The sequence below is a fragment of the Anabrus simplex genome, chromosome 8, assembly GCF_040414725.1.
Source record: "Anabrus simplex isolate iqAnaSimp1 chromosome 8, ASM4041472v1, whole genome shotgun sequence".
NCBI lineage: Eukaryota > Metazoa > Arthropoda > Insecta > Orthoptera > Tettigoniidae > Anabrus > Anabrus simplex.
The window spans coordinates 104,621,860-104,693,948 of record NC_090272.1 but is presented as its reverse complement, the minus strand read 5'-3'; the positions used below and the strand labels follow the sequence as shown (position 1 = coordinate 104,693,948).

The window sequence follows — 72,089 nt, the reverse complement described above, 5'->3', positions numbered from 1 at the left end:
GTGATTTAGCACACGGAAAGTTCAATTGGCGCAAGTAGTAATTACAGATGCTATCATTCACTGTCAAACACAGTTCACTTCGTATTTTAATTTTATGCAGTTAAATGAATAATTACAGTCCTTGCTGCATAAAACACTATTTAAAATCGTCACTGAGAACGTCCATAAATACACAGTTCAAACACTTGAAAAAGCAACGTGTAATAATTCTCATCACAGTCTTTGAATCACTATCCTAGCAGATAACACTGATTTTCTGGTAGTGATAGTATTATATTACCTTAGAAAAAGTTTTTAATATTCACCAAGTTTATCACTGGAGTAAGTCGTGTCCTAATATGGCACGAACGCTACGTAAATAAAGAGACACAGTTCAAGGATGTACTGTATTAGAAGAAATGAGTCCTAGAACAGTTAGAGTTATTGTACACGACAGTTTCTGTTTATTGTAATAGTTCAATATTATGTGAAATTAAGTCCACACGTCATGTTCTAGTCCGTGAATATCAAATATTTGACTTCGTATTTCAATGATTTCACACGTGTTATATTTCAAAATGTCTGTGAATTATATCGTAGTCGCGGCACGATAGACTAAGTACGGTGCGACGTCTTTTACAAGTGCAACGGCGATTGATTATCCCATAATTTCGTCTCCGCGAAACGCGACGGAAAGTACTATCACCGAGACTGCACTGACAGACTGTACGAGGGTCAGTTTCCCCTCTGTCTCACTCACAGACACATACTGCAATGCTATACTGCACACTGGACTGCTTGTCAGCCTTGACATACTGGCCTATATATCTGCGCCGGGAGGGGTGGTGTTCTGAATCATGTGACCGAGAGCGCTCAATCTTCTTAAACTTTATATTGTTATAACTCAGAAACTACTGGACAGATTGCTTTGAAATTTACAGGATTTTACTTTTATGATGTCTGCTCCAATTTAGCGTTGGTCCTGTTCAAATCGGTTAAGGCGTTAAAAAGTTCACGAAAGAAAAATTCTTTCGAGAAATATCTCTAGGGGAGGCAAGTTTCAAACGGTAGGTGACGTCACTTGACCTCGCCTGGCTCGCTCGTGGAGTCTGGTACGTACTGGAATGTTCCTTCGCTCAGCTGTTCGAATGTCGGGCGGAAATTGTATGCTGAAATAAAGTTTTTTCAATTGATATGTGCCAGGGCCTAGGCCTTCCTGGTACAATACACACACACACACACACACACACACACACACATAATCCAACTCAACCATGAACGACCACACTTACTAATTACTGTCCATTTACAAGTCTCTCTTCTTTATACACAGCAGGGAGTCCAAGCTCGTAGGAATTACCTCAGAGGGCGTTAATCCCATTCACAAGCTCCCCCTTATTTCATTTCTCCAAGTCCAGTCACGCCGCACAGCAACTCGTGCAGACTGCTAGGTTCGAACACAAGTGTTACTGGCTACACAACACGTGATAACTGTTCCTTGGTTCAACTCCAGAGACAGTACAGACCATCAAGTAAACAAGTAAACAGCAACAGCTCAACAGCGCTATTCAGCAGTCCAGTACTCTCAAAACAACCATTGGCGCTGTTCCAATAACTACACTCATGATACCTTCTACGATCACCCATTCTGCGACGATTCTAAGTGCACAGAAATACACAAACACGCAGTACTCTAAGGCAGTACACATTCTTCTTTCCCGTATCCGTCTCCAATCCAGCTACTCGCCGGACACTCCGACAAAATAACTCCTCGTTCAGACCTCAGCGGGACACTAGTGACAGCCAACACTTCTGCCGCCCTCAGACCAGCCACCGAACCCCAACACACTGAGTCTCACACTGACTCCAACACTGAGTCCGAGTCCAACACTGACTCCACCACGTTGTCCAACACTGACGCCGAGTCCATTACCAACACTGACTGACTATCAGCGGCTAGACTCCCTTTTTGATAACTCGAGGGATATGTACAAGAATATTCGCGACGTGGCTAAAGACGGAAATTCTCGTTGCATCTTCTAGAAACTCACAGGTAAACCAGCTGACCAGAACCATACACGGAAAAGCCGGGCCGGTCCCACATACCGGCTGATAGACCTCCAGGCGTCTGACTCACTAGCCCCTTCCTGGAAGTACCGAAATGAGCTACCAGTATATATCATTAGATTTCATCCTAGGTAGGGCCCCATTCTCACAGAAACACAGGTACCTATTGGCTCAACTCGAAAGTCATGCACCAGGTCTTTCCAAAGACCACATGCCAATTTTGTAATCATCATTGTTCATCCTACGAAGTGTCTTTGAGATTGGTCTGGCCCAACCCATACAGTTTCCTTATGAGAATGAAGTGGATAAGAGACCACTTTTACGATCCTAGTAGTCGCCGAAGACATAACAGCTCTTTTATAGATAAAAGAGATTTCCACCGCCGTGATTTGAATCACAAAGCGGAAAATCACCTGAAAAGAATGTTGGTCTTACCATGGATTTTATGGAGTGATAATGAAAAACAACAGCCAGCTTCTCAAAATATACGTTTATCATATGATTATTTATTAGTGTTCAAGACCAATTACACACAGTTAAAGTGAACCTATTTATTACAAACTAATTACAAATTAAATAATACTTCCGGCAAAATCGGCGATTTTTAGCAGAAACTGCCGCATCCACCATCACAGCATCCACGATGTTTATATCCATAGTCGATTCGAGTCAATCGGCCGTAACAGAGGTGTAATAATCAGCTAGGGTAGCTGGGAAGGACAACAGGGTGGGGAGAGGATGCAGTAGCGGCGATTGGGGATTAAAATTGCGGGGGCAAAAAATATAGACAACAAACAGTACCTGGATTTGTGGGATATAGCGGACGGGGGTGGGGTGAGGGATCATATATATCAAAACTGAAGAAACAAGATACAAAATGGTAAATTTTTTGATGCTGTCTGAGCGAACTTCGACAGAGAGGTAAAGGTTGAGAGTTTTATCAATCAATAAATCAATACTGATCTGCATTTAGGGCAGTCGCCTAGGTGGCAGATTCCCTATCTGTTGCTTTCCTAGCCTTTTCCGAAATGATTTCAAAGAAATTGGAAATTTATTGAACATCTCCCTTGGTAAGTTATTCCAATCCCTAACTCCCCTTCCTATAAATGAATATTTGCCCAAGTTTGTCCTCTTGAATTCCGACTTTATCTTCATATTGTGATCTTTCCTACTTTTATAAACGCCATTCAAACTTATTCGTCTACTAATGTCATTCCACGCCATCTCTCCGCTGACAGCTCGGAACATACCACTTAGTCGAGCAGCTCTTCTTCTTTCTCTCAATTCTTCCCAACCCAAACATTGCAAAATTTTTGTAACGCTACTCTTTTGTTGGAAATCACTCAGAACAAATCGAGCTGCTTTTCTTTGGATTTTTTCCAGTTCTTGAATCAGGTAATCCTGGTGAGGGTCCCATACACTGGAACCATACTCTAGTTGGGGTTTTACCAGAGACTTATATGCCCTCTCCTTTACATCCTTACTACAACCCCTAAACACCCTCATAACCATGTGCAGAGATCGGTACCCTTTATTTACAATCCCATTTATGTGATTACCCCAATGAAGATCTTTCCTTATATTAACACCTAGATACTTACAATGATCCCCAAAAGGAACTTTCACCCCATCAACGCAGTAATTAAAACTGAGAGGACTTTTCCTATTTGTGAAACTCACAACCTGACTTTTAACCCCGTTTATCAACATACCATTGCCTGCTGTCCATCTCACAACATTTTCGAGGTCACGTTGCAGTTGCTCACAATCTTGTAACTTATTTATCACTCTATAGAGAATAACATCATCCGCAAAAAGTCTTACCTCCGCTTCCACTCCTTTACTCATATCATTTATATATATAAGAAAACATAAAGGTCCGATAACACTGCCCTGAGGAACTCCCCTCTCAACTATTACAGGGTCAGACAAAGCTTCACCTACTCTAACTCTCTGAGATCTATTTTCTAGAAATATAGCAACCCATTCAGTCACTCTTTTTTCTAGTCCAATTGCACTCATTTTTGCCAGTAGTCTCCCATGATCCACCCTATCAAATGCTTTAGACAGGTCAATTGCGATACAGTCCATTTGACCTCCAGAATCCAAGATATCTGCTATATCTTGCTGGAATCCTACAAGTTGAGCTTCAGTGGAATAATCTTTCCTAAAACCGAATTGCCTTCTATCGAACCCGTTATTAATTTCACAAACATGTCTAATATAATCAGAAAGAATGCCTTCCCAAAGCTTACATACAATGCATGTCAAACTTACTGGCCTGTAATTTTCAGCTTTATGTCTATCACCCTTTCCTTTATACATAGGGGCTACTATAGCAACTCTCCATTCATCTGGTATAGCTCCTCCGACCAAACAACAATCAAATAAGTACTTCAGATATGGTACTATATCCCAACCCATTGTCTTTAGTATATCCCCAGAAATCTGATCAATTCCAGCCGCTTTTCTAGTTTTCAACTTTTGTATCTTATTGTAAATGTCATTGTTATCATATGTAAATTTTATTACTTCTTTGGCCTTAGTCTCCTCCTCTATCTCGACATTATCCTTGAAACCAACAATCTTTACATACTGCTGACTGAATACTTCTGCCTTTTGAAGATCTTCACATACACACTCCCCTTGTTCATTAATTATTCCTGGAATGTCCTTCTCGGAACCTGTTTCTGCCTTAAAATACCTATACATACCCTTCCATTTTTCACTAAAATTTGTATGACTGCCAATTATGCTTCCCATCATGTTATCCTTAGCTGCCTTCTTTGCTAGATTCAATTTTCTAGTAAGTTCCTTCAATTTCTCCTTACTTCCACAGCCATTTCTAACTCTATTTCTTTCCAGTCTGCACCTCCTTCTTAGTCTCTTTATTTCTCTATTATAATAAGGTGGGTCTTTACCATTCCTTACCACCCTTAAAGGTACAAACCTGTTTTCGCATTCCTCAACAATTTCTTTAAACCCATCCCAGAGTCTGTTTACATTTTTATTTGCCGTTTTCCACCGATCATAGTTACGTTTTAGAAACTGCCTCATGCCTGCTTTATCAGCCATATGGTACTGCCTAACAGTCCTACTTTTAAGACCTTCCTTCCTATCACATTTATTTTTAACTACCACAAAAACAGCTTCATGATCACTAAAACCATCTATTACTTCAGTTTCCCTATAGAGCTCATCTAGTTTTATCAGCACCTCATCCAGGATATTTTTCCCTCTGGTTGGTTCCATCACTTTCTGAATCAGCTGTCCTTCCCATATTAACTTATTTTCCATTTGTTGGTCATGCTTCCTGTCGTTCGCATTTCCTTCCCAATTTACATCTGGCAAATTCAGATCTCCCGCTACAATCACATTTCTTTCCATGTCGTTTCCCACATAGCTGACTATCCTATCAAATAATTCCGAATCCGCGTCAGTGCTACCCTTTCCCGATCTGTACACTCCAAATATATCAAGTTGCCTATTATCTTTAGAAATGAGCCTTACACCTAGAATTTCATGTGTGTCATCTTTAACTTTTTTCGTAGCTTACAAATTCTTCTTTCACCAGAATGAACACTCCCCCTCCCACCATTCCTATCCTATCTCTACGATACACACTCCAGTGCCGTGAGAAAATTTTTGCATCCATTATATCATTTCTCAGCCATGATTCAACTCCTATTACAATATCTGGTAAATATATTGTGCACTTGCAAAGGCACCAAATTCGGTGATCTTCCTCCTTCCTCTGTGCGCCGGCTGCTCCTGTAAATAATGACATTTTAAAATACTCACCGCTGCATGTAGACTCTTCTTCCTCAGTCGTGGTGCGTCCGAAAATATCCCACGGGTTGATAGGCCACACATCGATCGGGGAATGAGGAGATGAAAAGATGGGATAAACTAAACTATAAATGACGGTACCCAAAGACTGAATTAAAATTTAAATAAATAAACTGATTTAATGAACAAAGTGCAAAGTGCCAAAATTGAAAATCAACTAGTGAAAAAATAAACAAAGTGAAATGAAATAGAAATTAAACAAAAAATAGAAGATCTACCTTACAATAACTCAATTATCTGCCTAATAAAATTAACTGAAGGTCGATCAAATTTAAAATATTCCAGATTACGTCGACACTGTCTCCAAGACGATGACGTGAATAAATTCAAAAACTCTGGTCAGAAAACATCACCTCATTTGAAATACTGAATTGTAATACATTGAAAATGTTTATCAAAATAAACTAGTGTAGTTGAATAATTAATTGGTTAAGTCATCAAATCAACACTGACTCAGAGGTGTTTATCAAATAATTTACTCATGTGACTCAGTTGGGAAACACCCAACTCTAAATAATCATGGACTGCACTAACCATGTGTAACAAATAAAAGAAAGAATTTAAAGAAACAACCATGAACATTGTACTTCATTTACTACATAACCATTGCCACATTTTAAACTACTCGTGGTTGAGAGACAAGAAAATTATAATTATTGACACATGAACCTGAGTGTAACAATCACTCATTTAATTATTTAAACCTCACTTGCATGACTGTGATAGCCTGGACCTCTTAACATATAAAATAATTAGGCCAAGTGCCTCATGTTTACATCTCAAATGAAAGCGATCCCTTTACATTATTAATTTTACTCAATTTGCCGCTGCCTGCATTTTCATTACGAATTCATTGTTTGTGGTACCACCACTAGATGGAGGCAGATCCCATCTCATTTACATAATTCATTTGCGGCACTGATGATACAACTGGTTTATTAAAGATCGCTTCATTTCCTAATTGAAACGTAGTGGATTTCTAAGGCTTGGTAATTACTGAATGTCTGGTGTGAGCATACCACTACTATAGTTTTGACTATGAACGAATCGATGATCTCTTATCCTAACACATGAAATCTTATTTACATAAATGAACCTGTTAATGGAGAAACACTGCTCCAACAAAAAATACATAAATCAAAACTAACCTAACTACACTTACTTATTTACATCAATCAAATACAAATAATTCACGTGTGATCAGATCCTACAAATAAACGGTGATAAAAGATACACAAAGGAAGAATATCAACAAAAATCTAGATCCCGAACATCACTGCCTGCTGAAATTAAAGAAATAAATAAAATGCGCACATATCGGAGTCTAAAGAAAATTTACCCAGCTACAAGTAACAAAAATATTGTGAATTTGACGGCAATCTTCTAACCTCAGACGAAAAATGTCTGGCTATGACACTATTCAGCCTTTATGGACAATAATTACTGGTATTACATGTCATCCATGATTCTACATGACTGTCAAAATACACATTGATTCGTCGCTCTGCTCACATATTACCTCGTGCTTTAACTCGCATATTTGCCGAGCATCTACTTTCGCTGGGAACTATTTGAAACAATACAGGCTTCTGTCTACAATCATAATCCATGTCGTTACATATTTAACACTCTTGGTTAAATTATTCATCTCTCAATTCTATTTACTCATCATTATTCTCGACGTAGTAACTCATAATACGGCCTCGCTCATATCAGGTGGGCGAAATAACTGTCGTTTACATCTCTATTTCTTACGACACTGTTCATGACATGGTCCAAATATCACATTTCCATTATCAACGCAGATCATCAGGGATATTATTCACTTAGCTCGATCTTTAGATCATTCTCTGCTTCACATCTCACAAAATATCAGAGCTGACTTATCAATGGCTTCCTGTCACTAACTGTTTACTAAAATGACGAGATTGCCTCTCAAAAACACAGCTATTGACAAATGTGTAACCGCAATTACACACAGAAATAAATATTCGCGTGTCCACCAAATCGTCGCAAAAATACACGGTATAAGAGCTACCGGGAACGGTCATCTTAATGATGATCACACAACATGAAACAAGCTGAATGCGCTAGTAGCGAAAATAAACATTAAAAATCAACAAGGCGCCATCTACAAAATCAACGTCAACAGAAATATCGCCCATAACTAACGTTGTAATAACAGGATTATTATTATTATTATTAATCTGTCAAAGTGACTTACTACAAAATGATCCAGAAATAAAATTCAAACACATCTACGTAAAGGAAGTACGCAAATAACCCTAGCTCACACTTATATTATTATTATTATTATTATTATTATTATTATTATTATTATTATTATTATTATTATTATTATTATTATTAATTATCTGAATTATTTACAATCCTATTTAACAGTCTCAGCTACATTTGATCATCGATTGGTTCATAGTCCTACATATTTATTTATACATTTTTGTTGCTCATTACCTTGGTGCTGGAGGCACGTTGGATCACCCTCCGGGCTCTGTCATGATGAATTAGAATTCCATCTTGAAGCTGATGTGGTATTCCGAATTATCACACACGCATACTTGATACATTTTTATAAAGGCGTTACACACGTTCATATTTACATAAACACTCGCATTTTCTAGCACTTCAATGAAGATTATACAATAACACTGCATAAACACCTGACGTGAAGTCGAAAGTTTTCTCTCCGCTACCTGGCTGGCGTCGTGCTGTGGCTCACACACCCCTCTCAGTTTGTTTGTTTAAGGCTTACCGGTTGTTCACCTCTTCGGAACATAACAGTGTAGTCAAGGTCTTAACACCGCGGCCTTCCATTAATGAAACAAAGTCATTCTCCTCCCTGTAACTGCTTTAACTAATTTCTCCCCCGTAACATCTCGCTTGCCATAACAGTTCATTGAAAGTGATGAAAACAAGCTAAAAGTACTGTTTCCAATGATGTGTGGAGAAATTTTATGCTAATCGTCCTCCAAATAAAAGAATAAAATGGCCTTTCAACAAATATCCAAACTACACGTGGATTAGAAAAATTGTATGCAGTTACGTGTTGCGACATGTTCCATTGTCCCTCTCGGTTGGTTGTGTAAGTTCATTTAAGGCAAGTGTTGAAAAGTGTAGCTATTGCCTGATTATCTCTGCATAAGTTCAAATAAAAATAAAAGTTTGTTAAAGTGTTCATTTCTCCTGAAATATTACTCTCACAAGTGAATACATGGCTCACTCGGATGCCAACAAGTGTCTCTGATCGCGTTCCTACCAGACTCAGATTTCACAAAAGAAAACATTCACACAAGACTGAACTCACTCCGTACAAGACTGAATTAGACATCAACACGTCTGGATTAAACACCGACTAACTAACTGATGATTCACCACTCTGCTCGTTTGTTTTGTAAACAGTTCTCCCCCACTTCGAAAATAGTTCTGTGGAAGGGATGTGGCGTAGTAATCTAGCACTTGGGACCGATTTATCATACGTCCGTAGGTTAAAGCTTTAAGAAATATGTTCAAAATCTTCCTAATTTCGGTCTGACTTACTTGTTATATTGCGCCGTGGGAAACGATCACAGGGTAATCCATACGACGGCGCGCGTCACCGGCGTTATTTTATTCTTGCGAATCCTCTCTTCGCGCCATGATGGTTCAGTTCCTGAGCAATACCACTCTTCCGTGTAAAGTTAAAATTTTCTTAATTAACCACTAATTAATCACACATTTGCACCGATAAATTTTCAAATATTATTAGGAAGTCAGGACACTGTTTTTCACAACTACTCCGGGCTCCAAATAGCGAAATACGGGCTGTAGATTCCCGCTATGACAAGACATTTAAATTTGCAATTTTGTGATTGGCTGAGACGTTCGCGCTCTCCGCAGCATGGATGCTTCCATTTTTCTGCCAAGGGTTGACGGGTATTATCGTTTTCTCTCTTGCACTTCTAAGTAGGTCAAGTCTCAACGCGTGATTTTCCCGTGAGAACCGAGTAGAAAGTTCCCACTCCTTGTCGGCACCATAAACTTTATTGGATGTACCACTTAGGCCAGGTATATGCTGTTCGTGCCATGAGAAAAGTATTGCGGATCTCCTTGCCGTCTGACCGGCGCCAGAATGTTGCTTTGTGACTGGCAGCTTTCACAGCCTACTGTTGTATTCCAATATGCGAATTATTCAACTTTAAATTCGTATATTAATTACGCAAATTCGCTTATGGGTGCAATATATCTATTAAATTACTTAATTCTATTGCTTTCTTTACAATACTTCTACAGTTCAACACTAACAATTTTATGTCATCCCTACTTGATTTCCAGTTTCCTGTTCCCTTATCACCGCTCCCTAGGCCATCCCGTTTCCCTGAATGTACCTCCCTATTACCCTTCCAAACAAATTTCCTAACTTATATGTACCACTGCGGTTTAAATGAAGGCCATCTGAGCGCAGATCCCTATCTCCTACCCACCCATTAGGATCTAGAAATTTCACTCCCAGTTTCCCAATTAAATGCGGTACGGTAATTATAGTTTTTTTAAGATTTATTTTTGCAAGTTGCTTTACGTCGCACCGACACAGATAGGTCTTACGGCGACGATGGACAGGAAAGGGCTAGGAGTTGGAAGGAAGCGGCCGTGGCCTTAATTAAGGTACAGCCCCAGCATTTGCCTGGTGTGAAAATGGGAAACCACGGAAAACCATCTTCAGGGCTGCCGACAGTGGGATTCGAACCTACTATCTCCCGAATACTGGATACTGGCCGCAATTAAGCGACTGCAGCTATCGAGCTCGGTTTTTAAAGATTTAATCCAATGCAACACAATGAAACTTTCATCAAATGAACAATATTACACATTTGTTACAATTAAACAGAATTACGACCTGATTATAATTTTAAAATCATTTAGTGTTTGACTACACACTAAGAAACTAAAAGATACTGAAGAGACTGCCAGACTGACGAATGCGCGCGGCAAGCGGGTGAATCATACCTCAGTGCCCATGACCTTGACAAAAAAGAAATAAATAAAAAATGTATACACCCCTGCTACCCTTACAGCGCGTGCAAAGTCTCCACTACCTGCTGTGCGCTATACAAACTGGTTAGCCGGGACGAACGACATTTTGTGCGTATGTCCGCCAAATTTTTGTTAATAATAAAATAAAATAAAGGAAATAATTAGCTGGTAAGACAACAGGGCTTGATCAAGTTGCTTTTTTAAAAATAATTCCTAGTTTCAGTCGGCAAAAATGCGAATAAAAATGTAATATGTTCTTCAAAACGTGGGGGAGTGGGGGTGACTGCCCCTCCTCGCCCCCCTTAATCGCCGCTACTGAGGAGATGCACAACCAGAGTTTTGACGAAGAGAGTAATACAGCAAACTTAGCATTCTGCAGTGAAGTTGCCAGCTGGACAGCTCGTTACGGACTGAGCTGACATCCCTTGGGGGTGGGGACTTTGATGGACTCTCTCAGTTTCCTCGTCAACGACCTGCGACTAAAACTTTATGCAATATGACCCGCCTCCGCTGTTGACCAATGTATCTTAGAGGGTGGTTGGCCAGTCTACTTCTTCTTAAAACAATAATCACCACCACCACTACCTGTTGACCAATAGCATATGGCTCTTGATCAAAAGTATGCTTTCTTTTTCAATGACAGACTCCGCGTGGAGTCCAGCGTGGACTTCAAAAGCGTGCCGGTCGTTAGCGAGGAAATTGCGAGAAATTTAATCGATTACAGGCGGCCACGCTCGTTTCTTTGCGCGCCGCCATGTAATGCTCCCTGACTGCCTGTACAGAAAGCCTGTAAAGGGCGCCGGCCAATAAGAGAGAGTTGTAGCAAGCATCTCGTTGGCTCTTCAAGTCTGTGCTCTTGTAACAAAAGCTTACTGAATGGTGCTGCCATCTCTACGAATTTTGTTCCAACTCAGTCTTCTTTGAAAAGCGATGGTCTTTGTTTTCCACTTTGGTATCCCGCGCAAAATGATCTTCCAAGTTTTTAAAACGATTTCAGCAGTGGCGGCACGTGACTTTTACAGTAAGGGAAGCACATATCATAAGCTAGGAAGATATATACGGTACAGTGAAAACAATATAATAACTCACATTGTCTTGTGCTATTTGAACGTTAATTCCATCCGCCTCTCCTTCTTGACGAATTCTTCTGTGACAAGTCTGTAGAATTCTTCTTCATTCTTTGATGACTTCAATTTTTGTAACGTCTTCTCAATCGACAGTAGAGCCAAGCTCGAGAGTCTCTGTTGTCCCTGTGTTTTTCTGCAGTAGTGTCGAAAATGAACGTTTAGCACTAGCACTGGACACTGGGATAGTTGAAATCAACGCACATAACGTAAACTGTTCAGAAAAGGCAGAAGATGACAACCACTACTTTTTAAATAAAACAAAAGTTTTAGAACTCCCATCGTAAGATACTCATCGGAGGAATAAACTACGCTGAGCTCGCTTCTGAGACGGGCGAAGTCGAAATGCTGACCGTAACTTCGTTTCAAAGAACAGAATGCTGCTTCAGGAAAACTTTTCTTCGTGTTCATTTGGTCAGCTAACTGTAAAAATGTTAATTTCTCGAGTGCTTGGAACCGAACTTCTAGTTGGCTATGAATATTGTCATATATCTCGCAATATATGCGACAGTAGTGTGAATTTATGTCGCAGGTTTCATTTTGACGTAGCCTTTTCTTTGGCAGCTCGTAGCTCTCTTGGCATTTGTTCCATACTCTTTCAAATTCATTTCTTTTTCCTTGAATTATACTTTTTGTTACCTCTACTTTGGCAATACAGAAATTTACATCCAGTGCTTTCGTTTGAAGATTTCAAAGAGAGAATCGGTTAAGCGAACTACCTCGCTGAAAACTAATAAAATGTGAACTGGAATTCTGAGAGAACATTGTTAAAACCTCGAGCTTCGTCATACGTTTGTCTATCCCATTGCTCTGAATTATCAAGGATATCTTCGAACAACTGAACTAATTCTTCCTTTTTGTTCACGAACTGTTTCAACAAGTCTTCCGTTGTAATTCCATCGTGTTGGTCACACTTTAGGAAATCGTCTCTTGACTTCTTTATCTAATGCAGCAGTTCTCTTCGTCGAATTAGAAAAGAAAGAGGCCAAGCTACCCAGAGTCGTGAAGAATATTTTACATTCCTTTATATTAGAAGTTGTCTGTGTAAGGACAAGGGTCAGTCTGTGAGCAAAACAATGTATGAATATTCGTCGGGGTATTTGTCTTTCACTCTTTTCTGTAAACCACTGAGGTCTCCTGGCATCACTACGGCTCCATCGTAACATTGAGCGACTAGTTCAGAACTACAGTTGAACTCGTCCATTATGTGGAACACGTGATCTACAAGAGCAGGAGCACTGCGATCGGCGCTTACGTCGATAAATCCAAGAAATCGCTCCTGTACTTCTCCATCAGCAGACGTGTACCTAACAACAGTTGAAAGTTGGGAATGGGCAGAAATATCAGTAGTTCCTTCTATAATCACCGCCACGAATGGTGACTGATATTTTTTTCTTTATTTCGGTCAGTAACACACTGGCTACTCCGTCAATTAAATCAGTTTGTATTTGATGTGAAAGACCTGTGAACACCGTTGCTTTCTGCAAATGATTTGCCAGTGTGTCGTTATACTTGCCCAGCAGCGTTATGAGTTCTATGTAATTTCCACTATTTAAGGAACTTTTATCTTCTGCGGTGCGCTCTGAAAGGAAGTTCTTGTCTGCAAGATACATTAATCAGTCGTTGGATCACTTTTCTATTCTGTTTTACCAACTCGTTATGTTTTATTGTCTCCAGTTTACGCTGCTGATCGAGTTGCAAATCTATTCTGGTCGTTCTGAAAGTTGTCAACAGAATTACAGCTCGGATATGTGTTTGTGATTGCTGATGACGCTGGGATGCTTTAAGCAAGTTATTCATGTTATTGAAGCCTACACTGTTCCATACCCCCTTTTCATTTGAAACTAGAACACAAGGCCAACAGTAGGGTTTTGATGTTTTATGACAACCACAGTCATAACCAGCCTATTTTTCCATACTGCTCTGTATTAAAGTGTCGAACACTACGTTTCGTTTTAGTTTTTACATTCGGTAATTCAGGCATTGGTCTGCCACAGGAAATTATATTACTCTTCTCTTGAAAAGCCCTCGAACTCATGCTCTGGGTTAAGAGAGATTCTAATACGCATCCACACTCCCCTCCGCTCTCCTCACTCACGCCGACAGTTGCCATGCTTTAGAGCAGGGCCTCTCAGGGTTCATGCATCAGTGTATTGCGCGATGCAAGTTGCAAAAGACGACTTCGCTTGGTTGAAAAGAGAGCAGACACCTACTCTTCGATTTGGAGCAATAGCTCTCTCTCTCTCTCTCTCTCTCTCTCTCTCTTTCACCACACCTGTCTCGCTCGCTCCGCCTGTTTTCCTCTTCCTCACTTGCTCCGTAGCGCTCCAAATCCGAGCCGAGTTGAGTCGAGCTTAAACGAGTCGCCCGGAGACGAAGCGCTGGTCCGAGCCGAGCCGAGTGGGACCTATGCACCGTGCACAGGACCTCTGCGTATCAGTTTTCACGCGTGAAATTTTGGGCGTTTGAGAGGCCCTGCTTTAGAGACTCAAAGCGGGGAATGAGCGCAGTCAATGCACTCCCTTCTAAGCCGGCAGAATCGCAGTAGTTTCTTTGATTGATATGTGTGCACGTAAATTTGGTGTAATTTTCACAAATAACACAAAGTAAATTAAATGGTACAGCTCACTGTGCGATATTTCACTTCAGTTGAAAAACACAAAGACAATTAAACCTTTTTCTCACAAGTTTTATCACATTCAAAAACTCTCAAAAGTATTGAGTGATCAGGTGCATTCCCTTAGGGCGGATTTTCCCGAACCCAAGCGAATAATTACGAAGGGGCCAAGCTGAAGCTGTGGTCGAGTCTAGCAAGCCACTTGCCTGACGAACGGCTTTGATAGCACATCCTTGCGTAGCTCTTGGAGACAGACATACGAGTATATTTGCAACTCTCAACTGCCCATGCATCATTGTCACGTTAAAATGAAGTAAATTATAAATTACATAAAACTACACAAAATTTAAAATAAATACTGGCTGCAATAACATGCTTCAATATTTTTTCTTTGTGTAATAATTTTTAAGGGAATGACTCATTCCCTTCATTACATGGAATAACCGCCCGTGGATTTCAGAAAGTACTCAATTAGGTGAGAATCATCCGAACTAGGCTATTCTCTGTCCTCACTTTATAGACAGAAGTTATCAGGTAGAAGTATCATCCATTGCGCTTTATTTCAATACATAAGTTTTATTTTCCTTCAACTGGAGAAGGTATGATGCTAATAATATATTGCTTTGAAAAGAGGTTTTTCTTTTTTTGCTATCGGCTTTACGTCGCACTGACACAGATAGGTCTTATGGCGACAATGGGACAGGAAAGGCCTAGGACTGGGAAGGAAGCGTCCGTGGCCTTAATTAAGGTTCAGCCCCAGCATTTGCCTGGTGTGAAAATGGGAAACCACGGAAACCATCTTCAGAGCTGCTGACAGTGGGTTTCGAACCCACTATCTCCCGAATACTGGATACTGGCCTCACTTAAGCGACTGCAGCTATCGAGCTCGGTAAAGAGGTTCTTAACGTGCCAGTGATACGAGTTCCTCGTACGTTGACAGTCTCAAATGCCAGCTGCTAATCACGTCATTCCAAATTTGGAGGAGAATTTCATCGTTTGATATAGTATGACATATAAAGACGGGAAGGAAAACAAGAAACCACAGATAAAGAGCGAAAATTATGTGTGTCTGTCTTTTAATGTTGATTGTAGTTCTGTTTAAGGTAACCTTTATATTTTTTTAGTCTATCGAACACACATCTTTTGTGTCCTACAGATTGAAAAAACGTAAAGGTTATATTAATTATGTCGACAATTAAAAGTATGGCTTCCGTACTAACACATTTAATTTTAAGTAACGTAATCAAATTTATGGCATACCGTATTTATGAACATCTTCCGAAATATTTCTCTTTTGGATCGGGCAACACTGATCCCGCGGGCTTTAAGCTAGTGTAGACTAGTTGGAATTACTGTTATTGTGTAGTGTCAGTGTATCATTTGTGTATGTACGGGCTTCGAAAGAGTACAGAGTACGGTAATCGTGTCTGTCGGTTGAGTGTTCATATAGTATTATTTACTTTGAACAGGCAAAGCAATCATGAACTTGGTAGATTTCTGTATTAAAGAGTTATATCTTTACCAGAATGTTACTTAATAATTTATTATAGTTAAATTTTGTGAACACCCAATTTTCGTTTTTGACGAGCCGCCACAAGATACTTTTAAATGAAGAGTCACTGCCAAGTAACATAGCTCGATGAAACTTGAACTATACATAGGAAGAACTGATATAGTATGGTACGTTAGGCAACTAAAAGGAATACGCGATGTGACGAACAGAAACTACACTTTTATGCAGAGACAATAAATTGCACGTAAGTCACCGCGACTCATTATCGTCCCCTGGACATCACAAAAGAAGGGGCATGGTTCTTAAAAGGATGTGTGATCACCACGGACAGCGATGCGTGCTCTGCAACGTGTTCCCATGCTGGCCACAAGATTGCTAAGGAGTTCTTGTTGTAGGGCGTTCCATTCTTCCACCAGCGCGGTTGTCAACTGCTGGATGGTCGTTGGTGCATGTGGACGTGCTGCAGTACGTCTGCCCAACATGTCCCACACGTTCTCGATGGGATTTAAGTCGGGGGAACGGGCGGGCCAGTCCATTCGCCGAATATCCTCTCGTTCCAAGAGCTCCTTCACCTGCGCTGTTCGATGCGGTCGTACACTGTCATGCATAAAAATGAAGTCAGGGCCGAATGCACCCTTAAAAAGACGCACATGGGGAAGGAGTACACTGCCACAATAATGTTGACCGGTGAGTATACCCAGTTCAACGACTTGGAGGCCGGGACGCCCATGCAACATTGTGCCTCCCCACACCATAATACTTCGACCACCAAAATGATCATGTTCGACAAAGTTCCTGTGTGAATTACGTGTTCCCACCTCTCGCTAAATGAGGGTACGTCTAGAATCACTACTCAGACTGAATCTGCTCTCATCTGAGAAGAGCACGCGACCCCACTCCTCGTCGGTCCAGACCTGATGGTCATGGCACCATCGCAAACGGTGTCGCCGATGTGCAGATGTCAGTGGAACACAACGTAAAGGTCGTCGGGCAAACAGACCACCCCCTTGCAGTCGCCGTGCCACCGTGGAGCGTGGGGTTGGGTGCCTTGCATTGTACCCGCTGTTTGACGTGAGTCTCTTATTGCCTGCTGCACAATGTAGCGGTCATCTGCTGCTGTAGTTGACCGTGGTCGACCCCTTCCTCTCCCTCGGGCTACAGTGCCTGTGATTCGGAATACTCTCTGTGCACGTGAAACAATGCTGTGAGCAATACCAAACTCCTGGGCTACACTCGTGACACTTCGTCCTTCTTCCAGTTTCTCGATGATTCTTCCCCGTGTGAAGTCATCCAAATGTTGTCTCCGGGCCATGTTATAATGAATAACACCACCACAGTGCACCGTAACAGCTCGCTGATTGACTCACACTGTCTTGTCCCGTTCCTTCAACTGCCTCGTTTTGTGGGGTCACACCCATTTGGCGCTATAGTCGCACTGTCCTCGCGCCAGGATTCTATGCACCTCTGGCAACATGTTACCGCACTTTCATTTATTTCCACCGAGTAATTGATATGTTAAGTTGCTTTATCTATCTTGTCCCTAAGTTTTGCACAACAGTGTATAACGCTATAACATACCTGTAAAAATATACACACTATTAAACAAAGAAGGGCATATTTCGTTCCAAAGAACATCATCAGATTCTATCAAATCACTTTAAAACATGCGTATATATGTACAATATTGTTTACGTTGCTTGAGAGTTTGGTGATAATATGTACCAGTATTAACAAACAATGATTGTATTCGTTTTCATCCGTCATCGTATTGAAATGTTTCTGTACATATCTAACTGCTAAAGTGTATTTCATTGCCTTCAATCACTGCTTCTGGACTGTGGTCATGGAGGGGCTGAGTGGAAAGTTCTTGTGGGGTTTGCACTCTGTTCCCAGGAGAGGGGAGGGGAAGTAGGGGAGCGAGGGGAGTGTTGTGAATCCTTCCTTCTGTCCATTGGAGAGGAGAAAGGGTTATTTTACTTCTTAACCCTCAAACACACGCGTATGGGGTGGAATGCACCCCAGGTTATTTTATTTCCTAGTGAAATGTACAAATAACGTTTCTGTGCTCTCCTCGCTCTTGTACCTTTCTGGCTGGATCCCCGCAGAAAGAGTCATTCTTACATAATCTAACTTAAAATCTCCAATTAATACAGTAATTCATATTTTACAATACAATGATATGTGGGGTGGAAAGCACCCCCACGCGTGTGTATGCGTCCTAAGATCTGGCGCGTGTGCTTGAGGGTTAATGTTATAATGTTCACTCATACTCATAAAAACCAGAACACCTTGTAAGACTATAGATAGGAACTTCATATTCACAGGGCATGTGCATTAGTATGTTCTGAAGAAATGATTAGTATCTGAACCATGTCGGCCCTCAGGTTCAAGGTGTACATCGATATCTCGGCGCACCACCACCGACTGGTAAAATGTGCCTGCGGCTCTCGTTGTCGCTAAAAACCGAAGGTAATGGATCAGTGTGACTTGAGCATACGTGCAGGACGGCTCACAGTTGTATACGAGAACCGCACCGTCAAATGAGTGAGTTTGAAAGAGGGGGCATTATTGGCACGAGAGAACGTGATGCATCCATCCGGGATATTGTTGCTCGTGTGGGACAAAGTGTGTCGGCAGCACTGGCGTAGCCAAGCGGGGGGCCCAGACGGGGCCGCCCCCCTCCCCAAATATTTCCTGAAACTAAAGCGAGGATCAGCCGTTGTTTTACGTACGGTACGAACAACTTAAAAACGTACGCCGAAATGTTAAGTTAACATAGCGACAAGAATCTACTAGCAGGACTCAATAGGGCCATACATAATTCTCCATATTTGTACTGCTTGAATGAAAGGAAGACACTTAGGATTGTGATGCGCGGGGATATTCCCCTGTAGATACCTCAGTATTCGGAATGTAACCGTGTGTTGACAAATGTCAAGACATGAAGAAAGGGGCAATTAGCAAGGGATTACTCAGTAGGATGCCGGAACGTGACCACCAAAATAACGGGGGCCACGTCCAGAAACAGTTGCAACCGTAACAACATCGTGTCAGCTTTTGCATATCGGTTCCAGGAAACAGCAATGTCCTAGGGATCCTCGGGTTGTACCGTGGTTGAGAGATGTGCTGTGTTTAAGTTGCAGCGTTGGGAAGACTGTGACAGGATTGTGAGCTGCACGTTAGTTCCTCATTTTGTGCCATATAAGTAACTTTTTTGAAGAGGGGTCGTTTTGTCACTGAGAAGCTAACACTATGTGCATCCTCGGTAAGTTATGAAAAAGTTTTTTTTAATCTTACTGTAGCAAGACAATCGCTGATGCGTGTCTAAGTTCGATAGGTAGGTCTATATATTTTTTCAATACCCGGGGACGGATTGGAACCTCAAATGGCACCATCAAAAGTGCGGGTAACTATTTTGTAATTGGCGGGCGTGATAACTCAGTTGTAATGGTTCTATCTTCTCATCAGGACGGCCCAGGCTTGAATCGCAGTCGATACATGAAACATTTTTAAAATGGGAAGTCACGTTCTATTGATACGGATTCTACTTAAAACACTAGATCCCGTTGCTTACCTTTCCTTATACTTTTGAGCCAGAACCGCATCATTTATGGTGGTGTATTTTGAGTATCCAACCATTCTTCGGACTTACCTTGTACCTTAAATGGTGAGTGGATGCAGTGGCGTACCCACAAAATAATTTCAGTCCAGGCCAGTAGTGTGGATACAACTTTTCCTTGGAAGGGGTTGTGAAAAGATTTTTTTATTTTTTATTTAGAATTTGCTTTACGTCGCACCGTAGGTCTTATGGCGACGATGATGTGAAAGGAAAGGGCTGAGAGTGGGAAGAAGCGGTCGTGGCCTTAATTAAGGTACAGCCCCAGCATTTGCCTGGTGTGAAAATGGGAAACAACAGAAAACCATATTTAGGGCTGCCGACAGTGGTGTTTGAACCCACTATCTCCTGGATGCAAGGACACAGTTGTGAGCCCCTAACCGCACGGCCAACTCGTCCACTGGATATGAAAAGAAAGCCGGTCCTACCGAGTGCGGTGACGGATCTTCTGTAGATATTGTTGGTTTTGATTGTTACCATGTACAGTCATAGCTTCTGTACTCTTAACATAAACCGGCTGCATTATTGAAACTGTTCGTAAAATTGATAATATCGTTCTTCGTTTGTGAAGAAGTAGAATCTTCATTTAATTTGTCTTCTTAAAAAAAGGAACCACTTTGGTACTACACCCCGTGAAGGTGACTGTACCTTCCAGGCCGTAGATATTTCGATTACGGGAGACTCAAGCAAAACTCTGCTGCACCCAAAAACAAGGCTGTATCCTCCCCATCCCATGCCTTTCTTAACTCTGTCAGTGCCAGGAATAGAATGCAGGATGCCTTAAGTCAAATTCGAAAATAAAGAGACCCAAAAGTAACCAGCCGGCCTCACGGTGTAGGGGTAGCGTGCCTGCCTCTGACCGGAGGCCCCGGGTTCGATTCCCGGCCAGGTCAGGGACTTTTGTCTGGATCTGAGGGCTGGTTCGAGGTACACTCAGCCCACGTGTTTATAATCGAGGAGCCATCTGACAGTGAGATGGCGGCCCCTGTCTAGAAAGCCAGGAATGACGGTGGAGAGGTTTCGTCGTGCTGACCACACGACACCACGTAATCTGCAGGCATCCAGGCTGAACAGCCGTCGCTTGGTAGGCGATGGCGCTTTGGGGCTGTTACGTCATGGAGTTTGGTTTCGAAAAGTGAACAGAGAAGGAAGTGACACCCCTGCAAGACTCCTTAGCTTTCAGCTAGTTCTTCTGTCCGACTTCGTGCATTTAGGACAGTAAGAAAACGTACGCCTTAATAAATGCTCCTCATAAAACCTTTGTAAAAATACTAACTGCATCTATTTATAACAATAATCACAAACGCATTCTTTTCATGTGGCTCAGTTGGTTGTGTCTCTGTCCTTCTGAGTCAGAGTTCGCAGGTTCAAATCCCGGCTTGGGTCGGTGGCCCTTAAAACGGTGTTGAAATGGCAACAGCTCAGTGTCGTTGGTTTCTGGCACGTTAATAAAAATTATACATACGAATATTAGCGTCACAAAACTCTACCTTTATACTACTATATTCTGTATCCCAGGCTTGCGTGAAAAGTAATTAACAATTTACTTTACGTCGCACCGACACAGATAGGTCTTATGACGACGGTGGGACAGGAAAGGCTTAGGAGTAGGAAGGAAGCGGTCGTGGCCTTAATTAAGGTACATCCCCAGCATGTGCTTGGTGTGAAAATGGGAAACCACGGGAAAATATTTTCAGGGATGCCGACAGTGGGGTTCGAATCCACTATCTCCTGGATGCAATCTCACAGCTGCCTGGCCCTAACCGCGCTGGAAACTAATAGGACAAGGTAAACCCTACATGTTGTAACGTGTATTTTTCTTTACCAACTAACAAAATATTTATACCCATGCGCTTTACATTATATATTTATTTATTTGTTTGTTTATTTATTTATTTATTTATTAGTGCCTTTAGTACAGTGGCGAAGTTAGGGCTCCAAGCCCTCTCGTACACTTAACCACGTACTAATCAGAATTTAAATAAAATACTGAGATACTTAAAATTAATAGAATTGAAACTAAATTTAAATAAATTACTTACTAAATTAATATTATAACTAATTAATATTAAAAACTCTTAAAATGGCTAATCCTCAGGAACGCACACATTCATACTTCAACCATTCAGTCAGCTGTCCTCAGCAGGTAGTCTCGCCAGGTGACCTTAAATCGTGATTTTTAAAAAACTAGTTTCTCTGACCTGAACTGGCAGGGAATTCCATAATCTGGCGACAGTCACCACAAATGATCTATTAATTTTATTTGTGCGGTGCAGTGGAATAGAAAGAATGAATATAGAACGTGTATTTATGTTGTGAAATGATGATAAAAGATGAATTTAGATAAATATACATTGGCTGACTTTCAGCTGCCACTCTGATCACCATCGTTAAAGTGCGTAGCTGCCGACGTTTATCAGACATCAGCCATGAGACAGCCTGATAGTATGGGGTGATGTGAACATCGTACCCGATATTGTAAATAAATCGCTGGCAGGAATTCAGTGCTCGTTGAAGTTAAAGTGTTTCTTCTCTCATCATGTCAACTAAAACAACGTTACAATAATCAAGAATAGGGAGAATGAGTGTCTGTATTAGTTTGGCCTGTAGCTCAAATGGAAATACATCCCTCTGCCGTTTAAGAGGGTGAAGAACCCCAAAAATCTTTCTACGTATTTCTTTCGTGTGATCAGACCAATCAACTGTTTCATTCATCATTACCTCGGGATTTTTAACCGTTTTACTGTAGGGAATAAAGTTATCATTCAGTAGGATAGGCGGGCTTGCGACCTTGTTTGAGCAGCTCAGTAATTTTCGTGATCCAATTATAATTATTTGGGAGCTTCGTTGTGCATATACACTGAGTAGTCGGAGGTCCTTCTTAATATCTTGTCTTGCAGTGTCGATATATTTGAAGATCGTCAGCACAGAGGTCATGTGTGTTATTTCCTGTCACAGATGGTATGTCATTGATATAAATACAGAAAATTAGGGGCCGTAGAATACTGCCCTTTGGGGCAACACTAAGTTTCATTTACCATTTAGAGGCCTTGTCGTTTACTGTTACACGCTGTTGACGGTTGCTCAAATAAGAACTAAAAACCTTAAGCGCAGCCAGGTCGAAATTTAGCAGTTCCATTTTCTTTATCATAGTCGGAATTACTATAGTGTCAAAGGCGCTACTGAAGTCAAGAAGGATACGTATAGTGAGCAGTCGTTTGTCCATAGCGTTTCTAATGTCTTCAGTAACCTTCAAAAGTGTTGTCGCGGTACTGTGACCCTTCTCAAATCCAGATTGCAAAGGGTACAAAAGAGCATTTTTATTTAGGTATTCCAGAACTTCCTCGTATACTAAACGTTCAAAGTCTTTAGAAAGCGCAGGGAGTACGGACATATGACGATAGTCAGAGGGTGATTGTGGGTCTAAACTCTTAGGTACCGATATAATATTGGCTGTTTTCCAGACAGTAGGGAAAGTTCCGTTTACTAAACAGTAGTTCAGTATGTGCGTCAGTATAGGCGAGGTAGCCCCCATAATGTTATGTATAAAAGTAATAGGAATGTCATCTACACCTGTAGTCTTTGATTTGATCAAGTACAAAGCATTTTAACCTGATTTTCTGTGACACTGTGAAATGTGAATGGTGGATTGGCTGGAGGGGAGGGCGGTGAGTCGGTGCAGTTAATTTGGGTAGGTTGAATATTTATTCTACTAAAGTAATCGTTCAGTACGTCAAGTGGAATGTCAGGAGTTGTCTGTCTCTGTTGATGTTTTCCTATTCCCAGAGCTCTAAGTTGGTCCCATGCGCGATTCGAATTTAAGTTGTTAGCTAAATTCCGAAAATATATACATTTTTTAAATTTCTGATTAACTGCATTGTGCGATTTCTTAAGATGTGGTTAGATTCGATGGACAGGAAGGACGAGAAACCTGTATTCGACGGGCGCGCGTGTGGTATATCTTTGCCGCATTATTTGTATAAAATGTCACTTCTTTATTGCTTATCACATGACCATTATTATAATAACATTACCGTATTTATTCTAAACCAGAATATTGCATCCTTACTCAAAACTGTTTATTCTTGTATTCATTTCACTTGTACTCGGAATATATGAAATGCTGCAGTTATGTTGGGATGGGAGTAAAGGCAGCCGGGGGGGACGGGGGCCGGGAGGACGAGGGGGGGTGTTTGTCGTCCAAGGAGTCCAGACACTCCAGGAGTTTTAACGAATGTACTTTTATTGAGCATTTTATATATAATGTTCATTAATATTAGCTTCCGGAGTCAGACTCATTGACTGAAAGATCAGTGTTGAGGCGTTCGGTTCAGACGGTCCCGGGTTCGATTCCCGGCTGGGTCGGGGATTTTAATCGCGTCTGATTAATTCTTCTGGCTGGGGACTGGGTGTTTGTCCCAACATATTAATATTCAGACAACATACTACACTACCAAGCACCAAAGAAACACACAACACTGATTACATCCCTCTATATATGGTTGGCGTCGGGAAGGATATCCGGCCGTAAAACAGAGCCAAATCCACATGTGCGACACAGTTCGCACCCGCGACCCCGCAGATTTGGGAAAAGCGGGGGAATAATAATAATAAGAAGAAGAAGAAGAAAATTACTATTAACTTCCGAAATCCGCACGAATCCACTACTCTTACTTGGATCCAAGGACACTCATTTCCTATTTCGGTATTCTACACCACCTAAACTATGGAAGTTTGGACACCTATCAAAATAAAATTCTGGATGAATGCCCCCCCCCCCCAAACTGAAACCCTGGCTACGCTACTGGTCGGCAGTACAACGGGTATGTACAGAATGATTCACAGAAGACCGTAGAACGCGACAAGATGGCTCTGTTCGCACCACGCAGACCACCCGACGAGAAGATCGACATCACATCCGAATGGCATTGCAGGACAGATCTGCGTCCTCCTCGGTTCTGGCGCAACAGTGTAATACATCGTACACTATCAGGAGTGACAGTCCGCCGCCATTTATTACGGTCTGGGTTACCGGCGCGTCGTCCACTTCTCCGCCTATCTTTGACTAATGTGCATAAACATGCTAGACTGCAGTGGTGTATGGAACTACGTCACTGGGGACAGAAATGGTGTTTTTGGACGAATCCAGGTTCAGTTTGTTTGAAAATGATGGCCGCATTTCGGTTCGCCGCAGAAAGGATGAGGGGCATCACATTGACTGTATACGCACACAAGACATACAGCTCCAACTCAAGGCCTTATGGCGTGCGTTGCTATTCGGTACAACCACAAATTACAGTTGGTGCGTGATCAGGGCACTGTGTCCAGTTTGAACTACGTGAATGACATCCTGCGACCCGTAGCTATACCCTTTCTGCCCGACACCCCAGGCGCCATATTTCAGCAGGACAATGCGCGACCGCATGTTGCTGCACGAACACGTGCCTTCTTGTTGTCACAGGATGTCAGACTGTTGCTCTGGCCCGCCCGATTACAGGACTTGTCGCCAATCGAAAATGTGTGGGATATGGTGAAACGACGGGTGCGGCGCTGTTACCCAGTGCCAACTACCAAAGATGAACTGTGGAACCAAGTGAATGCAGCATGGATGGCTATACCCCAGGACCCCATTCACGCCTTATACGTGGCGACACCATCACGCATGGAACAAATTATCAGTGCCCATGGAGGACCCAGAGCCTACTAGGCAACAGGACAATGCTGAACCTGAGTGACTGAAATGCTAATCGTTTCTGCAGAACATCTATATATTAAAAAAATTATGAAAACTGCAGTCGCTTAAGTGCGGCCAGTACCCAGTATTCGGGAGATGGTAGGTTCGAACCCCACTGTCGGCAGCCCTGAAGATGGTTTTCCAAGGTTTCCCATTTTCACACCAGGTAAATGTTGGGGCTGTACCTTAATTAAGGCCACGGCCGCTTCCTTTCCACTCCTAGCCCTTTCCTGTCCCATCGTCGCCGTGAGACCTATCTGTGTCGGTGCGACGTAAAGCAACTAGAAAAAAAACTCAGTCAGTCCGGCCATTCTATTCGGTCGATTTCCTTCATTTTTAACTGAAAGGTATTCATGCAGAGATTTGTCATCAGGCACTACAAATCACTTAACTTCCGCCTTCCTCAAATTATTTGATTTTCAATTTTTTGTCTCTTTGAAGCAATCATATCTTTGGTCCTAATTGAGGTACGGAGTTCGTTTTGGTCTAAAAACACTCAATGGATCAAGCGTTTTCTTTTGAGGTAATGAAAAACCACAGCCTGTGCCCAGTCCTTCGACCGGGTCAGGAATGGAATGAATGAAGCCCCATCTAGCGGCGAGGATAGGAAATGTGCCGCTGCCGCACTCCTCTGGGGCAATGATTAATGAATGATTCATGAAATGAAATGGTATTGGAGAGTGTTGCTGGAATGAAAGATAACAGGGAAAACCGGAGTACCCGGAGAAAAACCTGTCCTGCCTCCGCTTTGTCCAGCACAACTCTCACATGGAGAGGCCGGGATTTGAACCACGGTATCCAGCGGTGAGAGGCCGACGCGCTGCCGCCTGAGCAACGGAGGCTTCTTTTGAGGTAATAACAACTTAAATTGATAGATTCTGAGAAAAGTTATGAGTACATTTGTCTCCATGACGAAGATCTTTGAAGGATTTTTCAACAGTTCGGCGCCTAGTGTTGTTCCAAGGAACGTTTAATTCACTTTCTTTGTGTGATGTATTTTCTAGTGTTTTGTTGACATAATATTACATTCTATTAGCACAGCAGATCATGTGCTTTATTTCATTAACTCGAAACTTTGCAAATACATCCGTGAGGATAGTAACGAACAGCGCTATACTTTGTACCGACTTTGTACATTGTGGGCGGAGCCAGCGGGAATCTACCAGTACTAATGAACGTATCCTGTGAATATGAACTTATTATTTTGTAGTCTTTCAAGGTGTTCTGGTTTCTATGAACTTGAGTGCATTTTTCATATTATGGAGTAAATGTAAGTTCATGATTTTGGTTAAATAAAGTATGGGTTTGAATTAGAGAGTATTTTGTAAGATATTAGTTTTAGCGGTAAATGATAATCTAAAAGGTCGTCTCGAGTGGTGAAAGACAGCGCGTAAATTCAGAGTATTGACTACAGATAAGGATACTCTAACCCATATTTCACACATTTAATTCAGAGATTTACTCCTGTGGATTTCATTAAGCGCTAATTCAAAGAATATCAATGTTGTTAATTAGGGTGAAAGGCGGGAATGTTACACGTGTATGATCATTTCTGTTGGCTTGGCTAGCTTTTGCTTTGTAAATTTAGATTGTTTCTTTAATATATAAAGATTGCTTCTGCTATCGACTTTGCTCCTTGTGGAGGGGAGGGGAAGTAGTGAGTTGGGAAAAGTGTTGTTGGGCCATGGTTCTGTCTATTGGAGAGGGGAGGGGTATGGTGCTTCTTCATTTTCTAATGGTCTAAGGTATTCCTATGTTTTATGGAGAAATGCAAGCTAATAATTTGATTAAGTAAAAGTGTGGAATTGAATCAGAGAGTTCTTATAAGATGCTATTTTTTGTGATAAATGATGATCTAAAAGATCGTCTCGAGTGGAGAAACGCGGTGCATAAATTCAGAGAATTTACTACAGATAAGAATATCCTAACCCACATTCCAGGCATTTAAGTCAGTGATTGTCTCCTTTGAAATTCATTAAGCGCTAATTCAATGAATGTGAATGTTGTCCAGGCGTTGACATACCTACTGAGGGCTCCATTGACACAACACGAGCGCCTTTAGCCTGTTTACTTGACAGCAACGACAAAGATTTGCTTTATATTGGAAGTAGAAAAGCGAAATGTTTACATCCAAAATAATAAAAAGAACATTGCATAACTGAATAGCAAACTTATATACGGTAATAGTGGTACTATACAATAAAACTTTCACCAAAGGAACAATAATTACAATTAAATTACAATTAAACAGAAGCACGGCATGATTATACAATTATTAAAAAGCCATTTGGTGTTTGACTACACAGTAACATACACTATGTAGAACTGAACAGACACATTGACTAAGTTAATGCCAGATTGACGAATGCACGCGGCAAGTGGATGACCTTGACAGAAATATACCCCTGCTACACATTGCTCCGCATTGCTCCGCAGGTCTCCACTACTTGCTGAGGCGTTGTGGTTTGTTATTATTATTATTAATATTATTATTTTTTATTTGCGTTGCGCCGACACAGATAGGTCTTATGGCGACAGGAAAGGCCTAGGAATGGGAAGGAAGCGGCCGTGGCCTTAATTAAGGTACAGCCAGTGGCGGTGGGCTCTTAGGAGCACAGGAGCACGTGAACACCCAGTTTTAATACAACTTTACGCATTCATGGATAATTTCAAACTTTCCTTTCTTTCGACCTGATTTCAACAATCGATCGAAAGCATTCGACTTATATCGAAGCTCCGTTACACCGACAGTTGTTCGTTTTGACTGACAGTGCAGCGAGCACACTGGGTAATGCGCTATTGTGCTGAAGACTATACGCATGCGCAAAGCAGATGACGTCATGGTTTATGCACTGATATTCCCATTAGCGAGGAGCACGGTAAGGTACGTGCTTTGCCGCCTTGAGCAATCCTCAAACCAGTGGCAGTATTACAGTTGACCACAAGGGTCCGCCACCTCCCCTATTACTGTTAGCCACAGCCCCGCAGGAGATCCTATTGCATTACATTACCGGCAGATTTCGCTAGTAATTCTGAATAGGCCAAGGTCAGTATAGGAAGGTCTGGTCACGCTACCACAATCCTTTGCGGTGACGGCCATATTGGGTCTCAAGCGTCGTTATGATGCGGGCGGGCCCGATGTGATTATATGAAATATATTTACATTTTTAAAGGAAATGGAATACTGCGCTACACCAGATTGTCAGATTTAGTCATTGGCGGGATCATACTGTTTCGCTTTCCAGTGATAAGCAATGGTGAGCTCAGTGGATACGGTAAAAAGTTACAGGCATGATAAATGGCAACCCACTTACGGTATAATTCCGTCTTGTTCGAGGTTATTACAATGGAATTATTCCTGAAGAATCACATGTTTATATAACAAGTTTTGTTTTTTGTAGGTTCCATTATGTATTTTCTTCTGAAATAATTTTGATAAATCGCAATTTGAACAAAAGTGTGTAGATGGACGGTAACACTCAACTGGAATTCGATCCCAAAAATGTCTCTAATCCACCCAAGTCTTTAAAATGTTATAGGAAAGTTTCCAAACATTGCCTGGTGTGAACAATGTGGAAACCACGGAAAATCATTTTCAGGGTTGCCAACAGTGGAGTTCGAACCCACTATCTCTCGAATGCAAGTTGATAGCTACGTGACCGAAACAGCACAGCCACTTGCTCGGTCTTCTTCTTATGATGATGATGATGATGATGATGATATTACCTTAATTTTTTTGCCAAAAGCCAAATGAAGACTGTAGCCCTACAAATTATTATCACCAGTTTTCAAATGATTTTGACATAAACATAATACAGATGTCGGGTTTGAACCATTTTGTGGGGACAGTAGAATACATCCAGCGTATCCCCTTCCTGTCGCAAGAGGCGACGAAAGGGGGCCCCAGAGACTCTTAACTTGAAAGCGTGCTTTAGCGACGACGGGGCCCTAAGCTGAGTCTTGGCATTTTTTCCAGTTACTTGTGCCAGGCTCCTCACTTTTTCTATCGTATCCGACTTCCCTTGGTCAACTCTTGTTCTTTTCCGATCCCGATGGTATTAGAACAGTCGGAGCTTTGGGAGTCTTCCATTTTCACAAACTTCGTGGTCTTTGTCTTTCTTTAGCCAATACCACAATTTTTTGAAGTGTCGGATCGTTTCAAAAATTCCCCTCTGATTAGTGTTAAAAGTGGATGGTTCCCCAATAGTACTTTCTCTTAAAACAATAATCACCACCACCACTTTGTACTACTCAGCTGCATGGGATATCCGTAAATTAGTTAGAGTAGCTAGAAACATCACTCTTGTTATGTATGAGAAGAGTATTTTTGCCTCAGAACCCAAAGAATTTACCACATCAGTGGATAACAACAGCGTGCGGTCGGTATTCGGGAGATAATTTATTCGAACCTCACTGCCGGCAACGCTGAAAATGGTTTTCCGTGGTTTTCCATTTTCACACCAGGCAAATGCTGGGTCTGTACCTTAATTAAGGCCACCGCCGCTTCCTTCCCACTCCTAGCCCTTTCCTGTCCCATCGTTGCCATAAGACCTACCTGTGTCGGTGCGACGTAAAGCAACTGGCAAAAAAAGCTAACAGCGAAAATAATTTAATGCACTCAAGTCAAGAGGCATTCAGTCTTTGTCAACATGCTGAAGTAACATTTTAGAAACGCAGTAACCGTTACTACTTTCTTAATAAAGGAAATGCTCAAGGAAATTTACTACAACTGTCTTTAAATGCTTAAGTTCAATATTTCATCTATTCATGATATAATAGAGGTACTGTACAGATTTCTATGTTTCTGTCAATGAGATTACGTATTTTTTTTTTTGCTAGTGGCACTACGTCGCACCGACACATTATCTTATGGCGATGGGATAGGAAAGGCCTAGGAGTTGGAAGGAAGCGACCGTGGCCTTAATTAAGGTACAGCCCCAGCATTTGCTTGGTGTGACAATGGGAAACCACGGAAAACGATCTTCTGGGCTGCCGACAGTGGGGTTCGAACCCACTACCTGCGAGCTCACAGCTGCGCGACCCTAACCGCATGGCCAAATTACCCGGTATTTCGTATTTTGACAGACGATATTGATTAGAAACACACTAAGATCAAGTAATATAGAAGTGAAAGAGTAGGCCTATACAGGAGCACTTCTCCCGATTCTTGTTTCTCAAAAAAATGTAATTTAGGTTCTATTAATTATCTTCCTTATTCAAATAGCTGTGAATGCATTCATGTCATTTACAAGTTGTACAGTTATATATACATGAGCAATAGATGTCCAGTTAAATTCTGCATGATAAATAGTTTTCATTTCTTTTTTGTTCAATATTTGGTGCCTAAATCCTCTAAATTCGAATACACTTGCCTTTGGTTACGTTCACTTACCCAGACCCAATATGGCGGCTCCATAAGTAGCATTCGTGACTTGACCTCCCTAGACAGACCTTGAATAGGCATTTTCTAGCTCGTGAACAGGTGTTCGCAATTGCGGGAAGAAGTTTGCTTTACCTTGTGACTGGAAAATCTTTTCAATTGAAATTTATTTGAGTGTTGTGTTTTGCTTCTCTGTTTGTATGGTTTGTAACCATGGTATTCTTTGTGTAAGAGGAAATGAATTCAGTTCAGTTAATTTTAACCAGCGAAATATTAATCGTCCGCCTCTGTGGTGTAGGCCCTAGTGGTTAGTGTGATTAGCTGCTACCGCCGGAGGCCCGGTTCGATTCCCGGCTCTGCCACGAAATTTGAAGAGTGGTACGAGGGCTGGAACTGGGTCCACTCAGCTTCTGGAGGTCAACTGAGTAGAGGTGGGTTCGATTCCCACCTCAGCCATGCTCAAAGTGGTTTCCCACTTCTTCTCCAGGCAAATGCCGGGATGGTACCTAACTTAAGGCCACGGCCGCTTCCTTCCGTCTTCCTTGTCTATCCCTTCCAAATTTCCCATCGCCCACCAAGGCCCCTGTTCAGCATAGTAGGTGAGGCCGCCTGGGCTAGGTACTGGTAATCCTCCCGAGTTGTATCCCCCGACCTAATGTCTCACGCTCCAGAACACTGCCCTTGAAGGCGGTAGAGGTGGGATCGCTCGCTGAATCCGAGGGAAAAACCAACCCTGGAGGGTAAGCAGATTAAGAAAGAAATATTAACCTATCAGGGTAAGTTAGAAATTATAAGGCTTGGACCGGACAGACCAGATTTGATTACTGAGAACCTTACAAAAACTGACAAACGCGACTATAGGCGTAAGTTGAAGAGAGAAATGTACGAAACACGCAAATGGCTCTGTGGATGGTGGTCTAGGAGTGCGCCTTTTTGTTTGCCCTGTTTATTGTTCAACAAAGAAAGAAGTGTATGGAATTTAGCTGGGTGCACAGACCTTGCTCATTTGAGTGCAAAAATAAATTAACATGAAAAGTTTCATGCACACAAAAACGCGAGTATTGAATTCCCTATGCTAGTGTTGTCTGTAATTTCCGAGACAAGAAAAAATTAACATGTGGTAGAGCAGAACCCTGATTAACCGAGATAATGTGGAGACTATTGGGGTCAATTCGGAAACAATTATTTTAAAAAATTCGACCGGTAAATGCGGCACACATTATTTCCATGCTTCTCGTCGTGCCTAGGTGAACTTCGCGCTATTTAAAAGCCAAGAATAGTGCTCGCATCCTTCAATATCCGCAGTGTACTAAAGTTATTATGAATTTTACTTTTGTTCTACACTAACAGATTAGTCTAGTATAAAATTTATCCTCGGTTACAGGGGTTCTACCATATTATTTGTGAAAAAGGAACCGTACAAGGAACTTTTGGTGAAGTGATTTATGTACCTATGTTACTTTTTTGCAGATTTGAGACATGAACAAAAATGTTGTTGTGAACACCCTAAAAATTTTGTCACGAGCCGCCACTGGGTACAGCCCCAGCATTTGCCTGGTGTGAAAATGGGAAACCACGGAAAACCATCTTCAGAGCTGCCGACAGTGGGGTTCGAACCTACTATCTCCCGAATACTGAATACTGGCCGCACTTAAGCGACTGCAGCTATCGAGCTCGGTACAATTCTGTTAGCAGCGACCAACGACATTTTGTGGGCATTTCCGCAAAGTAGTTTTCAATTATAACAAAGGAAAGAATTAGTTGAAAAGACAACAGGATTCCAGGCGGCTAAAATAGAATTTTTTTTTCTCCGTAAAGTGGGAGGGGGGGGGGCGCCCCCCTAATCGCCGTTACTGGTTAAAAGAGTGAAATATGTTAGGTGTTTTTAAAAGACAGCGCATATAGCCAACGAAGAACAAACGAATTAACGATATCATCATTCAAAGTTTTCCGCGAGTGAACACTGCAGTATCTGCAATCAGGCTTCTGTCGAGTTACAACTAATCGATTCGGTTGAAAATTGTTGCGATTTTACTATGTTGTAACTTGTAATATTTGTTATGTTTGTTTACATATCTATGCAGTTAAAGTAAACAAACGCTATAGTAATGAAGACGTACAGTAGGAAGAAACCCATTGATAAACTGAAAATTGACTATGGGTTTGATAACGTTTGCCGACTTTGTTTATCATCCGATAGAGAAAAGAGATTTATATTCACTAGTAAAGAAGAAGTTCCTCTATCAGCGAAAATAATGGCTTGCGCTCCAGTAGAGGTAGGTATCACTTAGCAACACTCATTCTCGAAAGAAGACGAACTTACTGTAAATACAAGCTTGTTTAAATAGACATTTTCTTAATTTGTATAGGTTATGAAAAATAATCATGCCTGCTCAAACTTTATGGAGCTTGCTAAATATTGTATTTCCTAAAAGAAGGAAATGCTTTTCGAGACAGTGAAAGTTTGAATCTGCTGAAGTTCATGTTTTTTATTGCCGAATATTTTAGTTGACATGTCAGATGGTGGTGGTGGTAATCTTTGGTTTTAAGAGGAAGTAGGCTTACAACTAGGAGGCATCATAATGTGTCGTATGAGATACCGTACCGGTATTATATTCCTCTTTATTTTCATTCAGTGTTAATTTTATCCCAAAATAAATAAAAGTAATAACATTCTCCCCAATATTACCCAACTTAGTATAATGCCCGTAATCCCCTCCCCCCACCCAACCACGACCCAAAAGATAGCATAATCATGTATAGGCCTAGTTGTGAAATCTGTAGGCCTAATCGTAACTATGGAAAGTTATTGTAGATAACAAAATATTGATTCAGAATATCACACTGATCTCTGGTGATCTGACGAGCCCGTAACATCTTTTAGCAATATATGTTCCAGTCATTGGGCTGGTTAATACACACCAAGTATGTAAAAATAAAAAAATCTAGGCCTATCATTATTCTGTCAGATTAAATAAATAAAATATGTCCAAACATTGCACTTGATCAAGGCAGTCTATTGTCAACCTAACCTGTAATGTTCCCAATACTGTATGCTAAGGCTAACAGAAGAGTAACACAGGCAAAGAGGATAGAATAGAACACAGGTTTCCATATACTATTTACATTCACTGAAAATACACTGGAATGTTTACCTCAAAGTGTCAGGCTTTTAAAATGAAAAAACAACAACAACAAAAAACATATTCTCACTTGTGCTTGCTCCTTTTTCAGGTCTTTGAAGGAGATGGACTCCCTGCAGAAATTTGCTTGCTATGTGTGCAGCAGTTGGAAAATGCTTACAAATTTCGTCAGAAATGTTTAAGTTCTGATATTAAATTACGTGAGTTCACTAAGAACTCACAGTCTCACGTAAAGGTATATGGCAAATGCTACTTACTATTTTAATTTTGCTTCTACTTTCGATATAAGTTACTGGTTTTTTATTAGGTAACTTACATATTATGAATGAAATTTTGTGCTGATTTCCATTGTTTGTGTTGTTCTCAAGCTACAGAGTATCTAAACTAGCAGAGTGATCAGATATGCTTTACTCCAGCTTGCGCGGTGTGTTCTCTATGGTAAGGAGATGGCGCATTGTTCCATGACACGTTTTGTTCCCTGTCCCCGGCCATTTGCGCACATCCCTACTAGCTGATCTTGTACACATGTTTGATGGTGCAGTCATATTTCAGCTGTTCACATGAGAGTGAGTGTGTGTGTTGGGTGGGGGGGGGGTTTAAAATACTGTCATTAGTCATAAAGAGTGTTATGGCTCGTGCATTTTCAGAGGCACAGCCTGACTTTATACATGTGCTCACTTAGTCAGCTCATTAAGTTCAAAGAATGACTACCAGGTGTAGACATTCCAAATCATAAAACAGTCCATAATATTTATAATAAATATCAGGAAACTGGAAGTATCCAGCCTAAGAAACCAAAAAACAAAAGCAGTGTAGGTTTCTCACCAGGGAAAAATTAGATGGCATTGGTCATCATGTGAAAAATTCTTCTAAAAAATCTTCATCTTGTATAACATATGGGTGTATGTAAAACACTACTAAATTATTGCACTTAAAACCATATAAAATAACTGCAGTATGTGCACTTTAACCAAGTGACCCTGTACGTTGGTGCACATTTAGACAAATAGACTCACATTTAATATTCTTCTTGGATGAGGCCTGGTTTCACCTCCAAAGGGAGTGCTGTTATATTGGACTTTGTACATGAAGTGCCCCTCCATGATGTAAAAATTGGTGTGTGGTGTGCTATCAGTGGTGAAAGAATCATAGTACACTTTTTTTTTTAATATACAGTTGATTCTCTTACTTACATAACAGGGAGTGTGATTTTGCATTTTTTGAACAGGATTCTGCCACTGCTCATGCTGTAATTAATTCCATGAAAGAAATACACAAAGTGTTTCCACAGAACAGACTTATCACTAAGGATTTGTGGCCACCTCAGTCCCCCAATTTATCCAGCTGCAATTATTATTTCTGAGATAGATTTTAAAATGCTGTGTACAAGATCATCCCACACACTATACAGGTACTGAAACACAATTTTCGTCAGGAATTTGGCAGGATACCCTAAGATGAAAGCACACCCGGGCAACTGGAGTGGGACATTGATGACGATGATGAGTGGTTGAGTGGAAGTTGGATGAAAACCAGTATGGTTTCAGACCACAGAGATGCTGTCAGGATCAGATTTTCAGTATGCCCCAGGTAATTGAAAAATGCTACGAGAGGAATAGACAGTTGTGTTTATGTTAACCTTAACATGAAGTAGAGTGACTGATAAATAGTTTCCTATAGGCATGATATAGGCTTTTGGGCTTATGCCGTGTCAAGAAAATAGCTAGCTAGTTAGAAGTCTTTCTCGAGGACAGTCCAGAGTTTTTTCTGATGACGCAGAGCATAGTTCTCTGCAAAACGTAAAGAATTTCACCTTACAGTATGTTCTCGACACGGCATAAGCACAAAAGCCTATATCACGTCTATAAGTACGGGCCGTGAAAGCATCAATGCCAACAAAATAATTTCCTAACGACGTGCCAAAAATGTATGGAGAATGAAGGTGGGCAGATTTAACACCTCCTTTCATAATTTGGTAAGGAATGAACTTTTTTTAAATTGATTGATTACTGTTCTACGGGTTACCTTTCTGCTGCTGACCTTGACCTGTACGCAGCAATGAGAGTGTGCTCACCTATAGTAAAACCATTGTGCATCAGAGTAAAGCATATCTGGTCAGCCTGTATTATCATATTATCTTGGGAATAAACAGGTTGGTCCATAGGTTAATTATCCTAGTATTACTTCAACAAATTTTGTTTTTATGAATCAAATTTAAAGTAGCTGGGAAATGTTGTTATTTTTTATTCTCATATTTTAGCCATTTCTGGACAGTAATAAAGAATTTTAGGAAGATAGGGAAAAAGGAAATGAACAGTGTTTTGGGTAATTCAGGTGAACTCATAATAGATCCCAGGTAATCACTGGACAGGTGAACGGAATACTTTGAAAATCTTCTCAACGTAAAATGAAATCTTCCTGGTGGTGTCGCAAACAACCAAGCTCATGGGGAGGAGGAAAATGATGTTGGTGAAATTACGCTTGAGGAAGTGAAAAAGGTAGTACACAAACTCCATTGTCATAAAGCAGCAGGAATAGATGCAATTAGACTTGAAATGATGAAGTATAGCAGGAAGACAGGGGTGAAATGGCTTCATAGAGTAATAAATTTAGCATGGAGTGTTGGTAAGGTACCTTCAGATTGGACAAAAGCAGTAATTGCACCATCGTCGCCATAAGACCTATGTGTGTCAGTGCGATGTAAAGCAACTAACCAAACCCCCTGGCACTACAGCCCTTGAAGGGCCTTGGCCTGCCAAGCGACCGCTGCTCATCCCGAAGGCCTGCAGATTACGAGTTGTCATGTGGTCAGCATGACGAATCCTCTTGGCCATTGTTCTTGGCTTTCTAGATCGGGGCCTCTATCTCACCGTCAGATAGCTCCTCAATTCTAATCACGTAAGCTGAGTGGACCTCGAACCAGCCCTCAGGTCCAGGTAAAAATCCCTTACCTGGCCGGGAATCGAACTCGGGGCCTCCAGGTAAGAGGCAGGCATGCTACCCCCTACAACATGGGGCCAGCGATGTAAAGCAACTAGCAAATTTTAAAATTTTTTAAAAAAAGTAATTGCACAAATCTATAAGTAAGGAAACAGGAAGCCTATATCATGTCTATAAGTACAGGCTATGAAAGCATCAGTGGTAACAAAATAATTTCCTAACGAGGTGCCAAAAATGTATGGAGAATGAAGGTGGGCAGATTTAACACCTCCTTTCATAATTTGGTAAGGAATAAACTTCTTAAAATTGTTTGATTACTGTTCTGTGGGTTACCTTTCTGCTGCTGACCTTGACATGTATGCAGGAATGAGAGTGCGCTCTCCTTTAGTAAAACCATTGTGTATCAGAGTAAAGTATTCATTGGCATTTAGGAAGGGAGGGTATGATCAGTGGTTGAGAGGAAGTTGGATGAAAACCAGTGTGGTTTCAGACCACAGAGGGGCTGTCAGGATCAGATTTTTAGTATGCACCAGATAATTTTTAAAAAAATGCTACGAGAGGAATAGACAGTTCTGTTTATTTTTCGTAAATCTAGAGAAAGCATATGACAGGGTTCCGACGGAAAAGATGTTCACCTAGGGGATGTACTAGGGGACAATGGGATTTAGGGTAGATGATTAAAATCAATCAAAGGCATTTATGTTGACAATTGGGCTGCAGTGAGAATTGATGGTAGAAGGAGTTCTTGGTTCAGGGTACTTACAGGGATTAGACAGGGCTGTAATCTTTTATCTTTGATGTTTGTAGTTTACATGGATCATCTGCTGAAAGGTATAAAGTGGCAGGAAGGGATTCAGTTAGGTGGAAATGTAGTAAGCAGTCTAGCCTATGCTGACGACTTGGTCTTAATGGCAGATTGTGCCAAAAGCTTGCAGTCTAATATCTTGGAACTTGAAAAATGGGTGCAATGAGTATGGTATAAAAATTAGCCTGTTGAAGACTAAATTGATGTCAGTAAGTAAGAAATCCAAGAGAATTGAATGTCAGATTGGTGATACAAAACTGGAACAGGTAGATAATTTCAAGTATTTAGGATGTGTGTTCTCCCAGGATGGTAATATAGAGAGATTGAATCAAGGTGCAGTAAAGCTAATGCTGTGAGCTTGCAGTTGTGATCAACAGTATTCTGTAAGTAGGAAGTCAGCTCTCAGACTAAAGTATCTTTACATCGGTCTGCTTTCAGACCATCTTTGCTTTACGGGAGTAAAAGCTGGGTGGACTCAGGATATCTTATTCATAAGTTAGAAGTAACAGATATGAAAGTAGCAAGAATGATTGCTGGTAAAAATAGGTGAGAACAATGGCAGGAAGGTACTTGGAATGAGGAGATAAAGGCTAAGTTAGGAATGACCTCAATGGATGAAGTTGCACGCATTAACCAGCTTCGGTGGTGAGGTCATTTGAAGCGAATGGTGGAGGATAGGTTAAATAATTGAAATTAAGAGGGTTCCTCCTATTCAATACAACATTTATTAACGTGAATGAATCACATATCGTTCACGTGAGGTACTAGTTTCGGCACTAAACTTGTGCCATCATCAACCAACAAGTCAAATCGGGCAAACACAATATAACTTTAAAACCAACTTTAAAACACACTATATCACTTGCACAGATGAATATGAAATAAAATATGGTATATGATGATATTGCATATCAGTTTAAAATCCATTAAAATGACGATGACTTGTTGGCTGATGATGGCACAAGTTTAGTGCCGAAACTAGTACCTCATGTGAACGATATGTGATTCATTCACGTTAATAAATGTTGTATTGAATGGGAGGAACCCTCTTAATTTCAATTATTGTAATCCCACTTCAATATGGATCATGAAATTTCTAAATAGCAAGGAGGATAGGTTACCTAAGAGAATAATGGACTCTGTTATGGAGGGTAAGAGAAGTAGAGGGAGACCAAGACGATGATGGTTAGGTTCAGTTTCTAACAATTTAAAGATAAGAGGTATAGAACTAGATGAGGCCACAGCACTAATTGCAGACAGAGGATTGTGGCGATGTTTAGTAAATTCACAGAGGCTTGCAGACTGAACGTTGAAAGGCATAATGGTTTATAATGATGATGTATGTATGTATGTATTTTAGCCAGTATAAGTCACACCTAGCATCTTTGATTACACACTTCCAACTGTCCATTCCATAGTTTCCCTCGAAAACAGTAGATCATCTACTCATCAGTAAAGAAAAATAGTCACATAGATCATTCTCTTGTCCCTGACAACCAATCCACTCATGGAAGGTAACTTTCAGAATGTAGCCTATCATAAATCCTATTAATGTATGACGGCTGATCAACAAAGAGTGAGGCATTTTGTTTTTCAGAGATTAGATTAGACTGGATAAAACCTTTAATGTCCCTGGTGAAGTTGGCTCTTGGCCCCCTCATATGCTTAACCAATCAAATTAATACTATAAAACTAATAAAAACTTAACATACGGTACTGAACTGTATTCTTGTGGATAAATGGAAGGCCATCTTGTAGCCAGATGAATAGAGGTAGTCTTAGCATCAAAGGGTGGACCAGTGTCATACTAATTCCTTTTGTAGGGGAATAGGTAATGAATGAAACTGTATTGAGATACGTGTGGACAGACAGTAGGCCTATATCTAAAAATGCTCTATGATATCCTACTGTATAGTACTACCTCCAGCAATACACGAAGACTGATAAACATAGAATATGTAGCTGGTCTGGCTCAGGCTTTAATAGTGTGTCCTTGCTCGCAGTTGGTAGTCCAGTTCATTACAGTGGCATTCTACACCTGCGAATTCTGTGCACTTACATAATTTGTTTCTTGTGGGAAAAGACAAATGTCCACAAAATACTGTAACAGGATTATTTTTTAAATTTTACTTTCAAAACCTTCCTCCACTTTGACGCTGTCTGAAACTAAGAATACACTAAAACAGTTTTTTTTTTCAAATTCAAAGTCCATGATCTCAGTCCAGCGATTACAAGTGATGTCGGAGGATCACAATATAACCCTTGAATGCTTTCAGTCCCCCAGTCGATGAATGTTTTGTTACTGATATTGAAGGTCTTCATCAGCTCTATTGTCTTCTTCGCGACTGTCCCTCTCACACCAGTCATGAGACCTCCCACTTCTATGTCGTCCAGCTCGTATATATTCTTATAACATGGCACTCGAATTAGCTTTCATTCATTCATTATCATTATAGACTGTTATGCCTTTCAGCATTCAGTCTGCAAGCCTCTGTGAATTTACTAAACGTCGCCACAATCCTCTATCTCCAACTAGTACTGTGGCCTCATTTAGTTCTATACCTCTTATCTTTAAATCGTTAGAAACTGAGTCTAACCATTGTCGTCTTGGTCTCCCTCTACTTCTCTTACCCTACATAGCAGAGTGCATTATTCTCCTAGGTAACCTGTCCTCCTCCATTCACCTCACATGACGCCACCACCAAAACCGGTTTATGTGTACAGCTTCATCCATCGAGTTCATTCCTAAATTAGCCTTTATTTCCTCATTCCGAGTACCCTCCTGCCAGTGTTCCCACCGGTTTGTGCCAGCAATCATTCTCGCTAATTTCACGTCTGTTACTTTCAACTTATGAATAAGATATCCTGAGTCCACCCAGATTTCGCTCCCGTAAAGCAAAGTTGATCTGAAAACAAACCGATGTAAAGATAGTTTCGTCTGGGAGCTGACTTCCTTCTTACAGAATGCTGTTGATTGCAACTGCGAGCTCACTGCATTAGCTTTACTACACCTTGATTCGGTGTCTCTTACTATATTACCATCCTGGGAGAACACACAACCTGAATACTTGAAAATATCTACCTGTTCTAGCTTTGTATCACCAATCTGACATTCAATTCTGTTGAATTTCTTACCTACTGACATCACTTTAGTTTTCGAAAGGCTAATTTTCATTCCATACTCATTGCACCTATTTTCAAGTTCCAAGGTATTAGACTGCAGGCTTTCGGCACAATCTGCCATTAAGACCAAGTCATTGGCATAGGCCAGACTGCTTACTACATTTTCACCTAACTGAATCTCTCCCTGCCAATTTATACCTTTCAGCAGATGATCCATGTAAACTATGAACAGCAAAGGTGACAGATTACAGCCTTGTCTAACACCTGAAAGTACCCTGAACCAAGAGCTCATTCTACCATCAATTCTCACTGCAGCCCAATTGTCAACATAAATGCCTTTGATTGATTTTAATAATGAACCTTTAATTCCATACTCCCCCAGTATGGCGAACATCTTTTCCCTTGGTACCCTGTCATATGCTTTCTCTAGATCTACGAAGTATAAACACAACTGCCTATTCCTCTCATAGCATTTTTCGATTACCTGGAGCATACTGAAAATCTGATCCTGACAGTCCCTCTGTGGTCTGAAACCACACTAGTTTTCATCCAACTTCCTTTCATCTACTGCCCAAGATGCCAGTGAATACTTTGCCTGGTATACTAATCAGTGAGATACCTTGACAGTTGTTGCAATTCTTCCTGTTCCCTTGCTTATAGATAGGTGCAATTACTGCTTTTGTCCAATCTGAGGTACCTTACCAACCCTCCATGCTAGTCTTACTACTCTATGAAGCCATTTCATCCCTGCCGTTTCACTATACTTCACGATTTCAGGTCTAATTTCATCTATTCCTGCTGCCTTATGACAATGGAGTTTTTTTACCATCCTTTCCATTTCCTCAAGCATAATTTCACCAACATCATTTTCCTCTTCCGCACGAGCTTGGCTGTTTGCAACACTGCCAGGATGATTTCCTTTTACATTGAGAAGATGTTCAAAATATTCCCTCCACCTCTCCAGTGATTCCCTGGGATCTATTATGAGTTCACCACACTGTTCATTTCCTTTTTCCCTCCCATCCTAAGATTCTTTATTACTGTCCAGAAAGGTTTCCCTGCTGCTTGACCTACCCTTTCCAGGTTATTACCAAAATCTTCCCATGACTTCTTTCTGGATTCAACAACTTTTTGTTTCGCTGTGTTTCTTTCATATACGTACAATTCCCTGTCTGCCTTGGCCCTTGTTTCGAGCCATTTCTGATAAGCCTTCTTTTTACGTTTACAAGCTGCTCTCACTTCATCATTCCACCAAGATGTTCGCTTTTTTCCATCTTTACACACAGTTGTCCCTAGGCATTCCCTTGCTGTTTCTACTACAGCATCCCTGTATGCCACCCATTTGTGAGAAACCAGTAATATGTGTTCTTTGTGTTGTTTATTTCCTTGAACTTGGTTATGTACTCTTTGGAAATGGAGAACTCTGGGAGTGTGTAAAAAGAAAATGGTGTGATTGTTTGTGGTTTGTCTGGAGAATTAAATCTCGTGTGAAAGTATGTTCTGTGTTTAGAACTGTGTTTACATGTATAGATGACGTTCTGTAGTTTTTTAATGTTGGTGCAAGGATCTGTGACACAGGTAGTGCGCGAGTGTCTAACCCAACATTTAATTTGGTGACCCCAACGTGATAAGTATAACTGTACGTGCCACAATGGAGAATTTGTGTAAGAAACGGAAACCTGTGAGGATATCATTCACGAAAACCTCCCGACTTTTACTAGATGAGCTAAATAAAGACGCGATAAACGACGAAGATGTTAGGTTAATGTCCGTAAAATTGGAACGGTTATTTCAAGAACTTTCGATGTTAGATGAGCAAATACTGGACTTGGTTTTGCAGGAAGAAGGGAGTGATAAGAAATATGAAGATGAGTATGCCAATATTGAAGAATATAGGGATAAAATGGACGCTGTGAGATTCAAAATAGAAGCACACACTCCGAGGTTAGGTGTAACACAAGAAAGTGATAGGTTTGAGATGGCATGTTCTGTTGAGTCACATAAAAAGATGAAATTACCAAAAATAGAGTTGGTTAAATTTAGCGGTGACATAAAGGACTGGCTTTCCTTTTGGAGTCAGTTTCGCAGAATTCATGAAGATGAAGACATAGCAGCAGAAGACAAATTCCAGTACCTGATCCAGGCGACAGTTCCAGGAACAAGAAGCACGAGAGATCATCGACAGCTATCCACCGACTGCAGAAAACTATCATATGGCAGTGGACGGACTGACTGAAATTTTTGGTAAGAAGGAGTTGCTGACAGAGTTCTACATCAGAGAGCTCCTAGGTTTGGTCATAAAAAATGCCACCAGTGTGAAAGGTAAGGAACATACTTTACAACTGTACGATAAACTTGAGTGTTACTTAAGAGCGCTGGAATCCATTGAAGTGACTTTTGACAAGCATGCGGCAATTTTGTTTCCACTTGTTGAATCAAGCATTCCAGAGGAGCTTTTGAGAATCTGGATGAGTAGTAGTTCAAGTGTGACTCGGGCAAGTGATTACAGTGAAAAATTGAAGATGTTGCTAGAATTTCTAAAGGCTGAGGTGGAAGGAGAGGAGAGGATAATGTTAGCTAAAACTGGGTTTAAATTGACTCATAGATCAGGTAAAACCTCCAATGAAAGAAAAGATTCAGAGGATGAAAGTGTACCTACTGCACATAATCTGTTGACTAGTGAAAAACAGAATACACGATCAAATGTTTGTGTATTTTGTGAGAAGTTTCATGAGAGTAAGGAGTGTTTTAAAGCCCAAAGGATGTCTCTTAGGGAAAAGACAGACATGTTAAAATCTAAACGGGCTTGTTTCACATGTTTAAAACCCGGACACAGGTCTGTAAGGTGTAAATCCTCACTAAAATGTTTGATCTGTGGGAAAAAACATTATCCGATAATGTGTTCTGATCTGCCTAGAAATAACGAGAAACCAATATTGTCAGAAGAAAATAGGAGGGAAAACACGAGTGTCGTTGGTGCAAACCACTGTTGTTCTCCAAACGTCCTGTTGCAGACTTTAATGGTAGTTATCACAGCTAAGGGTGGTCAACGTGTGGTAAGGGCGATAATAGATACTGGATCCCAGCGTTCCTATATTCTAAAGAAGACTGCTCTGGAAATGGCTTGTTCTTGTGTTGGATCTGAGAATCTCATACAAGTTCTGTTTGGAGGAATCTCGTCGTAAAGACAAGTACACAAGAGATATCGAGTATCACTTCAGAGCATGACAGGAAATTATTCATGTGAGATTGAAGCCTTAGATCAAGTTTCTATATGTGGTTCAATTCCTCGCATTAATCAAAGTGCTTGCCTGCAAGAATTAAAAGAGAAAGGCATTGTAGTCTCTGACACTGGAGCTGGTCATCCTACTATTGAAATTTTAATTGGAGCTGATTATGCAGGAAGCTTATTCACGGGAAATATGGTAGGACTACAGTGTGGCTTAGTGGCACAAGAAACTCGTCTTGGCTAGGTGATAATGGGATCAACACAAATTACAGGGCATGGTAACACGGCTAACCTGGTAACATCCTTACTAACACATAGTGAAGATCTGGCAAGACTCTGGAGGTTAGATGTGCTTGGGATTACAGATCCAGCAGACAGGAAAAACAGAGAGGAGGTGGAGTTAGCAGTTCTGAATCATTTCAAGAGAACAGTCGCTGTTAACAAAGATGGTAGATATGAAGTCTGCCTACCCTGGTGTGAAAGAAGAGAGGATCTTGAGAATAACAGAATGGTGGCAGAGAAAATACTTGCATCGATGACTTCAAAACTTGTCTCCGAGAACAGATACGAAGAATATCATTCAGTACTACAAGACTGGCTAAAAGAAAATATAATTGAAGAAGTTGATGATGACATTGGAAACAAGCAGGGATACTTTATGCCTCATCGTGGAGTTTTCAAGAGTGATTCAACTACGACGTGCTGACCGGTGTTTGATGCTTCCAGTAAACAGGGAGGAAAGCTGTCCCTAAATGACTGTTTGGAGAAAGGCCCCAACTTGCTGGAACTTCTACCATCCATCCTGCTGCGATTTCGAGAAAGGGAAATAGGAGTAGTGTCGGATATAAAGAAGGCATTTCTGCAAATCTCTGTGAACGAAGTGGACCGTAATTATCTGAAATTCCTTTGGTGGGATGATTATGCGACCAGGAAGATTAAGATTTTTCGCCACTGTCGCGTGGTATTTGGTGTAAATTGCAGCCCGTTCATTCTAGGAGCTGTTATAGAGCATCATCTTGATAACTGTCCTGCTGGGTACCGTGAAACTGCAGAAAAACTCAAGCATTCATTTTATGTGGACAACTGTGTTGCTTCAGTCAGTTCGGAAGAAGAATTAAACTGTTTCATACAAGAGGCTTCTCTTTTGATGGCCACGGCAAAGTTTGAGTTAAGAGGTTGGGCGAGTACTGCACTAAATGAAAGCGATGCGATTCAAGAAACCATACCGGTACTCGGATTACTATGGAACAGAACAACTGATAGCCTGTCTTGTGTAGGGAAAATACAAAATAAAGAGCCACCTGTAACAAGAAGAAAGATTTTGTCTGTCTGTCAGGCAGCATTTGATCCTGTAGGGTATACATGTCCCGTCACTGTTGTACCGAAAAAACTATTGCAGGAAAGTTGGAAAGAGAAGACAAGCTGGGATGCTGAGGTCTCGGAAGATCTGCAAAGAAACTTCGAGAGGTGGTTAGAAGAATTGCATTGTTTGGCTGATGTTGAAATTCCTAGACGATTTACTTCAAGCAGCGATCGAACATCATACACTTTACATGTCTTCTGTGATGCTAATGCTTCAGCCTATGCTGCTGTTGTATTTTTAAGAAGTGAAAGTAACTGTGGGATGACAGTGCAGTTGTTACTAGCGAAGTCACGAGTTGCACCGGTGAAGAAAGTAACTATGCCTAGACTAGAATTGTTATCTTGCTGCATTGGTGTCCGACTGCTAGTCACTGTCAAGAACAGTTTACGTCTCATGGAGACTCCACAATATTGTTGGACTGACTCGACTATTGTATTGAGTTGGATTAGGAGGGATGGAAGATGGGGAACCTTCGTAGAGAACAGAATAAAGGAGATACTAAACTTCACACAAAGGGATGAGTGGAACCACGTTCCTGGGAAACAAAATCCTGCTGACTTCCCGTCGCGAGGATGTTTGGCTAAAGAACTCTTAGAATCTGCCTGGTGGGAGGGACCAGCATGGCTAAGGCTACGTGAGGAGGAATGGCCTAGTAATATGGCTGTGGACATAGAGTCCTCTTGTCAGGAAGAGGAGAAAGGGGTAGTGATGACAGCTGGTAGTACTACCTCATGGTTTCTGCAGTACTTTTCGAAGTATACCAAGATAGTGAGGATGGCGGCATGGATATTCAGATTTGTGAAGAATAGTGCAAAACAAACAAATGAAAGGTATAAAGGGAAGTTAACAGTGCAAGAGATAGAAAGGGCTGAAAAGAAGCTTATACAACTGGTACAAGAGGAAACGTTCACCAAAGAAAGGGTTTCTAGTTTGAAATCTCTATGTGTCTTCAAGGATGCAGAAGGAATCCTGCGGGTGAAGACGAAAATTGTGGAAAGGAAGGACGATGATAACTTCAAATGTCCCGTTGTCTTGCCAAACAAGCATAAACTAGTTCAGCTTTTGATTCAGGAGGAACATGAAAGACTGCTTCATAGTGGAACTCATATACTACTAGCTCACTTGCGCCAGAGATACTGGATACTGAAAGGTCGAAGAACTGTTAGAAATGTGATTGCATCGTGCAAGAAATGCAGACGACTTGAAGCCAAAGGTATGGTTCCAGAAGTGCAGTGCCCTCTTCCAGAAGATAGAGTGAAGGACGCATCGGTATTTGAAGTTGTGGGAACAGACCTTGCAGATCCACTAATCCTCAAGGGAGGACAGAAGTCGTGGATTGTACTATTCACTTGTGCCGTGTATAGGGCAGTTCATCTAGAACTAATAACCACTCTGTCAACAAATGGATTTATTATGAGTCTTCGTAGGTTCATTGCGCGAAGAGGAAGGCCAAAGATAATTTACAGCGACAATGGAAGCAACTTTGTTGGGAGTAATAACCTGCTCAGATCCATTGACTGGAGCAAGATAGAAGAAGATGCCTCGTTGCTACGAATCCAGTGGAAGTTCAACCCTCCAACCGCTGCCTGGTGGGGAGGTTGGTGGAAACGGATCATCCAAACAATCAAAAGAGCCCTTCGTCGTGTGCTGGGAAGAGCGTCTCTAAACTACGAAGAACTACTGAGTATAATATGTGACTGCGAGGCTCTGATAAACTCTCGACCTCTCACTTACATGTCAGAAAATCCTGAAGATTTGAGTCCAATCACGCCTAGCATGTTTCTACAAGACCTGCCTAATGTGAGTACTCCTGATTTGGACTTGATAGATGAGAAGTGTTTAACAAAAAGGATGAGATATATCCAGCAACTACGTCAGGACTTGAGGAAGCGATTCAGGGATGAATATCTGGGTCAGCTTGTACACTATCATCAGAAGTCAAGTGGTGAAACTACAAAAATCAAGGAAGGGGACATTGTGCTCGTTGGTTGCGACCGGAAAGGCGGATCGAGTGGCCTATTGCCAAGGTGCTTGAGGTATATCCTGGAAGAGATGGTGTGGTACGAGTGGTACGGTTGAAGACTTCTTCTGGTGAACTTACCCGCCCTTTACAGAGACTCTACTTGTTGGAGGGATCTTCACCTTCAGATGTTAGTCCTGTCATTGATGTTGATGACAGAGTCCGACAACCTTCAGTGTCGCCACTGAGGGAGGTACAGGTGACGAGAAGCGGAAGGAGAATAAAATTTCCTGAGAAACTGAACCTTTGAGCATAGTTGATTGTTGCTTCATGCAACAATCAAGGGGGGAGGATGTGAGGAACCAGTAATATGTGTTCTTTGTGTTGTTTACTTCCTTGAACTTGGTTATGTACTCTTTGGAAATGGAGAACTCTGGGAGTGTGTAAAAAGAAAATGGTGTGATTGTTTGTGGTTTGTAGATGTCTGGAGAATTAAATCTCGTGTGAAAGTATGTTCTGTGTTTAGAACTGTGTTTTCATGTATAGATGACGTTCTGTAGTTTTTAATGTTGGTGCAAGGATCTGTGACACGGGTAGTGAGCGAGTGTCTAACCCAACACCATTCTCTTTCTATATCCGGAACCTGCTTACTGTCTACTGTTTGAAACTTCTCACTAATCATATCCATGTACTTCTGTCTAATTTCCTCATTCTGGAGATTTTCTACCCTTATTTGTTCGCAGACAGATTTCACTTTCTCTATCCTAGGTCTAGAGTTCACTACAGATCAGATAGTGGTCTGTACCATCGAAAAATCCCTGGAAAACTCGTACATTACATGTTACAATTCTCATAGTTTGGTCCTATTGAATTGTACAATAAAGTCAAAGAAATATTAATGTTTATTTATTCCACCTATTCAGTACATAAAAAGTGATTTTAAATTATAGGGACACGTTTCGCCCTTTATTTAAGGGCATCTTCCGCCTAAATCTCAATCTGAAAGATAAAAAATCAGGATCCTGATTGTTCTTAATTGTGGATGATTTAAAAAAAAAATTACAAATGAATGTGAGGATGATATAGGAAATAGTTAAGATATTCTTAAAAATAAAGTCTTAATAAAGTCTTGCAAACAAATAGACGTAATTTATACACTTTCTCGAATGTCCTTTTCTAAAAATGTGGTAACAAGTTGCATATTGGTAGTTCTATAAGAACGCAAATTGCTACGTTGAATCTTGTAAAGCGGCGCCCTGTGTTGGTTGAGGGCGTTAGAGAAAAGTTTGTATCCTAAACAGTTCAAACGTCAGAATAATGATGAAGAATGTTGCTGATTACTCCAAGTGGAGTTTAAATACATTTTAAAGCTAGTATGGGACGTTTCTGCCGCTCACTCAAATTATGCTGTAGGGGTGAGGGAAATGCTTGATACTTTAAGTGGGGTTTATAATAACATATAAAGTGGTTAGATTGTTGTAAATCTCATGTGACGAGATAAATCTGTAGTCTTCTTAAAGCACGAGTGAAGAAGAGTCCTCAATGGTAAGCAGCTGTGTTAAATATTAGCTGGAAGGAGCGACTGTAGCTTCTTGTGTAGAGTCAAAAGGGAAGTTTGGTTTGAAGTCTCTTTATTAATGTTAAATTGGTTAACGTAAAGTTGGACGTTGGACAGCTGCTTACCAATGACCACTCTTCTTCACTCGTGCTTTAAGAAGACTACAGATTTATCTCTTCACACGAGATTTACAACAATCTAACCACTTTATATGTTATTATAAACCCCACTTGAAGTATCAAGCATTTCCCTCGCCCCTACAGCATAATTTGAGTGAGCGGCAGAAACGTCCCATACTAGCTTTAAAATGTATTTAAACTCCACTTGGAGTAATCAGCAACATTCTTCATCATTATTCTGACATTTGAACTGTTTAGGATACAAACTTTTCTCTAACGCCCTCAACCAACACAGGGCGCCGCTTTACAAGATTCAACGTAGCAATTTGCGTTCTTATAGAACTACCAATATGCAACTTGTTACAGCATTTTTAGACAAGGACATTCAAGAAAGTGTATAAATTACGTCTATTTGTTTGCAAGACTTTATTTTTAAGAATATCTTAACTATTTCCTACATCATCCTCACTTTCATTTGTAATTTTTTTTAAATCAACCACAATTAAGAACAATCAGGATCCTGATTTTTTATCTTTCAGATTGAGATTTAGGCTGAAGATACCCTTAAATAAAGGGCAAAACATGTCCCTATAATTTAAATTCACCTTTTATGTATTGAATAGGTGGAATAAATAAACATTAATATTTCTTTGACTTTAAACTCGTACATTCCTAACAGATTTCCCGAATTCGAAGTCGGTTAAGATATAGTCTATTATGGATCTGGTACCCCTAGCCTACCATGTGTAGCGGTGAATAGCCTTGTGCTTGAAGAATGTATTCGTAACTGCTAAACCCATACTAGCACAGACGTCCAGCAAACGCTTCCCATTCGCATTAGCTTCCATATCTTCCCCACATTTACCAATCACCCTTTCGTATCCTTCAGTTCTATTTCCAACTCTCGCATTGAAATCGCCCATTAGCACTATCCTATTCTTGCTGTTGACCCTGACCACGATGTTACTCAATGCTTCATAAAACTTGTCAACTTCATTCTCATCTGCACCGTCACATGGTGAATACATTTAAGACAATTCTCGTCCTAATTCCTCCAACTGCCAAATCTACCCACATCATTCACTCCTTTACGTGCCTAACAGAAACTATGTAGCGTGCAATAGTGTTCCTGATAAATAGCCCTACCCCATACTCTGCCCTTCCCTTTTTAACACCCGTCAAGTACACTTTATAATCTCCTATCTCTTCCTCGTTATCTCCCCTTACCCGAATATCACTTACTCCTAGCACATCCAAATTCATCCTCTTTGCTGACTCAGCTAGTTCTACTTTCTTTCTTCCATAAGCCCCATTAATATTGATAGCTCCCCATCGAATTCCATTTCGTTCACCAAGTTGTTTCCAAGGCAACTCAATTTTACCACCAAGTAAGATAACTGCTGTGGGATAAACAAGTATCATTGAAAGCTAAGACGTCATTGTATAAATCATATTATACACCCATCCTCACATATAGCTTGAAAACTACCACGTTAACGAGACAGGACAACTCAAAACTCCATCCTGCAGAAATGAAATTCCATGATACAGAAAACCAGGAAGGACAAGTTCAGGAATGAGAAAGTCCGAGAGGAGGTGGGAATAAGAGACTCCCTACTGCAGAGGATGCAGAAAGCAAGACTGAGGTGGTTTGGTCATGTAAGAAGGATGAGTGCAAGCAAGACTGCAAGAAGAGGATATGAAAGAGAAGTAAAAGATAAAAAGACCAGGGGGCAGATCCAGAGGAAAATAGACCAATCTGGTGAAGAAAGATTTTGAGGAGAGAGGACAAGATTGGGAGAAGATTACGAGAGAACAGTGGTTTATGGATAGACATAGGGAGAGGGTTCGTACACCACACCCGGGCAACTGGAGATGGTCAACGATGAAGATGATAATGATAAAAATGGCACTGTAGGCAGATAGATGGACTTCTTTTCTCTGTCTACTTCGTCTGGTTGATCGGAGTGTGTTTCAGATCTTACTGTGGGGTCTGATGTACTAGGTGAATCAAATATAAACCAGAATTATTTGTTTGCAATTTTATTGAATCCACCTAAAAATACACAACAAGCACCTCATTTTTCTACATAGTGTCCCGAATGTGAGATACATTCTTGCCACTGAATTGGCAACGTTTTTATGGCGTTCTCAAAAAAAGAATAAGAACTTGTGTGCAGCTAGTTGCACACGTACTTCTGTACCGCTGCATCTTCATGAAATCGCTTTCCTCTCAGTTCTTCTTTCAGTGATCCAAACAAGTGGTAATCACAAGGTGATGAGTCTGGACTGTAAGGAGGATGTTCCAAAGGTGTCCAATGCATTTCCTCCAGTTTTTCCCATGTTACAACAGCAGTGTGTGGCCTTGCATTGTCATGCAGAAGAAGAACGTCTCAGATCGGTTGTCGGCGACGTTTGTTGCGAAGCAGCTTTTGTCTCGATCAAAAGATGGCAGTAATAGGCTGCATTCACTGTCTGTTCATGCAAGAAATCCACAAGCAAAATGCCTGTGTAGTCCAAAAAAACAGTTGCAAGCACTTGCTTGCTTGTTTAGACTCCGGCATGCAATGATGAATCCAAATTTCATCAAAAGTCACAGTGCGACGCAAAAAGTCATATCCTTCCTCCTCGTAATGATTCAGATGCTTCTGACAACTATCCTGGCAGAATTTTTTTTTTGTTCCTGTGTGAGGAGGCGAGGAGCCCACCAGGCAGACAATTTCCGAAGGTCGAATTCATCATTGATGATAGCTTGAACACTTCCAAAGCTTATTCCTACGAGTGAAGCAGTTTCCGAAGTGTTTATGTACCAGTCTTCTTCAGTAAGGCCACGTACAGCACGAGTGTTGTCCGCGGTCGTCTTTGGTAGGGCTTGTTTTCCACTTCTTCCCATCCTGCCAAAAATTGTTTGTGCCATTCATACACCTGGGTCTTTGAAAGAGTTGCATCCCCAAACTGTGCATGGAGCCTTCTCAAAATTTCCGAAGCTTTGGTGCCTTCTGTCGCCAGAAACTTGATGATGATGATGATGATGATGATGATGATGATGATGATGCGTTGCACAACGGACGTGTGTACCTCCTGCTCACTCATGGCATACTGAAGCGAGCGATCGCTCTGTGGTGTGTGAAGCATCAAGGCTCCTACTCCGGACATACCCAGAAACATCCTCTCAAAGCCCTGCCAATTTCCATTTGCTACCAAAGCCGCTGATTTTAAATTCAAGTTTTTGATGCACCTAGTATATCCTTTTTTTCCCCTTCAGTCTTCCATTGGTTGAGCCATTATTCGAACACCATTGGTTGAGGGTGAACACTGCCCTCACTCTTGGGTATTCTGCATTTTTGCAACCTTTATTGAACTTATCATTATATGTTATTGTATTTGATTGCTTTTAATAAGTTTACATAATACAATGAAAACCTACAACCTGTTTTCCAGTGATTGACCTGATTAGGGATGGAATGAATGAAGCCCCGTCTTGCGGCGAGGATAGGAATTGTGCCGGCTGCCGAAGCCTGTTGCACTCCTCTAGGGCAATGATTAGTGACTGACAGATGAAATTATTGTGGAGAGTGTCGCTGGAATGAAAGATGACAAGGAAAACCAGAGTACCTGGAGAAAAACCTGTCCTGCCTCCACTTTGTCCAGCACAAATCTCACATGGAGTGACCAGGATTGAACCACGGAACCCAGCAGTGGGAGGCCGACGCGCTGCAGTCTGAGCCACATAGGCTCCACATAATACAATATTGAGACTTAATTGAAAATATTCTTAACTTACACCTGTCGTCGCATCTGCAAAACCCATTATGTAAGATTTTACTAATTTTACAGGAGGAAGAAAAAACATAATCACAACAACACTAGACAACTTAGGAACATATGCGCTTGATATAATACTCTCGACAGGTTCAGCAACGGTACTGTTAGCGAAACTCTTATTAACAAAGCATGATGAACACTTTAATTGATGTATATACCCTTTGTGAGGTTATGAAGTGTCTTAACACATAATTTATTTATGTCATCAAGGCAGTACATCAATGTCATCTGAATTGTGCATGCTGAAGATATGACAATCTTTTACCTTTTTTTTTTTTTTTTTTTTCTTTTGGAATGTATGATACATTACATCCATACCAAAATCAAAAAAGCTAGAGGTTGTTGCCCTAGGTCGTGAGTTCACAACGTCAGGGGATTTCACGCTTATTTTTTCCTTAAGGTACCAATCATCATAAGATTGTAATCCTGCACAAACTCGTTAGCAAGATTAATGGAAGGAAACCAATTGTCCATCATAATGTTGCAGCAAGTATTTTCGATTGGTTGAATGAGTCTCTTCACAATACTTTTTGGGCTGTTATCTGAAACAAATGGGCCCTCCAGTTGAACACCAACGTAGACATCCATGTTAGACGTATAGAATATCCATAAAACAACCAAAAACATAGTCTTGAGTCCATACTTTGCTGGGTTTCTAGGTATGAATTGCTTAAAACTGCATCATCCACGAAAGATCTCAAATTTATTGTCCACTGTATGGAATAGAGTTCTTGGCATTGTTGCATAAGCCTCTCAAAAACATCTTTGATTGGTGCAAGGTTCATAGGCTTTCTTGGCCCATCTTTTCTGATCATCGTCAAACTGAAGTGCTCTCAAAAACGAACAGAATTTGAGGCAAGACGTAACCACACAAAAATTTCAGGAGCTGTCCCTTCAGTTGTCCAGAGATCTTCAGGATTACAATGGGATGACTTCATTACTCTACCTAAATACAGCAGACCTATAATGGCCTTTATTACTTCAAGGTTCATGTCCAAAACATCAATTTCCCAAGAATAATCATCCTTTATTTGATGTAAATGAGTGCTTGTGTAATGCAGTCCTTTCCATTGTATACTGTAGCATCCAGCATATACTTGGTTCCATTGTCACAGAGGATTACAATCTAGATCCCAAACTTAATAGGTGTAGAAGGAATGTACATACAAAATCAGCATTTCCCTCTAAATCTGATGAGTTGTTCATCAATTGTTACATAGCTTCCTGGAAATATTTCCCAGATCTCAGTAATGGGTGCAAGTTCATCAATTTCCCTTCGAGCAGTCCTGGTCACCTTGGTCACCTTACCATCAACTCTTAGAATGAAAACATATTTAAATCTTCTTTCCGAAATAGTTCCATGGTACCTGTCTCCATAGTACAATGTGTTGAATGTTGTCTCTGTAGACAAGTGGTTATTCTTTAATACCACCAGGCCAGAACTGCATATTGTGCTCTCCGTAAGGCTTTTTCCTTATTGGAATTACTCAAGATTGATTCCATAATGTTAAAAGAGGAGAAAAGTAATACGGTGCCAGAATTTAGTCCTGTAGGAGTTCTTTTACATGCCATGGGCACCTTCAAATACCACTGGACTGAGCCAGGATTGAACCTGCCAAGTTGGGGTCAGAAGGCCAGTGCCTCAGTTATGTGGATAAAAGTTTAAAGCAACTTGATGCTTTGCATTCAGTGTCAGACCTGGTTGTACATGCACTATATTTCTTGTGGAATCTTTTCCTAATCATATACCTAAAAGTCATTGTGCACCATACAAATCCATTTTTCCCCAATAAAATATCTGGTTCTGATTTCAAGATTGGGTCTTTCTAAGGATCTCTTTTTTGTCACCATCTACTCTCTATGCCTTTGGTAATTCTTGATGATACTCAGTTATTTTCCTCTTTGTACTTGCCAGTATTGTGTCTTGCATCACTTTCTGTCTGGTACATGCCTTCCTTTTATTGTCCATTGTTGAAGCTGTATCATCTCCTTGTTTCTGTGTTTGAACCATCTTGATCATTTTGACACGCTGAAGAATAGCCTTCATCTTCAGTATCCAATTCTTTTGGCAAGAATTCCAGATCCTTATCACTGTCATAATTGTCCACATGTATATCATCTCTTCTTCTTCTTCTTCTTCTTCTTCATATTATTATTATTATTATTATTATTATTATTACTACTATTATTATTCAGGTGATCAACAAATTAGTTTTAATATCTCTTTATTATTTTTTAGTATTTCAGACACAATCTCTGAAATATAAATAAATGCTAAGTTCGGATTTGGGAACCAACAATAAATGACGTACATTTTAAACATCAACAAAATAACTTCCATGCAGTATTTTCAAGTAGTGAGACATAAAACTGACGCGTGTTATACATAAATCTTACATCACATTTCGCAGAAAATTTTAATAGCAGAGAATTCACCACTATGATCGCCTTCTCCCTCCAACTGCTAGACAAGCACTTATGGGGAGAGGACTTCTGGACGATAGTAGGAGGCGTTCGCTTCATTGAGTAAGGTAGGGACCAGAATAGCAAACTTATATATAAAAATAACTTTTGCTGCCTCTCTAGGGTTAGAAAGAAATGTGCATATGGACTACTCATTTAGCCTGTGTACTTCCATGACAGTTTAATAAGAAAAATAAATATTAATGTTGACCTAGTCAAGTCATGAATCTTTGGTATGGGCAAGATAACAAAAGACAGAAGCTCTTGAAACAATGTGGAAGATCCAGAAATGCACGTTGCAGAAGGCAAACTATACTTCTCCGACATAAAAAGTACAAGGGTAGCCTGTGAATAACTGTATATGATGTTCCTTGCACCTTCTTTGTTCATAAATATTCTTTACCCCTCCTCGCTCCTCTTTCCTTCATTTAGCCTTAGTTAATGCTTGACATGGCATGCTGTGTAATATATTGTAATTTATTTCTTTCATATTTAGAGAGTTATCCTAAAAATCACTCACACACGTGTTAAATACTTAAAAAGGATTCTATTTGGGTGAAAATCTTCAAGGTAGGTGAACTTCTCAAGGTTTAACAAAACAACAGGATAACCATTTTGCTTATTCATTGACCAAGAGAGTAAATAATGCTACTGGAATAACAAACATCATGCGAGCTACAGAGCTGTGTTGTGCTAATGTGCCACTTCCACTGTTGTAGCAGGAACATACATCAACTGACATTTCACAGTTCCAATGTGCATCTGAATATCAGACACAAAACCCGGAATGTCATCTTATACTAACTCCCCATGCAAATCTGTGGTTACAAATGGTGGTGCTACTATCTGTGGAAGAGAGAAATATTGAGATTATTATTGATTTGCTAAAAGTACTGAACAGTTTTAATGGGACCAATTCAAGAGAATCCCATTTCAATTTAAAAAAAGGATCATGCAAATCGATTAGAGAATCTCAGAGTAATTGGTGTATATACATTTTCAAAAGGGAGGAGGTAAAGATGTCATTCTGTATCCTGTCTGTGTCAAACTGTGTCAAATAACTTACGTATCATAGCAATCCTTTTAGTGCAAGCATGTAAGTCTCAAGTCTCATCCTGATAATGTACATGCTCCATTTTAAATGGATGTCTTTGTTTTAGGTTTCTTGTGGCAACAGCAATTCCATTAGTCACACCAGTGAGGATATTCAAGTTAAAAGTGAACTCAGTATTAAAACAGTCCTTTATGACTTGCTGTCTGATGTTGACAATTGTAAAGAACTTAATACCACTTCCTGCACTTTAACCGTTTCTGATGTAAGCGGTGATTCCTTATTGATGGATTGTGAAAACTCACACATAGAATTGGTGCAGAGTGATGATGTCATGCTCATTCAGAACATTCAGACTGCTCTACAAAGTTCAAATAATAATGAAGAGGAAGTACGTGAAAATAGGCAGGATGATAATGAACCTAAGGACTCACAGAGACTAGGTGAGGCTATTGCTGCTGGGTTTGAGATTCTAGATCACAATCATTCTATGGAAGAAGTACAAATTCAATCAAAAAATTATGAGAAAAGCGAAAACAGTTGTTTAGTTCTTGAAGCTGCCGAGAACCATGCCATTGTTAGCAATGAAAGTACCTGTATTAATATTAGTAGTGAATGTAGTGTTCAAGAACAAGAAAAGACCAGTGTTATTTCCAAAAGTGATAGTACTGTGCTTCCTTCATCTGCTGCTCAACAGAATTCTGTGAAACCGACTCTGTTTTTTCAGTGTGAAAAATGCCATAAAAAATTCTCTAAACGAATCGATTTAAAACGCCATAGTTCAGTTCATGATGAACACAGAGGTGTCGTATGTGATGTTTGTGAGAAATGGTTTCCTAACAAGACAAGTTTTAAACGTCATGAAAGAACCCACACTGGAGAGCGGCCATATGCTTGTATGTTCTGTCCCAAAACATTTTCCCAGGATGCAATTCTCTCAAGACACATTATGACACATACTGGGATTAAACCATACAAATGTGCAATTTGTGATAAAGGCTTTACACAGAGGGACGGTCTCAAACTGCATGCTCGACGACACAGCAATGAAAAGCCAGAAATACAACAACATGGTTGTCCACTTTGCAATAAATTCTTTTGTCATCAGTCAGGATTATCTAGGCACTTGATAACCCACACTGGAAAGACCTTTGACTGCAGTGTTTGCTCAAGACCGTTCACTGATCAGTCATCTTGGAAAAGACACTACAGACGTCATTTTGGCCACCAGAATAAACCAGACCAAGAACAGCCAAAAGAAGTTAATAGATAAGAAATATTCCTTTGCTCTATATACTGGAGCAGGCTTTCACAGCTGATGTCAGCTGACAAGCTTTGATGTTCTTCCTGGATATTAGGTCGTGTTAACATATTAAGCATATTTCAGTTACTGTACCATTAGCCCGTGTCGAGTTGAAAGACATTAGTTGGTAGTTGCTCCCATGTTTACAGTTGCAAGAAGGCTAAGTTGGTTGTGCGAGCAGGCCCTCTCCCAGATTGGTGTTCGTAGGACCTTCCAGTGCATGCATTCTTCTGTCGTTTGGCAGCAAGTGACAGTCGTAAATTTATTTTATTTTTTTCCTCTTGAAACAATGTTCATATTTCATTATCTCCTCAACTTCCTAAGAAATATGAGCTTGATACCAGCAGGTGGTAACTAGAATCGTGATCTCTAATTTCATCTCATTGTCAAGGAAAGAGAAAGTTTGGTCCAATACTGCCATCTTTCCTTGATGGATGATATGCCAGTGAAACTTGTGTTCTTCTTCTGCTGGGTGTTAAAGCTCATTTTCCTGATATAATCCTTCCCACACAAACAGGTAATATACTATGCACCTGTGATGGAGAGAGGGTCCTTAGATGAGCATAACAGTCGGGATTTTTGTTCTTTGTTGTAAAATCAGTCATAAAGTTGTGACACTTCAAAACCTTGCCAAACCTGTCCTTAATCACTGGGATATATGGAAGGAATGTCTTTCTCTCATGTGTCTCTTCCCGTTTCTCCTCAGATCGTGAAGAAGACTGAACATCTGTTTTGATCTCATTCTTGCTATATTCATTACCATATAAAGCCAAGAAGATATGTTCCTCTTCTCTCTGATTAAGATCTGGCTGACACAACCACTTGGCTTACTAAACAGAGATGGGCGGTGATAAGGTCGCCGTTTGAGCATGTCATATTGTCTTGCTAGCAGCCAAGAAGTCCTGAGAAGAATAGGAGAGATGCCATGCTTGGCACAGTACATGAGGAAATGAAGGAACATCTGGATTGGACACATAATCAGGCAGGCGAGTCTACTGGCCATGATCTTGAAGGATTCTGTAGAGGGAAGAAATTATAGAGGTAGACCTAGACTGAACTACATTGGGCAACTAATGGAGGAGCTGGGCTGCCAAACCTACATGGTGCTTAAGAGATTAGTACAAAACCGTAACTCTTGGAGAACTGCTGCCAACCAACCTTCGGGTTGACAGCCTTAGAAAAAGATTTTGTCTTGACAAAGGCTATCATAGAGTACCGGTAGTTGAAATGTCGACTTGCTTAATATGTCAACACAGCCCAATATCCCAGGAGAACATCAAAGCTTATCAATTCCTTTGCTCTCTTTTATATTTCTTTTTGTGAATGTATGGGTACAGTGTTTCTGGTTTGTATACAGAGAGATAAAAACATGAAATACATAATAATGTAAAGACAGCGACAGGTCAAAGCATATACAGAAAGATAAGAATATCAAAAGGAACATATAGTAGGAAAACCATAATAATGTAAAGACAGCGACAGGTCAAAGCATATTCAGAAAGATAAGAATATCAAAAGGAACATATAGTAGGAAAAACATAATGACAGGTCAGAGCAGAAAGAGGAAGAAATAGAAAGAAAACATAATTGGACAAGGACAATCTCCACATCTTTGTACACTGCTGTCTTCAGATAGATTGGTTGTCTACTCATCAGTTCTTCTACATCCATCTCTTCTCACCCCCTAACAAGCTCATTTCTTCTTCCCAACTTCATAGGGAGGGCAGACCAACACTCATTGAGGGGCCATCTTGATAGATCTTCAATATTGATTCAGAAAGAGTAGGATAAGGAGAAAGCTGGATAAACACGGGAAAAGAGAAGAAACATAAGATAAAGATGAATACAGGTAATCAAATTTTAGAAACTCAAGAGAAAACAAACCCACCTAGTCACTGTACTGTAAGTAATAGAAAGGAACAAACAAGTTTCAAATCAAGTCACATATACAGAGTAGTAGTTGTTGTTGTACTTGTTGTTTGCATCATCAGTCTACAAACTGGTTTGATGCAGTCTCCATGTCACCCTGTCCTATGCTAACCTTTTCATTTCTACGTAACTACTACATCCTACATCTATTCTTATCTGTTTCTCATATTCTTACCTTAGTCTACCCCTGCTGCTTTTACCATCCACACTTCCCTCAAAAACAGCTGAACAAGTCTGGGTGTCTTAAGATGTGTCCTATCATTCTATCTCTTCTTCTGGTCAAATTTTACCAAATCGTTCTCCTCTCATCAATTTAATTCAGTATCAAATTCATTCATGGTTCGATCTACCCATCTCACCTTCAGCATTCTTCTATAACACCACATAAACAAAGATAGGAACATGAAAAGAAACTCTAAACACAATGACAGATCAATGTGGGAAGAAGGAGCAATATAAAGTGGAGACAAGGGCTGCCCCCTATTTCCCAGTCAAGCTCAGCCAGCAGACGAGAGATCCCAAGGTAAACCTTTCGTTTGCAAGCTGTCCTAATTTTGGAGGCAATCTAAGTACAAGGCTTGATGACAATACAAGAATAAGAAGAATTTGAAAATAGGTTTGACATTTATTTTAAATATGCACAAATAATAATAAAATTAACAAATGAAATGATTCTTGCTGAAGTTATTCTTGACCCTCACAAAGTTAAGATCGTTCAGTAAGTTTACAAAATTAATTTTTAAATCTTGAACATCGTTGACATATTGGCTATTCTGTTAAGAATAAAAGAAAAGAAAAATTAGCCTTCCATTGGCTATGCAAAATAAAATTAAACTGGATGAACTCCATCCTAAACGATCCTGAATCTCAATGATATTTTAACGCTTGATTGCACTTGAATCTCTTTAAACAAAACAGAAAACACTAGGCATCCACTTAAACTGAATGGTGGATAACCATGGTATCACTTTAAAATCTGACCTATATAATATTTACAAAAATATACTTTACTTTCTCTCTTAATTAATGATAATTTATCAAATAACACACGTTGAGATTATTAACTTAATTCTCTGAATTATTGATACTCTTGAGAAATTATTAAATGACTAATTGAAGTTAATCATGTCGTTACAAGACTTAATAACCACTTATGGCACTTAACGTAACAATTCTTTCTCGAAAAATCAATCAATAAATGAATTAATTGAAATTAATCACGTTGTTACATGAACTAAATAACCGCTAGTTATCTTTAAAATAACAATTCTTTTATTTTACGAACTGGTTTATGCTTACGTTTTAGAAAATTTTAAAATCTTATTCACTTGCACAAAATTGTGTTATTCTAGAATTGAATCTGTCACTAAACTTTGCATAAAAATTATTCAACAGCAATCTCATATAAATGCACAAAAACACAGACAACACTGGAATAATCTGATCCATCGTGCTGAACACATGGTCAGATTAAGAACCATATCGCAAGAAATAGCACTTCAAAATTATCAATGACTACTTCACACACATCATGCACACATAGGATACTCGGATGTTATATACAAATTTACACTCGGATCCTAGGCTTATTTTTATTTCTGATTATTATCATAAAAAGAAGGTTGAATGGAATAGGCAGATGACCTTCCCTTAAATTCAAACATGATCAACAATTGGCGTGACTCGTAATAGAATTAGAATGATCACTTAATTGAACATTATCTTGACATTACGATGACGATCTCTTCAAGAATCCAAAATTTTATTCAGAAGATTTGGTACAACAATAATCATGCAATCGAAACCGACTTTCAACCTATTAGGTCGTGTTACGTACATTTAGTACGTGTTGAAGAGATGTTAAGTACAGAACAAAAATGGCCAACCAGACACCAGTGGGATCCGAACCCACAACCTCCCGATTTCGCGTCGGTTGCTCTACCAATTGAGCTATGGTGGCCTAGGCCATCTTTGTTCTGTTGGAAAGGATCTGAGCTACAGGTCTGGTACTACTACCATCACACTGTAGAGTGCGTTTAAGTTGCCCGTTCGGATCCCACTGGTGTCTGGTTGGCCATTTTTGTTCTGTACTTAACATCTCTTCAACACGTACTAAATGTACATAACACGACCTAATAGGTTGAAAGTCGGTTTCGATTACAATGCGGTCGTGAAAATTGAATATTCATTGACTTGGCCCTCAACGGGCAACTTAAACGCACTCTACAGTGTGATGGTAGTAGTACCAGACCTGTAGCTCAGATCCTTTCCAACAGAACAAAGATGGCCTAGGCCACCATAGCTCAATTGGTAGAGCAACCGACGCGAAATTGGGAGGTTGGGGGTTCAGATCCCACTGGTGTCTGGTTGGCCATTTTTGTTCTGTACTTAACATCTCTTCAACACGTACTAAATGTACGTAACACGACCTAATAGGTTGAAAGTCGGTTTCGATTACAATGCGGTCGTGAAAATTGAATATTCAATAATCATGCACATTGTCTGGGTTAACACTTATCATCGGACACGTGGTCATTGAGTGTCCATAAATTATTATTATTCCTTAAACATTGAAATATATCTCAACACGTGCTCCACATTTATCTCGGAATAGATTGTAACCCGTGACACATTCTTCTAAAATTCAATAAATATCCTGCAGGATTACCATTTTCCAGGAAAAATTACACTATAATTGAACACACATTACATATTCCACATGAAAAACTCTAACTTGGTTTATCACTCATGACCACTATAAATTCATTTAACCACAACTTAAACTATTATTATTATTATTCTCTTGTTTCGTTTCGGCTAACTAAGGACCACGTCATTTCAACTGTTTCCCTTGAGCTTTAATGTTGGGCCAGTACTCCTTCATTCGTATACGGTGTTGCTCCTTTCGTTCTTCCATCCATGCCTTTACAGTTTTCATCTTCAGCTTTGGTAGGAAACTCTGATGTTCTTGGAGTTTTTTCATAAATGGGACACGCTCCTGGATATCTTCAAATGAGATCCCAATCTCCTGCAGATCTTTCTGTACCTCACTGAACCATGCCCCCTTTGCCTTTTTCTCATGGAGGAAAGTGAAAATGCGGTTGGTTAACCGTGTTGAATTCATTCGGGCCATGTGTCCATAAAAAGTAATCCTCCTTTATTGCATCACATCAATTATTTTCTCCACATGTGAGTACAGCTCCTGGTTGTGCTGTCTCCTAAACTTGCCGTTGTCTTTGACTGGACCTAAGATTTTTCTCAAAATCTTTCTTTCCTTGGCCTCCAATTTCTCCATCATGCCTTTTTTGTTCATGGCGAGACATTCCGCTGCATATAGAGCCTCTGGCCGGATAACAGTGCAATAGTGTTTGATTTTTGCATTCAGAGATATAGATCTTTTGTTATAGACATTTTTAGTCAGATGGTAAGCCATTTCCATTTTATTCATGTGTGAAGAAAAGGCTTCTTTTTCGGACAAGTCAGATTCTATCCATTCACCAAGATACTTAAATTTTTCAACTCACTTGACTTTTCCGTGATTATTATTAGCAACGACTTAAATTCACCATCAACATCTGAATTAATATTTAAATAAAATGACACAATCTGCATAATCACGTGGCAATGCACTAGATGAAACATAACCTAAATCTCTTCCCACAATGTTTCATAAAATTTGAAATAGTAATTTTAAATTCTTATTTATCTGAGAGGTTGTTGATTATTAAACATGATTTTAAATAATTGGCACTAAGGTAGAAATATTCTCAGAAGACAAACTACTCTAAATCTACACTATTAGATTCTAATTCACACTCTCTCATACACAAAACTACCTTACCGCTATTAGAAATGTTAATTAAGAGAAGAAGATTGTTAAATTTTCTACAAAGATGGACAGGAAATATAAAAATGTACTTAAATTTTGCAATGAAGCTTGATTCCCGAAACGGTCTGTTATGCTCTCATGGTGATGAAATCCATCACGTTCTCCTTCCAGTGTTTACGGTGCCTACATGTTTAGTACCACATGGTTGCTATAGATTTCAAGGCCCATATCGGATGAATCGATCCTCTTGAATGTAAGGTAGACATCCTGGAATTGGTGTCGATATTATGCTCGTGGTGGTTCTCTTCTTTTTTCATAAGTTATTTCAGAGCTGAAACTGACACAAAAATTTTAGAACAAGGCTGAATTATTCAAATGTACACGTAACTTAACTCGGCTCATAGACTTCTTGCAGAGTAAGGGGGTTGTTCAAGGTAACACTGAGTTTTATAGCCTCTCATTTGGAGGTGTGGCTCTCGGAGAAATTGTTATTGGCCTGTATACACGATTGTGCCTCGTAATTGGTTCAGATTGTTCTAGAAGTTACATAAAGACAGGCGAGCAAGCGCACAAGGCAGTGGGTACAACCTTGAAACAGGCCAGCTTGTCATATAATCGCTACATGTTATTGATTGATGAGGGTGAGGAGAAAAATCAATACTCTTGGAATTTCAACCGGTCGAACAGCTGACTGAATGAGATAGCAGACTGTAGCCAAAAACAACTTGAAACTTTGCTCACATTGAATGAATGACACTGGCTATTACCGACACATAATTAACTACTCAAAAAGCACAAAATTGATGGGGACAGGGCTAACAAGAAAACACAAAAGTACAAGAATAATATCTACATGAATAGAACCAAGCTTTTGGGTTATCAGTTCTTGTGCAGTGTTTTGCCCAGACCATGCCATTTTCGGCTCATCAGTTGGACTGTGCATGCATTTTCAAGATGCTGCTTAGCAGTGGGAGACTGTCTGCACAGTCCCACTATGTTAGCAAAAAAATTTGCTCACTTACTAAAGTTATAAAAACATTTGTGCTTTCCATAGAGATACAATGCCAATTGCCAAGCCTTAATTGGCAATCTTCACATATTCATTCGCTGTTGTCTTTCATATAGATGGGCTACCCCTCATCATGGGAGACTACTGGCAAAAATGAGTGCAATTGGACTTGACAAAAAAGTGACTGAATGGGTGGCTCTGTTTCTAGAAAATAGAACTCAAAGAATTAGAGTAGGTGAAGCTTTATCTGTCCCTGTAATAATTAAGAGGGGAGTTCCACAAGGCAGTATTATTGGACCTTTACGTTTTCTTATATATATCAATGATATGTGTAAAGAAGTGGAATCAGAGATAAGGCTTTTCGCAGATGATGTTATTCTGTACAGAGTAATAAATAAGTTACAAGATTGTGAGCAACTGCAAAATGAACTCGATAATGTTGTGAGATGGACAGTAGGCAATGGTATGATGATAAACGGGGATAAAAGTCAGGTTGTGAGTTTCACAAATAGGAGAAGTCTTATCGGTTTTAATTACTACGTTGATGGGGTGAGAGTTCCCTTTGGGGATCATTGTAAATACCTAGGTATTAATACAAGGAAAGAACTTCATTAAGTAATCAGATAAATATGATTGTCAATAAAGGGTACAGATCTTTGCACATGGTTACGAGGGTATTTAGGGGTTGTAGAAAGGATTTAAAGGAGAGAGCATATTTGTCTCTGGTGAGACCCCAACTAGAGTATGGTTCCAGTGTATGGGACCCTCACCAGGATTACTTGATTCAAGAACTGGAAAAAATCCATGGAAAACCAGCTCGATTTGTTCTGAGCGATTTCCGACAAAAGAGTAGCGGTACAAAAATGTTGCAAAGTTTGGACTGGGAAGACTTGGGAGAAATGAGACGAGCTGCTCGACTAAGTGGTATGTTTGCAAGTAACAGAGATGCCAACTATTGCGATTCAATCGTAATAATTACGAATTACCCATCATAATTACGCCTTTACGAATCACACACACAAATTACGGTGTTTTTGTTGAATTTTAAAATCTAAGTGTATGAAGTGTTCAAAAGGATACACAAGAAATTTCATTACAGCTTGAATGATCAGAATATTATTTTCGGATTTATCAGTAATCATTTATACCCTTTTCCTGTCCCTTGTTTAAGAATATTTCGAGTTTTCACGCGCCAAACGCAGTGTGCTTCCAGTACCGGAAAAATAGGCACCTGTGAAGTGGTATATCTTCCGGAGTTGTTGTCTTTGTTCGTCACATGATCAGACTTCCATGCAAGTATGCGAGTTCTTTTGTCTTTATTTTGGTGGAAAAGTGGTGACAAGCTTCGTTTCATTGTGAATACTGTGTGCGTGACTGTTGGAGTGGTAATTATTGCTGTACCTTAATTAAGGCCACGGCCGCTTCCTTCCAACTTTCCTATCCCATCATCGCCATAAGACATATATTGCTCTTCTAGGATATATGCTAATCGTGTGTTACGAAATGCGAAAGGTTTGAAATAATGAAGCGATTTTTTGTGCAGGAAAATACGTGTGATGATGTTACCGTGACTAGTGACGCTATTAATAAACCAAAAATAGTTCAAAATTTAGGGAGGAATACTCGAAAGAATGGCCCTATTTACTGCGTTCCTCAAAATCTCATTCACATGTGTTTTGTAGTGTGTGTAGCACGATTTTGCAGATGCGCATGATGGGGAAGAACAAGACTGAATTCCGTGCTAATATGAACTCCGAACTGTTAAGTGCTCTGTTAGTGCAGAGGATGCACATGATATCAAAAGAAAAAGCATGTCACCAGTGTATGTTTACCAAACAGAAATACAAGCTGTTAAGAGAGCAACTACATTACTCAACAAAAGAAATGAACCTTCAACCTCCACTCAGATATGTACTGCAGGTCACGTTATTTTAGCAGGTAAGAATCATACACTCCTTATATGCCAGTCTTTGAATATGTCACATATGGTTGAATTGTATGTTGTTCATTGATTTTTCAGTAATATGTAAGTTAGTAAGATCTCGGGGAAAAAATTCTACGCAACCCCCCCTGCCCTAACGGCTGCATTACGAATTGCCTTTATTGAAAGTTGGCATCTCTGAAGTAATCAGCTTCATTTTCCGTATCAAATTCTAATCACAGAGACTTACAATAATTGAAAATCTTCCACCTTTTTGATACTTTTTATTTGCTTTTTAGCAAATTAATTAATTATAAACAGTAGATGTTTCGTTCTTATTTTGAGAACATCTTCAGTTGTTGTATAGCTTAGGTGAATCACTGAGTTTTTGAATACATTATTTTCAGGTACCTTGTTCCTCTTAAAAACTGTTTGAATATAACTTGAATTAAAATGTTATTAAAACAATGTGGTGGTTAATGGGGCGGTGAAATGAGACAGGATGAATACATAGTTAGCCTACTTAAAAAACTACATCTATTCATTTGAATAGTTGTTAAAAGTTTCAAACTCTGTTACACTAAAAAATATCAGTTTGTCTTCCAGTTAAAAGATGTTTTTTTAAAATGTATGACTCTTTGACACTGTTCTTAGACACATTAAGTAAGCTCAAAATATATTTTTTAGTGTAACTGAGTTTGAAACTTTTAACAACAACTATTCAAATGAATAGATATATTTTTTTAATTAGGCTAACTATGTATTCATCCTGTCTCATTTCACTGCCCCATTAACCAACACACTGTTTTAATATCATTTTAATTCAAGTTATATTCAAATAGTTTTTAAGAGGAACAAGGTACCTGGTAATAATGTACTCAAAAACTCAGTGATTCACCTAAGCTATATAACAGCTGTAGATGTTCTCAAATAAGAACAAAACATGTACTGTTTATAATTAATTTGGTAAAAAGCAAATAAAAAGTATCAAAAAGGTGGAAGATTTTCAATTATTGTAAGTCTCTGTAAGTGGTATGTTCCGAGCTGTCAGTGGAGAGATGGTGTGGGAGGATATCAGTAGACAAATAAGTTTGAGTGGTGTCTTTAAAAGTAGGAAAGATTACAATATGAAGATAAAGTTGGAATTCAAGAGGACAAATTGGGGCAAATATTTGTTTATAGGAAGGGGGGTTAGGGATTGGAATAACTTACCAAGGGAGATGTTTAATAAATTTCCAAATTTCTTTGCAATCATTTAAGAAAAGGCTAGGAAAACAACAGTTAGGGAATCTGCCACCTGGGCGACTGCCCTAAATGCAGATCAGTAGTGATTTGATTGATTGATTCAGTCCCAGTTCTTCAAAGTCCATTTCTACTGAGCCCTCAGTGAGCTCTTGTCTGCTTCCCAGCTTTATAAGAAGGTAGGCATAAACACTTGTTAAAGGACCATTTTGACAGTTCTCTAGTTCTGATGTACAAGAAGAGAAGGAAGCAGAAGGAATATGTGTACTGTGACACTTGTTTGTTCCTTTTCGTTTCATATGTTTCTGGCTTACAGTAGATTTCCTGCTGAAAAATTGTTTTTACATAAAAACAGATTGAAAATATTAAGGTGGCTTTCTTTGTCCTTTCATTTCCTTTTGTTCATGGATTCCTTGTAAAATTAATACTTAACTTTCATTAGGGGCAATTAGGTCCTACTTTTGCCTTTATGTTCCCAGAGATGACACAGAGGAATAAATTACTAAAGAAACAGTGTACCCAGTTTTATGTCACTGTTTTTAATTTTAATGTACAGATATAAAATATTATTGCCTAGAACTCAATAAAATCATGTGATGTTTGTTATCAAGTTTAAAGGAAAAAATGAATAACTAAAGATAATCAATTCTTGCAAAGTGTTTGTGTGCTAGTTGCTTACGAAGTTCTTTTTAGTAGTATGGAAGTTTATAGGCATAACTTTTGTGAATACCTTTGAAGACATTGTGTTTTTAGAAAATCCACAAATTTATGTTTTGATGTAGGCCTATTGTATTGGTTTATTTTAGACACCAAATGTTTGAAAATGTATTATTTTGTTGTATCTTTTTGTCTCTGTAACCCTTCACAGTGTTCTCTTATATGATTATTTGAGACATTATATATATATATATATATATAGAGAGAGAGAGAGAGAGAGAGAGAGAGAGAGAATTTAGTTTATTAGAACAAAAAATTTTGACTGTTGTATTAGGCCAATATATAAATGTACAAATGAGCAGAATTTGAATCAGATAAGAATCTTGAATATGATATTTTACAAAGAATATGAGAAATGACATAATTTATTGTAAATAGTTGAGACAATAATATATCATTTAGATTATTCTGTTTCTACCTTCTATCCAACAATGTACAAATTGTTTTGTTTGACAGTATATGATGATTTCATTATTATGATGTGAGAATGTCTGTTTGTTATGGTGTTATGATGAATTGTTAATTATTTATTAAAGATGTGGAATTCCTTTCTTTTTTTCCTTTAAGTCTTATTTTGTTGCATATTCATCAAACCCGCCATTGGAAATATAGTTAACTTTTATAACAAAATATCATAAATCGTACAACATTTTTCATAGCACCTGCATCATTGGCTGAAATTTATAAAATACTAGCTGTTGTGTATCCTCGATGATGGGTTGGTATTTGTGATTGGCACTGTAATGCCATCTAGCAGAGTAGAGCTGCAACAGAAGGTTGCCTGCATGAAGAGACTTAACATGCTTAAGTTTCTCAGCAGCACTTTATAGGGGTGCTGACCGTGCGGTGCTGCTACGTTACTACATGGTTCACCTTCAAGATATATATAGTGAACCATATCGTTCTCAAATGCGATTTTATTTGATGGAAATAAATATCACACGAGAACATGTTCACTTCCTTGTGTAAATTGCCTTATAGTCACTGTAAGTCACAACACACAATTATACACACTAGCAAGTGACACTACAACACTTAATAGTGGAGTACCCTGAAGTCAATTCTGACAAGTACAGATATCAACAACATTGACTCGTGCACTGTAACATGCGGTCTCTTGAACTCGCCGCTTCCACCTCGGAGCCCAACAGTCACTCTGAGTCCACGCTGACTGACAACTCGATATATATACTGTTCGATCAACCATCTAGAATTATCGATTTCTGGAAGGGTTCTTACAAAACACTAATGCAACACACTTGAAACATCAATCGACCAGCTAGTCGAATGGAGTACTTGAACCAAATACAGTAGAGACAATACGCGACACTCAGCGAGATATCGAGGGACAGCTATTAGAGCTCTCTCTAGCGGGTAGACCTGAGAACTACTGATTCTGTCATAAGAGCACTTGTATTTGTGTGTGAAGTTTCTGGTGTTATTTATGCATTTTCAGTGAGTTGACATAATTAAATAGTAGCGTGTGTCATTCCTTGATATCTCCTCTCAACATGAGGGGAAAGGTATGTGCTGTGTTTGGCTGCAGTACCTATGAAGTAGAGAAGAATGCGCGGTCTTTCTTTCGCTTCCCTCGTGACAAGAAAATGTAAGTAATATTGTGTTTGCATATATATTCTTTCAGTGACAAAGAGATTTTTATAGTACTTCATAATATTCTGACTTGCTCGACCATTATTTTAACTGACTTAAAATATAATATGCATATTTTTTTGTATAGTGCAGCAGTTAACCTTCAATACTGATGTGTTGTAAGTGTGATCTGTGGGTTTTGAAATGTCACAGAAATGATTTGGATAAGGTGTACAAGAAAGAAGGGATGTTACGTTTATGTAAGAATTCACTTTACAAAGGTGAAAAATGAGAGAATCCTCCTAATTCAATACATCATATATTCCATCATTAGACGGAGTAAACAAATTCATATTTCGATTTCGTATATTAGATTTTCATATTTCAATAATATGTAAGAATTATAAAATCTGTTCAGATCATTTCCAGGCCAGCGACTTTAGAAATCCTCGACTATACAGCCAAAGGTATGGTACATTTTTAATCTAATTTAATCTAAATATTCTTCAAAGCATCACTATCGACAAAATTTTCATACTTTTATTTATTTTATCCCTCTTCTCAGATTAAAGCCAGGGGCCTATTCCACGAACGAACTTTGCAACTTTGCACTTTTCAGTTCAGATTTTGTTCCACTATCGCTTTTCAGATTTAGCTTGCAAAGTGAAAAGTTAGAAATCTTTTCACTTTTCAAGCCTGTTATGTTCCTCTATTGGTACAGAAATGCAAAGTGCAAAGAAATGAAGTGAAAAGTTTTCATAAATCTTGCAAAGAGATGATTCCCTTTTCATATGTTAATTAACAAGTATGTACATTAGTTTCTCGGCGTAGAATTTGGTTTAGTGATATAAACACGTCACGACGTGAGCTTTTGTTAGCATCAAGTGAGGACAGTGATGAAGAATCCAATAATGGAACGTACAAAGACAGGATTAATTTTCATAACCTCACTTCGACGTAATAACGCGAGTGATTTCGTATTATCCCAAGAGGCTGACTATATTCTTGAAATGATCGGTAATTTATTGAAAGATAAAGAAATAAATTCCTTTCCAAAAAAGAACAAATTCTTATGTTTACATTTTTTAGTAAATGGTACCCCAGCTGTACTGTGTAACAGCAATGCATGGGACATCAAAATCAATTATTTGCAGAACTGTTACCAAAGTCGTAGATGTTATTGTAAATGTAATATTTGCTAACAGAACGTTGGCCTGATAATCCACTTAATATAGCGACGGGATTACTAATGAAGGGTGAATGTCCTTCTGTGTGTGGATGTGTTGACGGTACTCTCGTTAACATTGATGTGTGTCATCATTTGAGAGGTTATCTTTAAAGTTGTCATAAAAAGGATGTCACGTTTCTCCTTGACAACTTCCAGCACAGACAGCTTCTTGTAATAATCTTTCTTTCCCACGATAAAAACTTAAACGGTACGACAATTATACCGCCAAGTTCGCCGCGAAAAGTAAAGCATTAAAATCATAGAGTATTAGCACAGTCTAATACAGACAGTCGCGAAGCTAGGCTTATTTTTTTCATCCATGCGACTGCAGCGCTCTACGTGGCCAGCAAGCTGCCGGTCTTCTGGGATGTGTAAGTTGTATACGTTTTGCGAGGTAAGCGTGAGGTAATTACATCATAGATGATCGGTTTACTATTAAATTGACGTGGTATGTATGAAAGGAGGTGTGTGTGGCGCAATAAATTGCTCAGTTACAAGAAGACACCAGAGCTATCATTCTTTAGGCTTTCTAAAGATCCTGAACATTAAAGCTTTAATTACTGTTTACATTTTTGTATAAGAGAACAATATTGTGAAGATTCAGAAATTTAACTTCAGATAAGTAGGCATTTCGTTCATCACTGATTCAGGAACGTAACTCATAGTGAAATCCATCCTATTATATGAACTTAAATAACGTTTTAACACAACCGTAACCTCTAACACGTAGCGGTGTTTTGATTTTCAATGTGTAGAAAATTGCTTGTCGCCTCTGTGTAGTGGTTAGTGTAATTAGCTACCACCACCCGGAGGCACGGGTTTGATTCCTGGC

General features: G+C 39.8%; 1 protein-coding gene across 1 annotated transcript; it reads left to right on the top strand.

The window, feature by feature from the left end:
* The first annotated feature begins 32,759 nt into the window (after positions 1 to 32,759).
* On the top strand, positions 32,760 to 57,762 carry LOC136879317 (zinc finger protein pita). Its single transcript, XM_067153137.2, has 3 exons — positions 32,760 to 33,186; positions 34,145 to 34,288; positions 56,599 to 57,762. The coding sequence occupies exons 1-3, from the start codon at positions 33,019 to 33,021 to the stop codon at positions 57,760 to 57,762; spliced, it is 1,476 nt and encodes a 491-aa protein (XP_067009238.2). The 5' UTR covers positions 32,760 to 33,018.
* The last annotated feature ends 14,327 nt before the right edge of the window (positions 57,763 to 72,089 follow it).

Coding starts and splice junctions, on each gene's coding strand:
- LOC136879317 (XM_067153137.2), top strand. CDS start 33,019: ATGAAGACGTACAGTAGGAAGAAACCCATTGATAAACTGAAAATTGAC. Junction 33,187..34,144: donor TGGCTTGCGCTCCAGTAGAG/GTAGGTATCACT, acceptor CTCCTTTTTCAG/GTCTTTGAAGGAGATGGACT. Junction 34,289..56,598: donor ACTCACAGTCTCACGTAAAG/GTATATGGCAAA, acceptor TCTTTGTTTTAG/GTTTCTTGTGGCAACAGCAA.